We start from the raw sequence: 71,497 nt of genomic DNA on the forward strand, positions 1-71,497 counted from the left end.
TTGGGGAAGGTCTAAGGTCCTCCCTGCTATATCTAGGCTGAGCAAGGTATCCACCCAAAGAGAACAGGTTCTCAAAAAGCCAGTACAAGCAGTACGAATAAATCCTGGTGCCACTGCCAGTGGCCCCAGCCTTGCCACTGTCAACTACATTCAGAGGGACTATTTTGGTCCTATGCTTGTTCCTTCCCAGTCCAGCTGGAGTTGGTGAGCTCCCATTAGCTCAGGTAGACTGTTTCAGTGGGTGTCCCCATCACGCAGACCCCATATTCTACCTCTGGCTTTCCGTGTGCTTTCAGTAAGCAGGTGGTCTTCCTCTGCCTTTCTTTTGCATTTGTAAAGAAGGTCCATGTGCCAGAATCCCCTCACATGCAGTGCTTGTGGGAGTTACGTGGTATAATGAATGAAGGCCCACCTACCAAACCGTGGAGGTCCCCAGGAAGCGGTGGTAGACTTATTTCTCAATGCTTCGACTTCACCTAACACATACACCGATCTCCTAATCTTGCTATTCTTTCTAACCTCGAACCTTCCTTTCACCTTGAGAGGCTGTTGCTAGGGGCCTAAATATCTTTTACTTTTTATTCTTGTGTTCCATCCTCCTCCCCAAATCATGCCACGTTCCAGCTTGTCCACAGAAGAAAGCAAAGGTTTCTCGTTTCTCATCTTTTAGGTAGAGAAGCTGGCCCCTCTCTCTTGCCCCTGCCATCAGCTACCCACCCTTCCTGGCATTTGGGGAGTTTTCTTTCTGCAACATGCGTATCTGAGTTCAGGCGACTGAAGTGAAACAGGAGAGAGAAGACAAGGAGGTTTGACAGGAAGTCCAAAGAAGGACTTCCTCCCATTCACCTTGAACTTCTGAGACACCTCAGCTGAACAACAAAGCCAGAGAACTAAAGCAAGGAGACTTAAAAAAAAATAAAGAACAAAATTGTCAGCCACAAGGAAGTGGAAAATATTACCTACTGGTCCTTGCCTTGCCTAGGGCAGCACACTCATATTTTCCTCCTGTGTTATCCATGGATGGGGGAGGTGAGACCAGTGTCCAGGACGGGTGGGAGGGAGCGCTCAGAGACTGTGGAAGACAGAGTGAATGTTATCTGGAGAAGAACTGGGAAGGGACTGTGCAAGTCCGTGTTCACCATCTCCTATTCTGCAGCCCCAAGGAGTGCCAGGAAGTACTGGACCTCCCCAGGTGGCGGTTTCTGGGGTCCAGACCCCCCCCCCGTTAGCCTGCACTTTTTAGAAGGTATTATTTGTTCTGCACCATAGTGTTGTGTGTCATGTACCACGAAGGACCCTCCGAGAGAGGCTGCCCTCCTTTGGATCCTATCACCTTTTGTCATCCAGAATGATCCCATGATGGATGGCGTCTCTACTGCCTGCCTCTAAGCATGATGGGGAGGGGATTTCCCTTAGCCTCTGCCCTAAGAAGGGCAACATATTCTCATATACGAAGCCTCTATTTTTATCTCTTCTCTGGTCCTGATGTGACAGTTCCCCAGGATCCTTCCTCCACAGCACACACGGGAGCAGCAGCTCCCCAGTCTATTTTCTCATCTCTAAAACTAGTCAGTAGGAAAGACAGACATGGTCCCTGCCCTGTGATTCTGCTGTGGGCTAGAGGGAAAGAGGGTGGGTGGGTGCTGTGAATCTAGGCTTGGGGGAGGGAGGGAGGAAGGGAGGGAGGGAGGGAGGGAAGGAGGGAGGGAAGAAAGAGAACCTCCACTGTCTGCCCCTGCGGTCCAACAGGCAGACATACTGCAAGCACTGCTTTCTTTTGCATAGCTTCTCAATGTCTATCTTATGAGCCCCTGCCACTGCCACTGGCTCAGTGCTGTTTGTGTGTTGCTCTTACCTAACCTTGAGATATATGGTTGGTCCTCTGTGTTTGCATATTCTATATCCATGTGTTCCAATAGCAGATGGGAAACATTTTTAAACAACTGAATCCACACTGAATGTGGACAGAGTTTTTTTTTTTCCTTGCCATTATTCCTTAAACAACAGAGAATCACAGCTACACACATAGCATTGGTATGTTTAGGTATTGTGAATCTTCTAGAAGTGGCTCAAATTATGTGAGAGGATAATTTTATGTAAGGAACTTGAGCTCTGACAAATTTCAATACCTATGAAAGATTCGGAAACAATCTCTTGCTTTGTTTAACCTTTCAACATATATATATTGGGTTTCTCTACCTGGATCTGGCCAAAAGAGATGGGATGGGATCAGTTGCCCCATCAAAGAGGTTTCTTAGCTTGCAATTATGGACCTTAGCTGGTCCCCACCTGCTAATCTGCTTCATGCTCAAAGCCAACAAAATGACATCTTGGTAGGAACTGAGTTCTTGCCATCCTGATACCACTGTTGTCTTGGGATAAATGCGAAGGCCTGCCCATTTCACATGTAAAGAGACCTAGTACGGAACAAGTGAGATGATATGCTATCACACACATTGTCCTGGTTTCCTGAGAGCTGTTCTTCAGAGTTGCCCTGCCTTGGGCGTTTCTGAAACACTTGCCAGACACAGGAGATGTGAAACCTAAGATTATTGTGAAATCACCCAGGGATAGGAAGAGGACAGTCTTTAGGCCTGAAGCAACACACTTCCCCTTTCATCATTCTCTCTCTCTCCTCTCTCTTCTCTCTCTCTCTCTCTCTCTCTCTCTCTCTCTCTCTCTCTCTCTCTCTCTCTCTCTCTCTCCATGCTTTATCTGAGGTATGGATCTGTGGTTCAATGGGCAGTGGACACAATATGAAAGACATTTCAGATCAGCAACTTGCTAGCTTTCTGTGGACTGCAGACCATACGCTGTCCCCATGAACACAGGGGCTACTGTACAAGCTCTGAAGACAGGCCTAGTTTGAATCCTGACTCTATTCTGGGCATCGTCAAAGCATCCCAGAACCTTGAGGAGGTAAATGATAAGGGATAGTGGCTCTAGACTCAGGTCCATTCTCTACAAGACTGGAATGCACAACCTACTTGGGCATGTAGAGGGCAAGCCAATGGCTTCTCCACTCTGACTTCATTGCTCTCTTCAATGAAGCAGGAGTAATAACTGTACCAGCCATTGGGAGCGTTGGTGTAAAGTTCTTGGTGCATCCTCTGACACACTGGGCGGGGGGGGGGGGCTTTCTGTGGTCTTGTGTCTCTATTACCTTCATTGTCATTATCCTGGCTTCTGGCTGCTGTGGGTACCTTGTCACTGGTCCCCATGGCTTGTTTGTCTTGGCCACTTTTTATTGAATAAAAAATATTTAATAATATTTTAGTCTATCTTCGGCTTTTCTGTTGTTTTTTAACCTTAATTGAGTGAACAATATTAAAAACATAATTCTGACCAAAAATCAAAACCCACTATTGCTTTTACTTTTAAAAATGATCTGGAATGTTCCTTTCCTTAGAAGTTCTCTGTTTTAAGAGACTTTCATTGATTGATTGACGGAGGTCCAGAATCCTTACCTATCCATTCTCCTCTCTAAGACCCCTGCCGAAAGCCCAGTTCATTCCATGATGTCTTCTTTACTCTACATGAAAGTGATTTGGCTCCATTATGGCTGTCACGCTATTGATTTGAAAAATGAAGTAATGTCTCTCACTAGTCAGGGCATTTCGGAGCAGCAGGGCAGTGGTACATTGAGCATGATAAGTTGTTGATCACTTAATGTGAGGTACCTGGGTTGATGCCTTCTGCAGATCACCATCATGGACCACTTTTTAGGGCTGGGTCTGGCACTGCATCTGTATCTCACTTCAGCTCATAGGCAGGTGATGAGACAGCTACTAGAGGCAGCAGGGCTTCTGTAGTGAGAATGAAAGGGAAAGCATACACGACTGAAGCCACTCGTGCAAAACCTCCAGAAAGAGCATCTCAGGTACCAGCACTGGAATCAAGAGATGTGTGCATGTGTGCGTCTGTGCAGTCTGTATCTGCGGGCAGGTATGTGCACATACATATGGAACCCTGGCTAATCTGTGTTTGCAGGATGCCGTATTGCATCAATACATTTGCTTTTAGCCCCGGGTCTCACTCACTGCCAGGGATTCTTTCAGCCCATGAGATCTGCTCGGAGACTGTGACTGAAGGGTGATGCAAGAGATCCCCATTGCCTGTCTCCAGAGAACAGACTCTTTGGCCAGATATGTGGAAGACTCAATAGCACATGGAAGACACAAAGTGAGGAAGCACGGTGTATAGAAGGGGTTGTGTCATTAAGAAGAACAATTCTTTGAATGTTTTATCTTTACATTTGCCCAGCAAATGCACCAAAGTTGCATGTGTGTAGCCCCTCTGTTGCCTGCCTTGCAGATATGGGAACTAGTTACCTAGACTGTAACTGAAGAGAGTACAGAAGGCCTGAACATGGCAAACATGGCTCTGGCAGGCCTTGCCTCCCCCCCCCCCTTTCCCTCTGTCTTACTAAAAACTGTTAAATTACATTCCTAAAGCTAGAGTGGCCTCCTTCTCCTGAGGCTGGCTACCATTGTTCAGCTATCAAAGCCTTGAATTCCAGAAATCAAAAGCCCCCTTTGGCTTAACTAATTAATATGCCTGATTAAAATGAAATACCTCATCCTAACACAGGATTTCCCCCTTTACCTTTATAAACTGCCAGGTCTGTCTCCTCTCTATCCAGAGGCAGTCTTTTGTCCCCTGGGACAAATACCCCTCCTTTCTCTCCTGTCTCCCTCATCCTCTATCCCTCATCTTTGTCTCTTATTCCCTGCCCCTTGTCCCTCTGGGTTAAGTAAATAGCCTTTGTCCTGAGAACATGGCCTTGGGGTGTCCTGAGTCCCTTCAGCCACTCCATACCCAAGACTGCAGCGCAGAAACACTCATAAAAGTGTAGCTGGTCCTCTGCACCCCAGCACCGTTGGCCACTTGGAGCCAGACTGCCTCACTCACACTCACCCTAACATGAAGAAGCCGCGGAAGGTGCCTCCGCTTTCAGTGGAAACAAACTGGCAGCTTAGGAGGTTGGAAAACATGGAGAGACCGTCTTCCTTCCCCCACAATTCACTAGTGGATGAAATTACAGACAATTTTAGGGAAGTGTCAAAAGAAGCTCTTATCTGTATAGACGTGGTCATGCAGGAATGTAGTATCCAGCTTCGGGTGGTCCGGAATTATAGTGGAGAAACAGTACTTGAACTGAGTTTAAGTGCCCACCTGCCTGGGGTATCTGGGCCAGTGGGGAATTACCCCTATCTCTCTCTGCATTGTGAGCCCCTAGAGCTGGCCTTCCTTGTTTACTTATTTAGAAGTCAGCAGAGGAAGTGGTAAAGGAAACCGGCTGAGTCGTTTTTCTGAGAAGAGACCATATTTGCTCACAGGGGAAGCCAGTGCTTCTTGGGATCCGGCTACAGCCGTAGTGACGCCTGCTCGACAAGTGTGTTCCTGAGCGTAGTTGGGATTCAGAAGAGCCAACGACACCTTAGAGCTCTGGATCTGTTTTTTTTTTCTTTTTTTTCTCTGTTCATGGCTGCTGCAGCGCTCCCGGGCTTGTGAACTTCTCCCTGAACAGCAGCCATGGCCTTGAAGAATGTGCCCTTTCGCTCGGAGGTCTTAGCCTGGAACCCGGACAGTCTAGCCGATTATTTCAGGAAGGTGAGTCTGTCGCTCGGGGCTGGTGTGCTTTCATGGGGTGGCCAGAGAGTGGAGGTGGAGTCTGGAAAGAATATAGAACGTGTACAAGAAAACTGCGGAGCTATGGTTGCTACCTGCCTGGGAGGTAGACAGACCACTGAGCTTTCCGGGCAGTGTGTCCTGTAGAGGAGGATAGCTGAGGGGGCCCTCCCATGTGTAAGCCCCCAGTACATACAGGCATGCATACAGGGTTCCACAGACTGTGTCCTAACAGACACAACCCTCTGTAATGTGAGGTCAGTGTCACCATATTAATGATATGCACCGACAGTGTTGCATCTCGATGCCAATATTTCGTTCAGCTGAAAAGTCAGCTCAGGGAGTTTAAATGGTTCAACGCTCTCGAGTCTTATTGGATTAGGTTGAATTGGAGCTGTGCCTATTTAGCTTTAAAGCATATGGTCTGAAATGCAGAGAATAGCTATGGTGAAGTCTACTTACTAGAAAAGGTGATATGGAGTCCCGGGCTAGGAAAGTAAACAGGCAGGCCAGGAGGGATGGGCAGAAGGCTAGATGAACAGTGGTATTTGGGCATCCATTGTTCACGGTCCTGGAAGAGGGCCAGAGTCTCACTGGAGCTTTATGAGAATCCTTGAAAGCAGACGTGAGTACCAGGATGAGACACAAAGGATGGGCTCAATAGACTTAGAAAGCAAGGAGGAGATAGTCAAGAGTCCTAGTTTTGTTACCTGCTAAGGAGGACCACATGTCTGGTTAGGCACATCCCAAGACACATGATGCCTCTAAGGCACCCATACAGAAGAGGTAAGAGGCCTTATGAAAAACACGAGCTTCTATTGTCCCCATGCCTGCGAACTGGCCTCAAATTCCCCTGATATGCCAGGCAGTGGTGAAGGTAAGTCCTAAAACTAAGACCAAAGAAGTCATTTATTTTCCTTCTATTTTTTTGAAGAAACAGAGACACAAAGAGTAGAATAGTCTCCTTGGGGTGTATAAGCAAACCTGTAATCCATACAGTGGTTCCTTCCCAACCTATGGAAGAAAATGTGATTATTCTGTACTGGGCGAGGCATGGTAGGACCATTGTCCCACAAATTCTGTCATTTGCTACTTTTTGCAAACATTGTTTTAGTTACTTTCTCCCCTTTAATGTCTTTATAAGTTTCTCTCTCAACACTGTGGGTGGAAATAAGATTAAACAACTGACTCTTTTGAAGCATGTTTTTTTCAAACTACAGTTCTTACCTAAAAACGAAGAACGTGAGGGCAGGCAGAAAGGTAAATTTTCCATGGTGGAATGAAGTCGCGAATTATTTCAACAGAGTAATGAGAATGAAATTAAGAATTAAGGCAGGGAAATCTGGGGAGAGACCAAGAGACACAGAAAGGCCCCAATATTCAAGTGTTAACTTGGATGTTATGTAATCCCATGGTGCCATAGATAATGCATAGGTTAAGTTCCCTTCAGCACAGGGTGGGCCTTGGGTAGGCCAAGTAGACATCACTGTGCTTGAGTTAAGGGAAGGGGGAGTTTTATTCTTGAGGATCATGGACCTTGGTTAAAAAAAAAAAAAAAAGCCACACCCCAGGGACAGGCCTCACCTTCTGGAGGGAAAGAATCGAGAGTAGGAACAAAGAAGCTGAGGGGGAATTGGTGATGCTAGAAGGACCAGTCCCCTGCCACAGACACAGACGAGACCCTTCAGACCCCAAACTCATTGGTCCCCAGAGAAGACACTCTGTGAAACGAACACAGAATCACTTAAGGAGGCTCCTGGAGGTTGGTGTACCTTTTAAAGGATTGACCAGCAAGTGTGATGTCTATAGAAGCAGTTGGGTTGGGCCACTGAAACTTTTATACAGTTCTGGAGTCAGACACAGCTTGTTTGAGTTGTGTCCTTTGCAGTTGGTTTGGGGACTTAGTTTCCCTTAGTTACCTTGCTTACCTAAACAGTGAGACAGAGGTATTAACAGTAGCTAACCAGACGAGATGGAGGTAAGGTTGAAAGTAAACACACGTGAGGCACTGAGTTCCATGTCCTACCTCACCCTTATCCTCTCTTCTCACCAGAGCCTGACTGGGGAGGCTGAGGCAGGGTGGCAAGGCTTTGTGTTAGACTGTCTCCGATATGTGTGTTTACCCTGTATGGGGAATGGAAACCGTGAGGACTAAGCCCCTAGTCCGCTTGTCCCTGACTCCTCCAGGCCATGCAGTATACTTCCTGGCTCACAGCTATGCGTTCTAATCCTGTTGGGTTTCTACCTCCCTGTGTGACCTTAAGCCAGAGCCCTCTTCTATCTTGGCACCAGTTACCGTCATCTACAAAGCCACTGGGTCAGTGCCAAGATTGGTATCTTGGGTGCTTGTTGAGATGCAGATTTTAGGTCCTAAGGCTCAGACTCGGGTCTTACTGGACTACATAAAGCGACTAGGTTCAAGGCTAGAACTCTATCTTTGGTTTAGAGTCAGAACTGGCGTCTGCAGAGCTGGCGATGCATCTGATAGCGATCACAGTGAAATGTGTTAAAGGAAGTTGGCAAACCCGCTACCCACCCTGCCCGTGGGTCAAGGAGAGAGCAACAAGCTGCAGATGCTGCCTGCCCTCAGCATTGACCTATAAATCAGCTTCCCGAATGCGATGCTCACTCTGTCCTTCTAGGCTAGGAGGTGACAACAAGTGTATTTTAAAATTATTACTATGGAGATGGGTTCTTGGAGTATAGCCCAGGCTGCTCTTGGACGGACAGCAATCCTGTCCTCCCGCCTCATTCTCCTAGGTGCTGAGATCAGAGGTGTGTGCCACTGCATCCAGCTATATTAACTTCTTATTATCTGGAAAAGGGGGCATAAGACAAGAAATTTATTTTAAAATTTCCTCCAAAGAAGGTTGAACTAACTCTTTGTGAGAAGCATATAAGGTCCTCAGAGAAAAAGTATTTTACCTTAAATACACCAGACCTCAGGTATAGGTATTTCTGATGTGAACCTTTGAGCTGTTGAGGGCAGGTGGATACATCACAGTCATAGGTTAGCTTCGAAAAATAACCAACACCTTCCTTATGGATATTTACCTCTGTTGATGCTATCATTCTGGTCTGAGAATTTGACTTCAACAATTTATCTTACATAGAAAAAAGCTAGGCAAAAGGATGTCCACTCTGCAGTACCACGCTATCTGGATGGCGCACTTGGATATGCGCCCAGTTGCTCACTATATGCTCTTATGTATGTAATGCTGTTCCTCAAAGACTGTTCTTCATGGAAACATTAAAGTCAAGTCCCAAACCTCGGGTGTCACCTATGTCACCTTCCACCTGTGCACGTTTCTTAGCTCTCTGTGTCTCTCACCCTTCATCCATGAAAGTGGAGGATCTAGTGACTTAGAGCTGCTTTGGGTTGGGGGCAGGGCCTGTCACATGTAGCGCAGCCAGTGCTAGCTAGCAGCTGCTGATCTCATTGCTGAGCTGGTGGCCGGGGAAATGGCCTGAGCCTTCAGCTGTTTAAAATTATGGGAAATATTTAATGAACAAGGTCCTCGACAAAACATTTAAAACAACTTGGTCAGAGTACCAGACACTGTTTAGGTTGTTGCTTTTAAGAGATAAAAAAAAGTCACTGTAACAAGACTGAATGAACATGAGCTGGTTCCTCCATCAGCGATGGGCTAGGCATAAATGACTGGGTGGTCACTGAGATTATTTTGGAGGACATAAGACACAGGCTGGTGTTTAGTTTTTCTGTCATTTCTTTTCTACTTTCCTGACTACAATGTGGCCAACCTTCTTGGACTTTGAAGACAGTGTGTTTCTGGAGGTTCTGGTCCCAAGGACCAGAACGCACATTTCTCGGACATTGCCAGGCGGGTAGTGAAAGTATGGCTGAGGTGGGGGCCTGGCCCCTCTGCTAGACAAAGGATCAGGAAGGGGCTGGCTAGCCACAGGTACCGCAGATCACTAAGCTCCGGGGGAGGAGAAGAAGGGGGAACACGGCAGCCCGTGGCACTGACAGCACCGTGTGTTTCTCTGTGCAGCTGAACTACAGGGACTGTGAGAAGGCCGTGAAGAAGCACCACATTGACGGCGCTCGGTTTTTGGTAAGCTCTGCCCAGTTCCATACACTGAAGCTAAAAATGTACTGATTCTGCCCAACAGCTGCAGGGTCAACCAATCTACCTGGTCCCTGAGGCTGCCTGTGGTCAATGTCTGTGATCAATGTTCCACTAAGTCCTTCGTTTCGATCAAAGAGTTGGTAGGTCTATCCCACCAACTCTCAGTGTCTTGTTCAGGAGCCTTGTAAGCTCTTATATAGGTAATAAGATACACTCCAAAGGCATATATTAAAGGAATCTGAGCACAGTTTAAACCCCATACACACACACACGCACACACACACACACACACACACACACACACCTTGAAATTCTACTCAACTGCCATGTATATTCTTGAGCAGGCCGGAGTGGGCAATAGCATTGAAGAATTGGAGATGTTCACTCCTGGTTGCTAACTCTGCATACACATCCACTGAACGGACTGAACAGGTGGCCACTCTCCATCTCCATTTCCTCCTTATTACAGAGCATGCCTGCTGACTGTCAAACAAATATGTGACGGCGATCTCCACGCTCTTGTAAAATTCCACACGCTTCAAATAGAGGCTCATGGTTCAGGTTCACGTTGAATCTGCGCCACTAAAGGGAAAGTGACTTAGTTCAGATGAAGGCAGAGGCTCTTGGCTGTCAGGCAGGTGGTCTGATCATTTCCCAGAAACCACGCTTTGCTTGTGCATTAAGAGCAAACTAACTATTCCTAGCCTCCTTCTGGGCACTTCGCTTCACTCTTTAAAAAGGGAAGGAAATGAATGTAAAGGTCTTAGGGGAGATGTTCTCAGATTCCGAGTGAGAAGGGCAATCGAAAGGAGCTTGGCCATGAGGCTTCATCTGCTGCAGCTTGCTCCACAACATACCAATGCCTGCCTTTCTCCTACAGCATCCCAGCCCTGCTCTGCTTCAAGTTCTTTAGCGGTGGTGCCCTCGCCGCCACCTGCAATTTTCTCCCCCTTTCTGGGAACCTCTGAAGTCTCATGTGGAGATGAGTTCATTTTCCATCCCAGATAATGTCATATGCTGGGGACAAAGATATCATTAACATAAGATTCCTGCCTTCATGAAACTGTTTTTAGCAAAAAGAAAAAAGATACTTTCACAGATGCCTTCAACCACCTCAATTACAAATGTGGAAACAAAGGCAGAGATGTGATTTTTGTCTTAAGTTACAAACCTAATGACTAAACCAAAGCATGCTTAGACCTATACTGTGCAGGTTTTGTTGTTGTTGCTTTGTTCATGCTGAGCTTTGAATAAATAGAATTCCCTGAGTTTTATTGTTGCTGTTCTTGCAACCACACCAAACCTGTATGCTTCATTCTGATGCTTTAGCACTGACAAAAGAGACAGCACTCTGAGCCCAGAGGGAGGGCAACATCTTTGAAGAGGGTTCTGTTGCCCGTCTGTCCTGGCTAAACTTGAGTAAGCATCTGTCCCCTGTCCCCATTTCCCCTTTGCTTCATCCTCTTCTGACTGAACACACGGTGTTGGGGGAAAATAGTGGCACTTCTCTGCTGTGTGACTCTTCCCCCAACACGCCATGTGAGTGTCAGGCCTGAAATGACTTGATAGGGTGGTTGTTTTCTTGGTTGAGAGATAGAATCTGAACAGCCATCTCCTCTGTTCCAATTTCAGGGACCTGCCAGTCATTCAGAGAAAGCAGTACATCCTACTCACTCCGTGAACAGGAGGGAGAGCAAAGGGGCAGGAGGAGCCAGAGACTAGGGTGTAGAACTGAGCTCCTGCCCCAGCAACTGGGGTGCTCGGAAATGCACTGTGCTCTGAGCTCACTTTGAAAGTCTTGATCCGCCGGGCGGTGGTGGCGCACGCCTTTAATCCCAGCACTCGGGAGGCAGAGGCGGATCTCTGTGAGTTCGAGACCAGCCTGGTCTACTGAGCTAGTTCCAGGACAGGCTCCAAAACCACAGAGAAACCCTGTCTCAAAAAATCCAAAAAAAAAAAAAAGAAAGTCTTGATCCAAGCTCGAGTTACTCATCTCATACCCCTGCCGGCTCTGGGATATCCAGGACTATTCTGCTATTGAAAGCGACCGTGTTTGCTATGCCCACTTTCCCTCCTTCTTCCCCTCCCCCTTTCCCCATTCCTTCTGTTTCTTCCTTCCTTTTTCAATGTGGAAGCTAATGACTACCCCCCTTTCTGTCTTAATGATGAGTTTTTTAACACGGGAAAGAATGGTGAGAAATGGGGATGCTATACTTTGAAAAGGTGTAAGACAAGAAGGGATGTAGTTGCTGGGTTAACTGGGCATATATGTGGTCTTTCTCAAGCAATAAGACATGTACAAGTGGACACTTAGGGCTGAATGACTTCTGGAGGAAGCCCTGAACTTAGGCCCCATTCAGCCTACTGAAAACCTGGCTACTCCACCTCTACGTGTGTGTGTGTCTAAAATTATATGTATATTGCATATATACATTACATACATGTGTATATATTTATACACACACAAACACACATATAGCAGAGGAAGAGGGGAAAGACAGAGAATAAAGAGAGCATGGTATTTGGTGAATATGTCCTATTTCCTTTGCAAAAAAAATAGTGAAAAATAACCATTATTCTGGAGATCTTATCCAATAGACTGCAGACTACAACTTACTGCCCACAAGTGAGTCATGTGACTCCACCATCTCCACGGTAACCTGGGGAGTTAAATATTTTGCACAAACACATTTCCCACCCTGAACCAAATCCGGGTTCTGATAGTAAGGGAGGCAGAAAGAATGGACATTGAGATACAAGCAGCCCTGTCTACCACCTTGCTTCTCTGCCAGGGACCTGGTTTGTAGCTATCCTCTCTGCGGACCTCTTTTCTGAACTCAGATTAAAATCGTGCTTCTGAAATCCATAAATCTAACTCCAATAAAGTTTAGCTCAGGATTGCTGGAGGGTTTTGAAGGAAGGGAAGGAAGAGGCTTTATCACACAACAAAATTCTAAAGCCTGTTTCAACATTTCTCATCTTCCTTCCCAACTGTTGGCCATGTTTTAGAAGCCTTCTTTTTTTCCCCAGCATCCTCCTCTTCTGTCCCCAGTCATAGTCATGTGCATCTTCTCTTTCCTCTCTTCCTCAACTTTCTCAGCTCGTGTCCTCCTCTCGGACACCTCTATAGTGTCCCTCCGGAAGACTTTACTCATCACACCATGCTCTGAACAAAAGCCTTGGTCCTCCCCCTTCCTGGTTTATGGTTTTTCCTTCATCCTTTCACTATAGCTCAGATGGCCTGACAGGGGCCTGGTCAGAAAACACATCACAGGCTAATAATAAAGGCTGGACCTAGTGCTCCAAAAAGCACCTCTCCAAGACACCTCAGTCCTAGATCCTCTGATGACATGAGACCCTAATTGCTCCTTTCCCATGCAGAGAGAGTAGGGACCTGAACCACGGTGTGAAACTATAGGGAACAGGTTGTCGAATTTGCTTATGAAACAGATTCTGTTTGGTTTCACAGATTTACCAGTGTTTGTTTACTAAAGTCATCTTTGTTTATAATTCAGGAAATTTTGGTAAGATCCCAGTTTGAGGATTCCCTAGTAAAGCTAAGGGCGTTGCTGTGACTGTGGTTCTCTGTCTGCTCCCTTCTTAGCCACCTGATCAGGGCCCCTCCTGTGTGCTTTAACCTGCCTGTCGTGTGTCTCTTCTTTCCAGAACCTGACAGAAAATGACATCCAGAAGTTCCCTAAGCTGAGGATGCCGTGAGTAAACTCCCGATGGGCAGCAGGGTGGGGAGCAGGTTGAAATAAAGACCTGTTCAGGGAAGACTGGGTCAGGTGTGTGTGTGTGTGTGTGTGTGTGTGTGTGCACATGCATGCGCGTGTGGAGGCTGAGGACAATAGCTGTGTCTGGGGAAGAGGAATCGCATGATGAGTTAGAAGGAAGTAACAGATCCAGTGGTGCTAGTAGCGGATTGTGTGTTTCACTTCCTGTCTCTTTGAGAGGATGGCTTGGGCCTAAGAATACAGTACTAAAGTGAAGAGACCCTACCGTTTCATCATGACATCTTTTTAAAGATTTATTTCATATTAAAATTATGTGTTTGTCTGTATGTTTGCATGTGGGTGTGTACATGAGAGCAAAGGGGCGTGTATAGGAGTGCAGAATGTGCCAAGTCCCGTGGAGCTGGAGCTACCGGCAGTTGTGAGGCACCTGATGTGGGCGCTGGGAACGGAATCTGTGCCCTCTGTGAGAGCAGCACATGACCTTCACTGCTAAGTCATCTGTCTAGCTCCTCAGGGCATCTTCACAGACTCATTGGTTTAAGATGTTAAGACCTCTGTTTCTTGGTTAGTAAAATGAACGTGGACCCAAATAAATAATGGCAAGGGAAATCATTTTATCCATCAATACCGATTTCTTGAGATGGCTGCTATTAGTGTAGAGTTAAGAAGAATGTGGAGGAAAAGGAGATGTGATTGATTAGTAATGTCTGCCCTGGGTGCTGAAATAGGAAGTAGTGGTGTGCATATTGTAACATGTATTTTTCATTGTCCTGGTGGAGGCCTCACATACAGAGGTTGGGCAGGTGATATAAATGTACAAAGTAGGACAGGTTGTAAACACAAATTCCTGCTGATTTATCCTTCTTTTTGTTATCCTTGAATCTGGGTGTCTCTAGAGAAATATTTTTGTACTAAAACAAAAATAGGAAATTATGATTTTAAAGATAATTAGTACAAAGGTTGATTGATGGTTAAACAATAGGGGGTAATCAAATCATAAATCATATGTTCCATTCTGAAAGATCTGCTGTCACTCAGCTCTCATCAGTTTGTACCCAATGATGACTAATCTTCAAGTTGATCAAAAAAACATGAGTTCAAGTGTTCTGTGTCTCAAACTTTTCAATACTGACTCAAATGTGTTTAAACATTGTGACAGTCAGCCTAAAGCTACTCGTGAGTTGTATGGGCTTTTGGTGCTAATGGTTTGAAACATCTACTTCTGGCGTTCCTTAGCATCCCTTCTCTTGTTCTAAAGGATGTAGCAGGATCAGTACCACCTATCGCTTCAGGCATGTCTGCTGGGGGACTTCCTGGAGACAAAAGGCTGTGGTTTTATAAGAGTATAAGGGAGACAGTCCCATGATTGAATGAATGGGTTCTGTTAAAAGTCAGGCACTCAGGAGTCCAAATTGATGGCTACAGACGCAGCCTCAGATACTTTAGGTTTTGTTCTTCCTATGTTTGAAAAATCACCAAAAGTTTCACAGAGTCTACTTTCTCCAAAAGCAACAGGAAAGTGTAATTCTAGGTTGACATCCTATTGTGGCAGCAGCTGGGCGAACCTGATGTCCATACTCCCGTTTACATGGGGCTGATAATTTTGTTGTAGTTCTCATTAAGAGAAGCAACAACTTCCTGTGCTCACCTTCAACTTCCAATCTCCTGCCCAGGGCAAAGAGAACAGGGAAAGAGTGAGTCTGATGGGTCTTTGGGTTGAGGCGATGGAGTTGAGACTCCAGGAGATTAGATTCCCTTAGCCCAAGAGGAGAGAGCTGGATAGAAGATGTCCTGGGACACTTCCCAGAGCCCTCTCTAGTAGAGTGCTGGGAGGAAACCTGTGTCTGACCAAAGACCTATCTAATTAGAGAGGTAACAGGAGAGAGAGGGTTGAAAATGGCGCGTTTCTACCAGTCAGGTGTCAGGGTACCCAGACTCAGTCATCTAGGAGACTGTACAAGAGGGCCTTGCCTCCGAAATGAAGAAGGAACAGCCCTAATCTGAAACCTTTTCTGGCTCAGCCCAGTGAATCTTAAAAGCAAGGCGGAGACAACGCAGACAGCTTCCGAGCAACTTTGCTACATTCTCAAACGAAACCCGAATATGCAAAAGTATCCACAATCCAACAAAAACACAGTGCGCCACACCTAATCAACAATAGGCAAGGAAATAAACAAGAAAATATGACCCACAATGGGAAAAAATAAACATATTAAAACCGACTCATGACCAACCCAGATAGCTGGATCTATCAAAAAAGAGCACTGTAAGCTGGACTCTGGGTGCCCAAAGTCAAACTGAGGCACAGGAAGCACAAACAGATCTGTGTAGAAACTCTAGAGGTGGACGTATCTGGGATGAGGGGTGAACTGCCGTAGTGTCACCAGAAACCAGGTTTTGCAGACTCACACCTCAGTGTCCTACTTTCTTCTCTCCTGCTGTCACCAACACTATAACCAACAGCAGCTTGGGGGGGAGGGGTGATTTTGATTGGCAGGCCACAGTTCGTTATCAGGGGAGCCAAGGAAGGAGCTCAAAGCAGGAACAAAGAGGCAGGAACTGAAACAGAGACCTCTGAGGAACAAAAAATTGCTTACCAGCTTGCTCCCAGACTCGCAGTCAGCTGCCGTTTTTATACTTCCCAGACTCATGTTCCCAGGGGTACCCCTATCCATGGTGTGCTGGACCTTTCTCCACCAATTAGCAATCAAGAAAATGCCCCACATTCTTGTCTGGAGGATGTTCCCTGGGTGAGGTTACCTCTTCTCCGGTACCTCTGGTTGGTGTCAAGTTGACAACGAACCAACCGAGTCACTGAACACGAACACAGAACAAGAGAAACTACCCAAAGTCAAACGGAAGAGAAAGTATTGCAAAGCAGCCAATCTTAGGGAGCTGGGGGATGGCTCAGGTCAGGGCAGAGCGCTTGCCTAGCATTTGTGAGGCTCTGGGTTTGCTCTCCAGTGCTGGCAGTGGGCAGAGCATCCGGCACTTGGGGGTGAGGGGGTCACTTCAACTAGCTGAACGTGCAGAATTATGGTTCTCAAAAGATGTGCCTACTGAGAGGAGGAGATACCGAAATAAACGGCATCCCAAATAGGACAAAAATTGTTAAGTCCACAGATTCTAGAGGCATCACAAACCCTCAGCCCAAGAAGCAGGCGGACTGCTGCTCTGTGATGCTTCATCATCAAATTTCCTAAAAACAACGGACTAGCGATAAACAGTGAAGAGAAAAATTACCCACATAGTCAGAGATGAGAAATTGCACCGCACTCCAGGAGTGACTATGGAGCTGGCTATGCAGGTGGGGAGCGGTTTCTATCAGAAACAAAGCCACGGAGAAGATCCCTTAAGCCCCGAAAAGGGGAACAGTTTCAAGACCACACCCCAGCAACGCGTTATTTCAGAAATGAAGGCAAAAACTTTAACCAGATTGCCTTCGTTGAGTCTTCATTATATTTACTGCTACTGCCCAAAAAAATTGAAAGGATATGTCTTAATAATTACTATGAGAGTCAGGAAAAGTTAGAGGCCTCAGAACATGCTTCTGACCTTGGACAGAAGACAAGCATGCTAGAAGGGGTTGGGGTGTGAGACCAGAGCCCGCTGTTATACTGTGCTCTGATGTGGTGTTGGCTGCAGGTTCTCGTCCTTTAGACCTGTGCCCAGCACACAGTAGGCATCAGTAAAGTGTGCTGTCCAACAGCTGGCAAGTGCAGGTAGAACAGGTCTTTCCAAACACAGAACGTCTCCAAGCCCTCATCCCAAATGCTGAGCCGTGCTACAAGTGATAGAGAAAATCTTCCCGGAGGAAGGAAATGGCCCCTGCTGCTAATGTGGATCTTCACGGAGAATGCAAAGTGTCAGAAATGGTGGCCATGAGCTTGTAATATATATTAGCCCTTTGAGGACATCTGAGTTCCGTCTCTCAATCCCTACGCAAATTTCTGCTTCATAAACACTTCATTCTTTTAGTGAAATGCTGCTAGATGCCTATAATGTCTCAAGACTTGTCCCTGAGGAGCTACAAAGATAAAGGACAGATCCTTCACACAGTATGCTTACATTCTAACTGGAAGAGCAGGTAACAACCCATCCACAGTCATAGTGGGCCACGCCTGTAACCCCAGCACTTGGGAGGAGGCAGAAGCAGAAGTATTAGGAATTCAAGGCCAGCCTCAGCAACATAAATGAGTTAGAAGTTAACAGGGCCATATGAAACCAACCCTATTGCCAAAGAGAAAAAAAATGAAGGAGAGGAGGAAGGTAAGGAAAAGTAATAGAAAAGGAATACCTGTGGAACATTCTAGGAGAAGGAAGCATATTGTAAAAACACAGGGGATAGGCCATCCATTGGTACTACTGCCGTGTCAGAGAGTATGGGGTGTGTGCAGCTGGCCAGAGGAAAACGAAGAGGCTAACCTGCTTACTTGGTATGTGCTGCCCACAGTATAAAGGTTCCGTGAGCTTCTGTAAGGAAGAGTTAGTGAGGAAGTGTACCCGGGAGAGTATTAGGGAAGACTTACATCTCAGGTCTGTCCAGGGAAATGTGAAAGATTTAGAGGCGACTCAGCTGGGACAAGATAATGAATTTGATGTGGATGCTCTCATCTCAAGAGGCTGTGAGGACTCTGATCACGCTGTCTCAGTTCTCAGAGCCTCTGTTCCTTGTCTGTAAAATAAGAATAATAATGGCACTGACCTCCAAAGGTCGGGGGGAATTAGAAGGAATGCTTGGGAAATACAAAAACACAAACAAACAAACAAAAACATTGAATAAGTCTGAGCTTGTCCTTTGTGTAGAGCTGTCCCTGGCACGGTTTCCATTTTTACTAATTCTATTTTGCTGGAAAGAGAGGGTCAGAGACTAGCAAGGGCACATGGCTTCAGGGAGAGAGGGATTGCTTCTAAAGCTGAGTTTGCCTCCTGTCTCCAATGGGGCCCTTGGAAAAGTTACGCAATAGTCTGAGCCTCTGTTTTCCCATCTGTGGAAGGGGGGAGTTGTGGCTCTTATGGAGGGAGGGTTATGAAAGGAACATAAATTCATCGGCTCTGTCCTTAACAATACAAATACTTAATAATTAGTATTCCACCATCGTGCAAAGAGATTGGTTTGTCCTGACCATTGTCTTAAAGGCTGATGGAAAAGAGACTATAGTCAAGTACAGAAACAAAATATGATCACTCTGTGTCCTTCCCCACTGCTTAAAATATCAGAGACCCAAAACTGGACAATACACAGAGAGTGAGAGACTTTAGAGCACTAGGTCCTAAGTGGGATGCCATCAAATCCCTCCCCTCGGGGTGCAGAGAGCTATACGGAAGAGGTGGGGGGAGACTGCCAGAGCCAGGGGTGATGTGATTCCATGGAAACAGTGTCTGCAGATGCAACAGGACCAATGCACGTATGAACTCACAGAGACCATGGCAGCACACGCTAAGCCTGCACAAGTTCCAGTCAGACAGGGTCCCAGCGCTGAGCAGGGGAACTAGACACGGGCCCCACCCCCCACAACCATAAAGCTATCTGCATCTGCAGTTGATAGCAAAGGAGAAACCAGTTTTCTCAATGGAGTCTCTCTGGTATATTAACCACACTTCAGGGCAATCCCCGTGCCCAGGAGTAGCTGGCCAACACAAAATGAGCTCAACGGTATTTTGTCAGGAAAACAAAACAAAACCAAAGTTAGGTTAGATTTTATTAAAAAGGTTGATTCTGTGATGAAATTCTCTTTCTGCAAAGACAGTCACTCTCTCAGGATATAGTTGCTAATCAAGACACCCTGAGCATTTTAATGATAAGGGGATCTTAGAGAAAACAATGGAAGTTCCCCTTACAGAGGCTAGAGTGAGCCTCCTGCTGTAGCCTAGGATGATGAGGGCAGCAGTGGTATGGGCAGTGCAGGGGCAGCAGTGGTGGGTGGTACAGAAGGCAGCACTGGTGTGGGTGGTGGTGGGGGCCGCACCAGTGTGGGTGGTGCAGAGGGCAGCAGTGGTGTGAGCGGTGCAGGGGGCAGCAGTGGCGTGGGTGGTGCAGGGGGCAGGGGGCAGCACTCGTGGGTTGTGCCGGGGACAGCACCGGTATGGGTGGTGCGGGGGGGGGGCGCACCGGTTGGGTGGTGCAGGGGGCAGCAGTGGTGTGGGTGGTATAGGTGGCAGCAGTGGTGTGGGTGGTGCGGGAGCCGCACCCGTTGGGTAGTGCGGGGGAGGGGAGCCTCACCAGTGTGGGTAGTGGTGGGGGGCGTACCGGTGTGGGTGGGGTGCCACACCGGTGTGGGTGGTGCAGTGGGGCAGACCTGCATGAGCTGATGCACATCATTGCTAACGCTCACCGTATCTATCACATCCAATGATTAAATCCATCTGCTCACATGCCTCTCCCAAGAAAGCCGCCAGCTTCCTAATAGCAGAGACGACTTCCTATCTCATCTACACAGTGCTTATCTCTATAGCCGAGAAAGAGGAGGCAGCGAGGAAGGAGCAGGGGGGGCCTCAGAGGACAAAGGAACACTCTTTACCTACAAATAAATAACCAGCCCCCAGCAAAACAGAAGCAGTCATGAGTCCGAAACCTATCTCCAGCCTTCCTTCTCCCACCAACTGGCTAATCCCGGTCCAGGCACCCAGCCCTCCACAATCCTTCTCAATGGCAGGTGCTTCATCTCACCTGCCATTTCTTTCCCTCCCGCGCAAGTTCAGGAAACTCTACTTAAGGCTTCACTGAACGTTGGGCACTGATTCTCCGTTCCTGTGAGTTCCACATTCGTAAAACAGAGCTAACTATATCTGCTTACCACTCAAGTGGTTGTAAGGTCCAAGTAAAACGTAGGCATGAAGGCCATTGAGAGAGAAGCGGGGAGGTCATGTTACTCCCGGAGACTTTCCAACCTACATGAAAGGGTTCCCCTGAAGGCTAAGAGGCAATGCAATCTTCAGACAGACACTGTGGCTCTTTGGCTGAAGAAGGATATGGAAGGCCTGTCTTGCAGTTCAAAGAGGTGGAAACACTTTGTTTCCTTAAATAATGGTGAAATTCAGAGCAGGGGCCATGATGGCACAAAGGTGTTCCGGAAGGAGGGCGGAGGCCAGGGTTGGAGGAGACACTTTGACATGTCCTTCCAGGCAGGTGTGATATCGACCTCATTCTGGGCCTGGAGCGTGCAGTTCTGGAGGGATTCCCCAGGCAAAAGGAAGCCTCTCAAGGGAGCATGCCAACCAGAGTGGGGGTAGGAAGCACTTTTAGTGGCCACGCTATGATAAGAAATTGCCTGCCCCTCACCCCATTGGCTACTAGACAGCTACACATAGAACAGAGGCAACAAAACTTGGATTTGGTCAGATAATGCCCACTTTCTGTGTGTTCTGTGTTCTGACGGCTCCCTCCTCTTTCCTTATCTCTCTCTCTACCCCCCTGCCCTGCATTTGTGCTCTCTCCTTCCTTCCTTTCTGTTTCTTTCTTCTTGAGCCATCAGCACATTTGAGTCCAGGCCCATACTCGGTATATAATCAGTAAATTAGAATGGACCATTGAGAAGGGAGCCGTGGCAGCGGATCCCAGACAGACGAGCCCTTCTCTCTCTTTCACTCCACTTCAACCTTATTCCCTTTGTAATGATGAAGTTCCTTCTCTTCACTCCTTTTTTTTCTCTTCTTCTTTTTATAAATAACAATCTCCATGACAAAAGTTACTTTGCAAGATTTTCTGATCATCAGAGCCACCTCGGGGCTGTTGGGAGTTACTCTGACCCACTGTAGGGTAGACCTGGGAATCTATGTGACAGAGGCATCTAGGCCATCCTGATGAGCAGGCAGATGGACCTACTTATTATAAAATTAAAACAACCAAACAAAAGTATGGAACCTTTGGCTGGAATTTGCTTTGCTGAGGACAGACAGATGCTGGCCTTGAGGAAGGACATTGTGGTCACAATCTCACACTTGCAGTTTCTGTCCCTTGTGCATCCTTGGGAAAGATCCGAGAACATGATGAAGACTGGCTCTGTCACCCAGTAAGTTAGAGATGCTTTGGGGCTGGGACCTAGACCTTTATGGAATGCCACCCTCCTGCAATGGCTTGACTTCATTTGAGAGGTTCAAGTCCTCTGGAGCCAGCAGCACCCTCAGATGAGGGAGAACAACCAACTGTGTGGATGCCTAGTGTTCTTTCTCCTTCCCTAGTGGGGGAGCGAGGCTTGGGGGGTTATGGGGAGAGTGGAACTGAGTCATCTCTGCCACTCACTGTCATTTGGTTCACTGGGGTGGAGAGCAACTTTGTGTGTTCACACAAAGGTAGCAGTCACTTCACTAGCAAAGCAACCCAACAGCCAGCCCCCATGGTGGTGGTGGTCATGCACGGCTGGAGCTTTGGAAGAAGTCTTAGCAGCCCTCCTCAGCAGCCGGACGCTGGGAGGCCGAGCTGTGCTGCCTGTGACAGCCCGAGCCATCCTGCCCTTTTCTCAGCTCTTTGCTGCACTGTGTGAGGCCTGCGGTTTAGCGTTTCCTTCCTTTCCAGCTAGAGCCCCAGCAGCCCCCAGCCTGGCTGTTAGAGATACTGGTGAGAAGCGCAACGGCACCGAGTGGGAGACATCTTTCTTAAGAGTCAGAGTGTGTGGGAGCGAGTCAAAGGCCAGCTAAGCGCTGTGGGATGGGAGCATTGAGTTCTGGCTCAGCTCCGCCTTCCTCAGGCCCTTGCAGAAAGGGTACCTAGTTGCTGAGGGCAGGTAGTTTTAAATTGCAATCCCTGTCCTCCTGTCCAAACTCCCACGGCCATCATGTGAACATATATGGTATGGTACTTTCTTACTTTGAACATTAAGTATTCATTGTTATCTAGGTGACAGCACGAACCTTTAATCCCACCCCTCAGGAGGCTGAAATAGGAGGATTTCAAATTTCAGGCCAGGCTGGACTACACAGTGGAACCCTGTCTCAAATAAACATTTATTGTTACTCTCTCTCTTGCACGCGTGCATACTTGTTCTTGCTTTTTTTCTCTTATTTTGTGTGTATGCATGGAGGTGTGTGTGTGCGTGCATACACACAAGCATGTGTATGTGTGTGATGTGTATAAAGACAAGAGGTTAACTTCAGTCTTCATTTCTCAAGAGCAATCCACCTTGTGCTGTTAGAAGAGGGTCTCTCCCCAAGATCTGGGGTATCAGCTGGCTACCCAGTGAACTTCAGGGATCAGCCTGTCTTTGCCTCTCCAGTGTTGGGATCACCAGTGTTCAGTGCCATCCCTGCTTTGATGTGGGTGGTGGGGATCAAAAGAGCTTACGCCTCAGGGCCACATGTTCTGCGTTGTGAGCACTTTGCTGATCGAGGCATCTCCATAGCCCCCTTGTCTCCTTCTCTCCATCAGGATTGAGAGCAGAGTCCTTGGCCCTTTGAAGGCCTTGATGCCTGCTCTTCAGTAAGCAGGTGACAGAAGAGGAGCGAGCGTCTGCTGGAGCTGTTACCAGTATCCTGGCAGGATGCAGGGCGTACTCTTCTCTGACTGTCCTATGGGAGACCTATTTTAGCATGCCTGTTGTCTGTTCTCAACAATCACTGCTGGGCCACATGTGACAATAGTCATGTCACAAATGTCCTGATCTGGTGTTTAGCGAGAACTAGGAAGTGCTCCTCACCCCCACATTTTAAAAGCTCCTATCCCTCAAGAGCAGTGGTTCTCAACCTTCCTAATGCCCTTTAACACAGTTCCTCATGTTGTGGTGGCCCCAACTAAAATTATTTTCATTGCTACTTCATAACTGTCATTTTGTTACTGTTAAGAATCATAATGTAAATGTCTGATATGCTACCTATATGGAAATGTCATTCGACCTTCCAAAGAGGTCACGACCCACAGGTTGAGAACCTCTGTTCTAGGGCCGGGCAGTGGTAGTACACAGGCCTTTAATTCCAGCATTCGGGAGGCAGAAGCAGGCGGAGCTCCTGTGAGTGTGAGGCCAGCCTGGTCTACACAATGAGTTCCAGGACAGGCTCCAAAGCTACAGGGAAACTCTGTTGAAATAAATAAATAGATAGGTAGACAGACAGACAAATAGATAGATTTACAGATAGATAGATAGAACCTCTGCCTTAGCAATGACATTATTATGGGGGGCTTACCATTGCCTTATTTGACTTCACTCTTGAGTCTCTAGGCTCCTCAAATTAATCTTCCCTGTCACTCCTATGAGGTAGGATGGTACTAAGAAATGAGTTGGGAGCCCCTAGGAGTGAAGGAGAAATAGAAACATTAGGGCTGCTAAGGACTACCTTTGCTAACCTAGTAAATTTATATGAGACCAAACTGTACCCGTGAGCAGAAGAGACATAGACTGAACATCACTTTCACAGCTAGGAAGAGACTCAAGAGCGCCCTATGCCAGGAAGAGGACAACACAGAATTGCACAAGGCTGTGGTATGCGGAACTAGAGAGGGTGGCTTTGACCCACGGGTGTGGGTGTTGTGGAGACAGGTGGCCCTCATCAGTAATTTACAATATCCCTTCTTTTGTCTGAACCTCTGTCACCTCCTGAAAAATGTAACTGGGATGAGCTCTGAAGCTTCTTCACTTACATAATCTCGAAAGAGCATCAAGCCTGCCTGCCAGGGAGGGTCCTGCTAAAGGCCAGAGTGTGGAGTCTTGTGTTCTGAGGGTTTGAGAGACGACTTGAGATACAGCCCCGGAACCAAGGCTCTCACTGTGCTGGGTTTTGGGAACTTGCTGGTTCTGTATGAATGTACCTAAGTACATGGTATACTCAGTTATTTTGACCAGAATTTGGTCTCAGGGACTGGATAAATCAAGAGTTTCTCCCTCTGCAAGATGTACCTTTACAGAGCACTGGCTGCTCTTCCAGAGGTCCCGAGTTCAATTCCCAGTAACCCCATGGTGGCTCATAACCATCTATAGTGGGATCTGATGCCCTCTTCTGGCATAAAGTTGTACATGCAGATAGAACCCTCATATGCCTAAAACAAACAAGTAAATCTTTTTTTAAAAAAGAGAGAAATCCACATGGGCGATTTAGTTATTCGCCGCTGTGACAAATCGTTGTACAACAACTTAAGGAAGGGTTTATTTTGGCTCAGGACTTTGGAGGTTTAGAGCATGCACTTTGGGTCTGTGACTTCTGGGCCTGAAGTGAGGCAGAGAATCGGTGTGGAAGGGCATGGAAGATCAGAGCCGTTCGTTCACTTCATGGCAGCCAGAATGCAGAGAGAGAGACAGGAGAAAATACTGGCTCTATAAGATACTCTTCGGGTACCCGCCTCTAGATACTGACATCTTTTAACCTGGCCGTCAATCAACCTCCTCCCGACGGTCTGCTCACAATATGAATGCTCAAGTGTATTTGCACCCATACGACTGGAGACACAGAACACAACAGTGCCCAGTGGCCTTCAGGGTCCCCTTATCCCTCAGGAACCTCCACTCAGATGAAGCCCATCTTTAACTTCCCTGCAGAAAAGAATTTCAATTTAACATAGATTTAAATATAAGGGTTACTAGAAGGAGATGCCCTCAGAGGGAGAAGATACACAGAGAGGGTGGGCATGTGCTTCTTCAAGGACAGTGGCCTGAAGTGTCTTAGCAGTCTCGGTATACACTTGCTTTCTCTCAAGTTACAGCTCACGTAATTACTAAGAGCAGACACTGCCTTGTCTGTTTCCTTTAGATAAGGGAGATTTTAGGATGGATCCATAGGATTACAATATTATAAAAATAAACTAGGAGCCACAAGATTGTGCAAAGGGGGTGAAGATGTGTCTTTCACTGCCAGTGGTGTCTCTTGAGAGAGTCCTAGAAAACCGTAGGTTTTTATCTGGAGTAGGAGAACGGTCATGTACACATAGGTCTTAAGCATGATTCGTTGCTATTTTAACATTTTTATTAAAATAACTCTCTATAAAATGTCTCTGAATGCACAGCTTTTGCAGCAAATGTTGCTAACTGTGCTGGAATTCTTGACATTAAGCTGGCAAGAGTCTCTGAGCAGATCCTGGGTCTCCATAATTTGAGCTAAAACCCCCACTGAAGTCAGAGCACTCACAGTCCGGTCATCTCCGGAAACACTTTCCCAGACACACCAGGAAGTGTGATGTTCTAGTCTCTTAGGTATCTCTCAATCCAATCAAACCGCTAAGCAAGATTGCTCACCTCATCCCATGTCACATAAGCAAGATCGACCATTACACCATGTGACTAAGCAGACGCAAAGAGGGACAATGGTGGCCGGGGAGACCATAGGATGAAACAGCCCACTGGAGTTTGTAATAAGAAGTACGCACGGGCCTCTGAGTCTAGCAGATTGTTTGGTTACAGGAATGATCCACCAAGACTCAAGGCACCACATTCTATGAATGGCAGAACAGGAGGTTAAGCGACTCCAGCGCGCAGATCCTCAGGCCCCAGGTCATCAGAGCAGGGAGAAGGCATGCGTGAGACGACCAGTTTTTAAGGAGAGCTCAGAGCCAGATATCAAAGGCTCAGGAGACGTAGGTCAGCAGATGACAGAAGACTTCATGGGAGCAGGAGTGGTTGGCACCAGGTCAGATCCTGAGGAAAGTGAGGACAAGTTCTAGGTGGGGGCAGGACATAGAGCTGAAGATGTAAGGCTGGCTTGGGGAAAATGGACACCAAAAGAAAATTGGCCAAGTTTGGCCTACGTTGCATGGAGGTCATGTGGATGGGGGAGCAGCAAGGAGGTGGAGGCCAGGAAGGGATTGTTTTGTCTCTTCACGTGTGCCTTTATCTTGTAGGATTCTCACCAAGTTAAGTCAAGACATCAACAAGAATGAAGAGAGAAGGAGCATATTTACACGCAAGTGAGTTGCAGCCGCAGCCTAGGCCCTGCTACAAGGGAACTCAAGAGTTAAAATCTCAAGTAGAGCCTCTAAAAGCATCTGCAGCACTGGTTTGGCCTCTACTGCTTCACCTGTGGTGGTCCCGTCTATCACAGGAGTCATGAGGAGAGTGCCTAAGGAGGGGAGGGAGTTTCTTCTCCCCAGTGAACATTTTGCCCCTGGGTCCAGGACAACAGGGGAATGAACATTCCCTAGATCATTAAAGAGTCACAAGTTCCCGACTGTGACACCAGTGTGACTTTAGTGGTCCCCAGAAGCTAGGGACAGTTCAACTCTGGTTACCAAGCAACAAGAGTATGAGTCTTAGGCAGGGAGACATAAACCTGATTGGTGCAGAGGGCTAGGCGGGGGAAAGGAGATGCCCTTTGATTGACAGGCTACTGAGATGCTGTTGTTTGCCCTTGCAGACCCCAGGCTCCACGATTTCAAGAGGAGACAGGTAAAGGGACCGGGACTGAGAGGAGTTATTTGGGAGGTGATGTGTGCTTCAGTTCTGGCCTTCTTGAGCCTTGCATAGGACACAAATGATCAGCCAGTTATTCATCACAGAAGAGTTTGGATTCGCACTAAGAGGCAGAAGGGCGCTACTGTGGAGGAACACTGCAGAACTCCACTTGCTCTGTGGGAGAGCCTAGGCTCGGCTCTGAGCACCTGAGCCTCGCCAATGTCTCATCTCTGTGTCTTACACGCAGTTTTCTATTGTTTGATTGCTCAAATCCATTTAGATCGGGGCTTCTGGATCCCATACATCCTGCTGATTAAGAAACTCTATGAATAAAGCCCCAGGTCTTACTCTACGAAAAGCAATCCTGGGTCACTTTTGTATACACACAAGGAAGTTTAGGTACCTCTGCTGCTCTCTGGTAGACAGAACTCTTCTAACAGAAATGATATGAGGCCAATAGTAAGTTGTTCTCTTAGTATGATTTCCGTTGCTAGAACACTGATCCTAAAGCTGGTTACGTATGAAGGGAAGAGGTTTATCAATTTCAGACTTCTAGAAGTCCAAGAGCATGGTGCTGCCATCAGCTCAACTTCTGGCTGAATTCAACCTCATTACAAATAGCATCATGTGGGAAACCGTGAGAATAGTAAGGGGCATTTATAGAAGCGACCAAAATACCAGGACTGTGCTGGTAACAAGGCATCTAGTCTCAAGGCCCAGATGACTCCTGTAACACCCACTCCAGTCTGCAGAGACCCAAGTCAGTCTCTGGAGAAAGGTATCGATCCATTCATAGAGAAAGGATCCACCCATGGGGTCCCTTTGACCTAATTATCTCTTAAAGATCCCACTGCCCCTTGATACCATTCCATTGGGACTTACCATGAGTTCTGGCAAGGTAAATTGTACTCAACACAACCGTTGCTGGCCCCGAGCATGAAGTAGGAAGGATGAGGGCCAGTGATGGCTGCTGGGAGGGAGACCTGCTTTGACTCTCTGTTGGGTGCTGATGGTGGTGTTGTCTCCTCCGCAGAAAGCCATGAAGAAGACAATGGGGGCTGGTCATCCTTTGTGAGTATGACTTGGGCTAAATCACCTTCATATTGGTGGCTGGGGTGACTTTATGTTGATCGCAATGCTGAAAAAGGAGCAAGCCCCTTCCACCAATGAAGCATAGACACATCCCATTTCAGGGCCCTGAAAGGGCCAGGCAGTAAATATTTCCAACTTTGGAAGTTGGAAGGTTTCTTCTCTACTACTCAGCTCTTCCCCTACCTCCCACGTGACACAGAAGCAGTCACGGGCCGTGAACAAATGGGTGGGCTCAGCTGTGACAGCAGAATTTCCTTAGAAGAACACAGAGGTGGGGCTGTAACTTGCTGGCTGCAACATTGCTCACCGCTACCAAGCCCAACAGCAATCCTTCCCTTTCTGCTATCTTTTCTAGAAATCTATGCTACTGTAACTCTTGTTCTCGTGGACTTAAGTCGCCACTGGGTGGCCCAGAGGGAAGACATTTCATAACTGGGTGTTAGCGCTGGAAAGGCTCCCACGCCAGGTTTGCGTGGGAAGGGTCGCAGTGACAGCGCCTTCCAGAGTCTGATGGGCTGTGCACCCCTTCCTCACACTGCACACTGTCGCCATGCACGGAGTCAGGTGGGAGCTGAGGACTCTGGGATGCAAGAGAAAGCTAGGGAACCTTCTGGAGGGTGTGCCTTGTGCGAGCCCCTTTGCCAAGTCCAGGCAGATCTGAGGTCCAGGCTTCCCAGCCCTTAGTCTAAGTGGTCTTTCAGGTAAACGACCATTTCTAGGTCTTTCAAAATCAGTCATGGAGGGAGTCACCCTTGTCTCACTGAGATTCTAGTAAATAAAATCATTTCATTAGAAAGAAAATGGCTTCTGGGAAAGTGTGCTTTTTAAGGGAAAACAAAGCCGATTTATTCTGTACAAAAGAAACGAGAGAGCACTTTCCCCCAGATGTTTGTGTTTCAGTATGGCAGCTGGATCTCTGCGAAGGTTTGTCTTGAGCCCTCCTGTGCTCAGCCAGAGATTAGTCTTCAGTTCTGGCCCAGAAGCATGGGTTTCCCATCTTTGGAGGTCATGACACGTTACAGTTCCCTCTGTGACAGATCCTGGGCCGAGATCTCACAGAGTGTCGTCCTGTGACATCTGGACCAGCTATGCTGTCCCTCCACTGTGCTGGCAGGAAGAAGATGATTATGAAAGTCCCAATGATGATGATCCGGAAGGAGAGGACGATGGGGACTATGAGTCCCCCAATGAGGAGGAAGAGGTGCTGGAGGACGACACTGCTGAATACGAGCCGCCACCCTCCAATGATGAGGAGGCTCTGCAGAACTCCATCCTGCCCGCCAAGCCTTTCCCCAACACCAACTCCATGTACATTGGTAAGAACCTCTGAAACCTGCTGGCCAGAAGCTGCCCATTGAGCTTCTCTGGGTGCTGATTCTTGCTCAGCTTCTGGGAAACTGTGGCTTGAGACCAAAGAATCCACCACTCTGGCCATTTCCTCCCGAGTGAAACAGGCTAATGGCAGAACAGAGGGCAAGGCTTGCCGGAAAGAGGGCAGTTATGTGGTCCTGCCATCTGCAGACTGTCACAATAAATGTGAAGGTATTCAGAGGGCTTGGTTCTGCCTTTACAATGAGACATTTTTTTTACGATGTTCCACATCTACCTGTTTCTCTATGCCCATATGTCCTTCTTCATTCACTCCTTCTTTAACTCACGAAGTCACAAATGTTCCTCATCTCCTACTGTGAGCCAGATAGCACGTGCTGCCAGAAGTTACCAGGAAGGAAAATGCACCTTTGTCTTGTGGAGATTCCTTTCGAGCAGAGGAGGTGACAGAAAATGATCATAGGCGCACTTGGCCTCCTCTGCACCCAGGGAGTGTTGTGTCTAACCCTGGGAGCTGTGCTCCATCCCATCACCTCACTTAAGCTAACAGGCAGAAAGTGTCAATCATCACCAAGACTGTTCCAGACTTAGGGCAGAAAAGTGAACCCAGGTTGCTGAGTGTCTCTCGGTGTTTGTCACAAAGACAGAGTGAGCAAGATAGACCTCACTCGCCAGCACTCTTAGTCTCCTGGGTGAGGCAACACCAGACAATTGCATCGTGTCATTGTTTTCATCAAGCCAGCATAATAAATGGGCTTGCTCCCCCAGGCTGTGATACTTGAGAGGTAGTCTTTGGCTGATAATCAAATAGTGTATTGAGAATGAGAAAGAGTTGGTTATATGAGGCTGAGTGGGGGTAAGGGAGGAACATTTGAAGCACTATGGTTGTACAAAGGCTCTGAGGTCCCAAAGAACATGACAGCCTGTGGGGTGGAGAAGACCAGGCTTGCCCTTGCCTTGAGCCCATTTCTTCTGGACAGGGAATGACATTCTTCCCAGGGCTGACAAAAAGGTGGATCAAGAGAGCACTCAGTGCTTTTTCAACCCCAAGTTCCAGACTCCTTCCACAGTCCTCCTAAAACTAGCATAGCCAGTATCTTAGTGCGGGTTCCATAGGTGTGACAAAGTGCCATGCCAAAAGCACAAGACGCCAGGAGGCCCTTGGCCACTCGCGGCTCATGCCTCACAGTTCTGCTCTGGCCTCTCCCAGCTCAGACTGGGAGAAGCCGGTCTCGGGCAGTTCTCTGCAGCCAGAGTGATAAGGGTGTCTAAGGCAGACCACGTGCTATTTAACTTAGTAACAAAAATGGGGGGCAGCTCCTCCCTTTGCAGAAGGAGATGGGCAAAAGGAGGAAGTAGGAGGGTGAGGCAGCCCAGAACATTTGTGAAGGGAAGGAAGCCACAGAACAAGGGGCCCATGAGGGGTAGCAGCTAATGTAACTCTGATAAGCACCTTCGTGTGCAGTGTGAGCATATATATATATATATGTGTATATATACACACACACACACACACATATATATATATATATATATATATATATATATATATATATATATGTCTCTGTGCATGCATGAGTGTCAGCATACACATGTGTTTCTAGGTACTCACATGTGCATGTGCATATGAACTTTATGTGCATATATGCATATATGTGCATGTAGGCTTATGTGTGCATGCATGTAGTCCACACATGTAGAATTGTATCTGAAAAGTCTCACTGGGGTAATCCTATAGTGGCCTCCCTTGGTTGGCAGTGTCTTAGACATCACCTGTTGGTGTGAGGTATTATGGGAATTATCCCCATGTATGTGAAGAGTCATACCAATTTAAGCAGGAAGAGGAGCAGACAGTGGCCAAGGGCTTCCTGTCTCCTGTAGGACCCAGACTGGGTCTGACTCTGCAGCTAGGACTCATGCTGGTGTTGGAGGTTTGGAGGACAAGGATCTGGTGCTCTTGGCACCTCCAGCTGCATGGGCAGGCACAACATGTTCTAAAGAGAACCCTGCCCTTAGACAACACTCACTTCAAATTTTCATTTCTTCTTCCATTTGAACATTGTATTTCTACAGACCGGCCTCCCACCAACAAGGTCTCTCAGCAGCCTCCGGTGCCCCCGCAGAGACCAATGGCCGCCCTCCCTCCGCTGCCAACAGGCCGGAATCACTCGGTAAGCCTCCTCCTTTTCTTTCAGGCCACTTTGGGTCCACAGCAATTATTTCTTTAGCAGAGAGGAAAGGGACTAAGCTTCTTTACCTGGTTCTAAATTTGTAAGAAACGGGGAAATGTGTACCCACAAGCTCCACTCAGCGGTTCGATTTTGTGGTGTTATATAAGCAGTTTCTATTCATGTCATAATGTTTGTTGCCGGTTTTGGCAGCATAAACAATATGAACTGCGTGTTTAATGAGAGATTCCTCTTTCAATATTCATCTATCTAACTGTGGGAGAACTAAGTCTGATCCTGGTGTTGCCTAGGTTCTCAATCTAGACTGCCCTCCTACAAGCAGTATTTCGCCACCTGCTGGCCAGATCTCAAATTTCAGGGATGAATACCTTCAGACGAAATTTCCAATGCAGTGAAGCCAGGGAAAAACAGTGGTAGCAGGCCCCCATTTCCTGCCTTTTCGGCGTTCAGTCTGGCTCACACAAAGCTAAAGAAGTCAGCTTCTGGCAATGTGCTCTTTCTGCTAGTGGCCAGGGCACCTTAAAAACTGTGGCAAGTGCCAAGGTGTCAGGACCAAAAGGGAAGATTAGGGTGAGAGGAGGGCCCTGGCAAATATGGAAAACCTCTTTCTCATAAATGGCCCCCTTGTGCTGGCATAGCACCTTTGTTTTTGAAGTCTGGAGATTTTCACCTCCACCACTAGGAGGCAGAATTTGTCCATCACGTTGACAGATATTGATTGGGCAGCCACTGCACACCAGTGTTCTCTGTGCCAGGGGAAGAACATGAACAGCACAGAATGTCCTAACTTTCATGAGGTTTTGATGCTAAACAAGTAAATAGATATAGAAATGATTTGGAAATGTAGTTAGGCAGAAGACCTGGTAATGCGACTGAGGGTACCAAACTGATACTCAGCTGGTACAGGACAAGCCAGTCATGTAGAAAGCATTGAGAACACCCCAGGCAGAGGAGGCATAGCCACAGAGATGTTCAAGAGCATGGATGTGAGAGCTGTGAGGAGATCCTTATGTAGGGACCCTGAGAGCATCCAAGAAGAACATATAAATTCCTTGGAGAGGCAGGCAGGAGAATCTCATGTAGGACTTCACATGGGGCTTGGGTTTTACCTCTGATGTGACTAGAGCCCCTGGAGGGCTTGTAAGGAGCTTTTGCTTGGTCCTTTGCTGTGCAGAAAGTACTTTTCATGAGAGAGTGAGAAAGCTCAGAAAGGAAGTGACCTCCCCTGCTCAGCTGACAGAGAAGATGACGAGCTGCCAGTGAAACCTGGAGATGGAGAAGAGGGTGCAGATCCAGACAGATTTGGGGAGACAATGCCACAAAGTCTTGCTGAGGCATAGATGGAAAAGCTTAGAAATATCTGGATTTTATTTTTTAATTTCATGCAGCCACTATCACCATCCCATCCCAACCATGAAGAACCCAGCAGAAGTCGAAACCACAAACCAGCGAAGTGTAAGCATAGGGTCGCCTTCTGCCCGCCAGCCCCCCTACCCCATCCCCGACCAGTAGATTTCTTCTTTTAACTGACCTCAACCTTTTCGACCCCAGTGCCTGCTCCATCAATAGACAGAAGCACGAAACCTCCTCTCGACCGCTCACTGGCGCCTCTTGACCGAGAGCCCTTCACACTAGGTTGGTATTTCTCATATTTTATGCATAATGGCCATGGCTGTGTTTATAGCGCACTAAGTGCATCTTTTTATATGCACCGTCTCATTTTACTACACACTGTTGGGAGAAGCATCCTTGTTTTATGGAGAAAGAAACCGAGGCACAAAGCAGTAACTTTCCAGAAGCACCTAACTACCAAATGATGAAGATAGAGACCTAAAACCAGATCCCCTGCTCTTAGTCCCTGGGCTGTGCCTGCGCCACCAAGACTGTGAAGCATCCTGGTACCCAGGGAGGAAATGGGCTGAGAGGCAGAGCTCTGGGAGGGCTGTCATCAGCTCTTTGGGCTGCTACTTCTTAGTATGCTGAACCTGGGAGGTGGTGACTTCCTTAGAGACAGTCTCACCATAAGGAAGATGTTCTCTTAGGAGAAAATGTTTTCTAAAATTCTAAGTACCATTCGGGTGTCAGAGTTGCCCTTTGTTGTGGACATGTGTAGTTGATTAAACACTGGACTTTTCTCATAATTTACTCATGATTCAAACTGCCATGATTCTAGCTACCCTTAAAGTTATTTTTTAGGTCAACTCTAAAATTTAGCTATCATTTATTGAACACCTAGTAAGCGGCAAGCTCTTTATATCCTTAAGCCAAGTCAGTGAAGGGGGTAACTATCAGCCCCACCTCTGAGATGATGAAACAAGTTCAGAGAGGTTGAATGAGGGGCTCAGTTTGCGTAGGTGGGTTGAAATTTGAACCCATGTCTTTCTGACTTTGAAGTGCGTGCTCTTTTACATCCTATCACATGACATTGAGGATCTAGGCTTTGAACCTGCTAAAGACTAGGTGGACCTGGTCTAGAAGCACCTAAACTGAGTAGATATAGAATCCAGATCTCAGCTCCATCCTTCCTCCTCTCCAGTGGTACCCTGAACAAGGCCTTTGCCTCAGTATTCTCCTCGGCTGGCCAAATGACTTTGAGATCTTGGATTGGAAGCTACAGCTTGCTGTTATTTCCCGGATGCACATGCTAACTGTGCTGAGTCATGAGAAGCTGTGTTATCCATTGAGTTTAGAGTTCACCATAGAGAGCTGCACATGTTATATAAAATGAGCCAAGTGATGGTGGTGCATGCCTTTAATCCCAGTACTCGGGAGGCAAAGGCAGAAGCAGGTGGATCTCTGTGAGTTCAAGGCCAGCCTGGCCTACAGAGGGAATTCAAGGACAGCCAGGGTTGTTAAAAAGAGAAACCCTGTCTCAAACAACAACAATAACAATAACAGCAGCAAAAGCAAATAGACTTGACTTTGGACTCTAACCATTTCCTGATAATACATTCTTGACCTTTGAGTTGCATCCTTGTCCATGATGCTGCAGAGGAACTAATGCTTAGACTTTGCCCATAAAATTCCCAACATGAAAAGAGCATAGAAACATCAGAAGATTGCTGTTTGGTTTTTTTTGTTTGTTTGTTTCTGATGAATCAAATACTTTCTTAAAAATGAAAAATCTACTTGGTCAAAGACTGTTAATTTACTTTTGGGGTACCTATTTAAAGAAGATGTTCAATCTCAAACTCTTTAACTATGTACTAAACTTCTTTTGTGCCACGAGAATGCTCTTCCCTTGGCCAGTGGGTTATTAAAAGTAGACAATCTTCTTAGACCTTCCTGGGTCTACCGTGAACTCAGACCTTATGGAATGCTGTGAATATGTGATTCAGGTGGACAGCATCAGCATGAGTCTTGGGGTGCTAAGCATGCGAGGGTGAAAATGACAGAGGAACTAGCCAGCGTTTGTCAGTGCTCACCCATCCTGTCCCCGACCTTGCATATAAGTTACCATCTGACCCTCATGGCAAAACTACACTGACTTCACAGCCATGGAAACTGAGGTCCAACATGCTCAGGTACTTTCAGGCCTGCTTCCAGATTACTAGAACCTCATTAGTAAGGTTTTCATCACATAGAAAACAAAAGGCCCACCTAACGCACAGGATCTCAGATACAATAAATAATCTAAGTTGTTTTGAATAACTTGGCATTAAAGAGTTCTCAGGTATAAATACTTGGCCTCAATGTCATCTGGTATCAAAGAAATAAAAAAAAATGAGCAAAGAAAAATCATTCACACTGCCACTACCACCACGACTACCACCATGACCAACCCCACAAAGACAACCATCACTGTGACCACCAATACCACCATGACCACCACTATCACTATCACTGTTGCTGCTGCTGCTGCCACCACCACCACCATGACCACCATCGTCACCAATCAAATGTTTTCTGGCACACCAGGACAATCTCCTAAAGTCCCAAGTTAATTTTTTCCAGAAACCAAATGGTGTTCTTTGCATAATACCAAGTGTACCACAGGAGTTGGAGGGAATTGAAGCCAATGAAAGAAAAATAGAATCCCAAGAAGTCAACCATCAATTGATGCTCAGTTATACTATTTCACACGACTGAGCAGCAGCACAGACGCCCCCACTCCCCACATCCCATTAGCATGTACTCAGCTGTGTGACTTGGACAAACTCAACAGTGTTTTTAAGCCAAGAAGATCAGGTGCTCTGCAAAAGACCCTTCAAAATCTGGAGCCCAGGCTTGAAGCCAGTCTTCCCCGGAGACCCAGACATGGTGTTCATCAGAATTTGCTTCTCGAGCTCACACTTGTCCCAAATTGAATATTCTGCTCTGTCTCATTTCCAGGAAAGAAACCAGCATTTTCTGACAAGGTAAGCTGTTTTCCTGGTTGGTTTGTGGTTTTAGTTTTTTTTTTTGTTTGTTTGTTTGTTTGTTTGCTTGCTTGCTTGCTTTTTGTCTTATCTTTATTCTTTGGAATGTGCTGGACCCTCACCTTTGTTCTTTAATGTCTTGCAGCCCTCAGCTCCTGTGGGAAGGTAAGCCTCTATTGTGTTCTAGCCCCAGAGTTTCCCTGTAGGTCTCTGCCTAGTTAAGGTGGTTTCTCTACAAATAAATCCTTTCTCTGCACACCCAGCAGGACTCTCGGGGAGCATATACCCAAGATACAAAAGCCTCCTCTGCCACCAGCCATGGACAGACACGAAAGGAATGAAAGAACTGCACCCCTGATAGCGAAGAAGCCACCGGTTCCCAAGTAATTGTCCCGCAATGCTTGTAGTGGGCCCTTGAGCTCCCAGCACTTGGGTAGGAGGGCAGGGACTCCTGTCCTCGCTGGTTAGATGATCAGTACTCAGGTCTGTGAAGAGAATGGAGTCTGGATGAGGCGTGAGAGAAGCGCTGGGTGGGGGTACAGGGTGGCTGCTTGGGGAGACCCTGCTGAAGCAGCGCCCTTTTTTGTTGGGTTTCCCCACCTTGCCGGACTGAAGCCTGAAGAGCACAGAGAAGTTGTATTTGTCTGTTTATGTCATTAGGGATCAGAGAACAAGGACTGGGGGTGGGGGTTAGTTAGGCCAACGTTAGCTTCTTTCTTACTGCTCAACCACTTTTACAACCACAGGAGACTGAGTTCTGCTCTGGCAGCTTTGCCTCTGCTATAATAAAATCATGTATGGTCTATTTACCAAGTGACACATGTGTGCCCGGATTCGGGACCAGCCAGGCTACTTGGGGAGGAAGCAGTGAAGTTCATTATCTCATCTGCCTATTAAGATTCATAACCGTGGCCTTGGCTTGGCTGTTGTGAGGATTCAATCAAGAATAGGGCTAGGGTGCACCAAGGAAATCCTCTGTCATCCACTTTCATAACATTTTAATGCATTACTTAATAAAATCGAAATACAGGAAAAACAATCATAATTGCCAAAATATGAAAATGTCCAATGACAAGGGAAGTACTGAGGGGTGCCAGAGAAGCTTGTGACGCTAGTTAGTCAACAAATTCTTCTTCTCTTCCCCCTTCTTTCCCAGGAAGCACAGACACCTCTGCAGCCCTTAGACAGCTATTGCCAAAGCTATTGGGTTGGCTTGTTCATCTGTGCCAATGGCACCAAGCCCCTTGTGGAAAAGCCCAGAGCAGGGGCCTTTGCCAACAGCTTCCTTACTACCCGAAGGGTGGACCCTGTGGTTGCTGGTTTAAAACTTCAGCAAAGAAGAATATCACTGAAAATGTTTCTATTTGCATGGAAAAAACATCTACTCAGTGAAATTTAATAGCTACGAAAAGCTGACTAAACATATATATGTGTATAATTATGTAATTATTTGCTACAGTAGCTCTGCAGAACAAAGGTTTGCCTAGCTCAGCTTGCAATGATAACAGAGCATCCAGTGGCCAAGTTTCCCTTCTCTCCCTCTCCCCAGCATTTCTGCTGGCATTTGCAACATCCCCTTTGGCCACGGCTCAGTGGGTTTTATTTCTTCTTCTGCAATTTACTGACATTATATTCTGGGGCTGGCTCTTTGAAGCTCTTGATGCTCACTTCTGTGCTCTAAATCATTTCAGGCATGGACGGGGACCAGACAGAAGGGAGAATGTAAGTGTGAAATGTCATTTAATAAATGCTTGGCACAGGGGCAACCAGTGTAGGGTCTGGGGAGGTGGGCCTCCATCTGTCTTGCCCCCATCTGAAGTCAAGTAACGAGAGCAAGACCTCCAAAGAATCTGTTAAATGCCAGTTTCTGCATCTTTACTTAGAGTTCATCAGGCTGAACTGCCCAGCTCCTCTCGCTCTGAGAGGCCCCTGGTGGCTGACTTCTTGCAGTCTCATTCCCAAGGGTAATTAGCAAGGAGATTGAAGGGCAGGAATGGAGGAAAGGGTCAGGAAGATGCTGCAGAGCACAAGTCTCACACAAACGTTCCCAAGCCTGTCTCTTCTCCTTTGAAAACCTCCACAGCTCACAAAAGGGGGGCTTAGCTTTGATGGATGTTACTTGATAAAAAGCTAATATCTCTTATTATTTTTCCCATACAGGATGAAGATGATGGTATGTCTAGAGATCTTTTTTACAAGCTATCCTCATTTCTTAAAACCTTTATTCTCTCATTTTTTTTCTGATCAGTTATTTAAATAGAATTATTGAGTATGGAACCATACATGTCCATTTAACACAGACAGACATACACCAATTACTTTACCTCACAACCATAGTAAAATGGAACCACTTGGTTGATTTACCAAGAAAAACTTAGGTTCACATGTTTAGAACACCTAACTGCACAAGAAATTGCATATATATCTTGGATAGAAAATTTTCTAACATTTATACCCTCTTACATACATGGGTACAGAATCAGTAACTGTGGATGAACACAATATCATGTGCTTTTAGCTTGCAAAATACAAAATAAAAATTGTAAATCATCTCTGCAATTCACAAGTTTCCCACTAACAATTCTCTCCTAAGTAAGCCATTGAAAATTAAATTAAAAATTCACCATAGAGAGCAACAGCAATTTTGAGTGCATTCTAAGGCAGTGAACTATCTAGAAAAAAATGAGGTAGGTTATCTTCCTACCATTTGCTAATTACATCTTTTGGATTTTTGTCTCTCCATATGCACTGGTTTGGGGCTTGTGTTTGGTATGAGCTGGGGAGGTACTCTGAATGTCCCCAGATGTGAATTCTGACTATATATATATATTTTCTTCTTTTCTCACAGTGCATCAAAGACCTTTACCCCAGCCATCACTACCTCCTATGAGTTCCAACACATTCCCTTCGAGATCTGCCAAGTCCAACCCCAAGCACACATTCCCGCTGTCTCATATGCCCGGGGCCTTCTCAGAAAGGTTAGTGGCTGTCACCAGTTCTAATGCAGCATCATGTCTGGGGCTTGTGTTCTAGCTTCATGTCTGTGGCTGTGACAAACACCCGCCGAGAAGCAGTGTAGAGGATATAGGGTTTCTTCTACAATCTTAGATTCTAGACCCACATTTCAGGAAAGCTGAGGCAGGGACTCGAGTAGCTGGTCACATCATATCCATAGTCCAGAGCACAGAGAATTGAATGCACCCACGTTCCCTGCTTGCACACTTTTCTGCTGGCCAACTTCCTTCCTTCATAGACAGATCAGGCCCTAACCCATGAAATGGTGTATCTACCATGGGCTGGATCCTCCTACCCCGAGGAACCATCAAGACAATTCCCCACTGATCCACCCACAGGCCAATGTTCCAGATAATTCCTCAGTTGAGACTGGCTTCCCCAGAGTTAACAGTTACAACTAGCGAGCACAATGTAGCCTTGTGGCAAAATGCCAGGTAGCTTGAGGAGAGAGATGAGCCATTGGGCAGAACTGTCTTTGCTTAGAAGCGAAATGAGCTTGGTGAGTAACCTGAAAGCTCAGCTGTCCTTGAGTTTCTGAGCTTGGGAGGAGTGGGTGTTTGGCTTGTCTCACAACTGTTCAAAGGCTGACAGAAAATGGCGGGTGATGTCACTTGCTTATTTCAAACAAACAAACATTAAGAAATCCAGATAACTGAAGTTCCTGGATGGGGAAACAGAGACCGCGTTGCCCATGACAGGCTAAGCAGTCATGCTCGGGAGCTGTTCTCAAAAGCATTGTTTCTCTGAAACTAGACTAATAAGACCATCCGGAAACAGAGGCAAGGCCGGAAGAACCAGGCAAGACCCAGACCATCCCTGCCCAGGAAAGCCAGCTGCTCACCAGGGCTTCCAGCATGCTAGCCCCCCAACGCTTTAGTATTCAAAAAAAAAAAAAAAAAAAAAAAAGCCCAGCTTCTCTTCCTATATACTGTGGAAAACCGACCACCAATACAAGCCTGTCCACTTTTGCCAACTCTCTAGGGAAATTCTTAAAGTCTTCCCTTTGCACTGGGGTTTTCATGCCTTCAATTCTTTCCATTTATTTTTCCAGCTGGTTTCCTCTACGGCCATGTCCCATTGTGTGCTTTATCTCACACACAACTCTAGCCCCATTTTTTTTTTTCTTGAAAATTGCCAACAAGAGGACCAGGTATGCAGAGTATTACTATTAAATAATATTACTATTTGGGCCAATGGCTGGTGCTAGTGCTTAGCATAGAGAGATCAGATAGCATTCCAGGGCTTCCACAGATTTGCTTCCCCATCCTGGCCTTGCAAATGTCTCTCTGATGCAGCAGCACCCAGCCCTTTGTTCCTCCTGGACCCACCCTCTCTCTGCAGACCATTAGCTCCTGGGGATTTACTGTTCGCAAGCACTCCAATTAGTGGGTCTTTTCTTTGGCCATTCCATAGACTCAAAGACCCAAACCACAGCCCCATTTTTAAAATACCTTTTAAATTTGGTTTACAAGCTTGATTTTTATTATTGTTTGCCTTTGGCTTGTGAAGCACATTAGACTTCGTCCATCTTGGGACACAGGAAAGTATGTCAACTAAATTCCCCCCTCTGCCCATCTTCTATGATGCCACAGAGGTGTGGGGGGCAGCAATAACAAAGCAAGAAGCATCTACACCCTGGCTTCTTAACCCAGCTCCCCAGTCAGGTCCCATCTCTCCAACTCAGCTTAGAGCTTGTTCTTTTTCTGTCTCAACAGTAACGTTGGCTTCCAGCAGAGTGCCTCCCTGCCACCATACTTCTCTCAAGGTTTGTACGTGATTACGATCTCTGCCAACCGACATGTCTATATGTTTACAGTATAATGTGACTCAAAGCCTTTAGGCAAAGGCTGTTTCCTAAAAGTTTATGACTTCTTCATTTAACACTTAATTCATTGTCTGCAGGTACAAAGGCTGTTGGAATGAGACACTACATAGAATCTCTCTCTCTCTCTCTCTCTCTCTCTCTCTCTCTCTCTCTCTCTCTCTCTCACACACACACACACACACACACACACACACACACACCACCGGTGCCACCAGAACCAGCACCAGCACCACCAACCACCACCAGCAGCAGCAGTAGCAGCAGCAGGCCAGCCTTTATCCCTCATCTTCCCATTCAGACCTATGTTCCTGATGGTTTGATAGAGAGTTTAGAGAAGTGCTAAGCTTCTTTGTCTTAGCAATGAATCTGTTCTCAGGTTGTGAATTTGGAAGCATATTCAAACTATAGATTATAAGAACTGAGCCCCGGAGATTCTAAATCAAACCAAATATGGTGGCTAAAATGTGTAATCTCCACCTGTGGGAGAAGATTAAGAGTTTAAGTCAAGAAAAAAGGTTTAAGACCATCTTACGCCAAAGAGCATGTTTGCAGCCAGCCTGGGCTACATGAGATCATGCCTCCGAAAAACAACAAAAGTTTCTGAGTCAGTAGGAGAGACCAGAGACTTTCTTTTTCTAATTATGCTGTTGTGAGTGTTCTCAATGTTCACTGTGTATATAGATACCTGAGAATCATGCCCAACTCAGGAGGGCTGGGCATCATCTGGGCTAAAATGAGACTACATTTTAGCAGGTTCCCAGGGGACACTGATGCTATTGGGTCATGTTCTAGCAAAGGCCTATGAGACAGGACTGCACTGGGATGGTTTTAAAGCAAGTGAGCAGTTTATGGTGGCCCCTGGTCTAACAGTTCTACAGCTTGGGGAACTTCAAAATCAAAACCAACAGAAAAACCGCAGCAAACACTGGCTCTAAAGTAAGACCATTCTCAAGCCCTTCCCTTTCTCTCTGTGTAGACAAGGAGAACATAATTATCTCTTCACTGCTGCCAATGTTCAGGGTGTTGCTGAAGCATTCCTTGTGTGACGTGATGGCAGGCATCTACGAAAGGCCTGCTTTTTGCATGTTCTTGCTGAGGAACATATTCAGACAATGTGATTTTAGGAATCGGCCCACATTATATTGTTTGCAATTTTAGGGGTTCACTGAACAGTCAGGGTCTTCTCTCAAAGTTTCACCAGCATGGTATGGAACATGGCCCAAAGAACCCTCATGCTTGGAAAGAGGTAGAAATTATTTTTCCAACCTCAAATAATTTTTTAGATTAATTAACTAAAAATTAATTAATTTCTTTTACATTCTGGGGGCAGTTTACCTTCCCCCCTTTTCCGAGCCTCTCGCCCACCCTCTCCCTCTGTTCCCACTTCTCAATCCACCCCTCCTCCATTTCTGTGTAGAAAAGGACAGGTCTTCCCCATGGCTACAACAAACATGGCTATCAAGTTACAGAGAGACTGAGCACCTCCCGTGTATTAAGGCTGGGCAAGGTGCCCCAGTATGAGGAGTAGTGTCCCCAAAACCAGTAAAAGAGTTGGAGACAACCCCTGCTTCCACTGTTAGGAGTCCCACAGGAAAGCTAACCTACACAACTGTAACATATGCAGAAGGCCTAGGTCAGTCCCATGCAGGCTCCTTCCAACCTCATATTCTTGACAAATGAATGCCCCTGCTGTCATGCGGCATCTGTGATGGATGTACTATGAGATGAGAAAACAATGAGCAACAGTAAATTAATTTTCACAATATTTCGCTTTGAAAGGTTCCAGCAACAGACCACCTCTCAGAAATGAAGGCAGAAACTTACCCTTGCCAGTTCCAAACAGGCCACAGCCCCCATCTCCTGAGGAAGAGGAGGTAATACAGCTTTTTCTACTTCTATTTGCCTTTCTCCCTAGCAAAGGGACCTTAACAAACTCTCATCAGCTGCTCTGCTATATTTGTGTCTTCGGTTAGAGTTTTGTTTATTGCCATTTCATTAAGAGGGCAGCTGTGTAGCTCAGTGCTCAAACCCTTACACCATGTAAAGCCTTGCCCTGAATCCATAGCTCCGCACACAATAAACCAAAAACTAAGGGGAAGATGCAATGAAAAGAAATGTTTTCTTCAGTGTTCTCTCTCAGTCTTTGAGGGGCATTAATAAATGAGAAAAACAATCCCATTTTTTCATGTTTCCTGCTTATAGCCATGAATGACTAAGTCTCTTAGTTGCTCCATTAAAAGAGATTTTTCATTAAGTATGTTACTACTATATAATAAGCTGGAGAAGTTCGTCTATCTTTGCCTTTCCAGATGAAAGGTTCCATTATATAAGGGAGGCTCCTACATAGCTGCTTTTGCAGCTAGTGGCAAGATAAAGAAGCAAATTGCACAAAATGTCTTCCATCCATGCAGTCCCCTCTAAGTGATTCAAGTCAAGAAAACAAATGTTTCAAAACCCAGAGAACTGAGGTGGTGATTTATGGGAAATATTAGCTTTTTCCCTTTTCGTTTCTTTTCACTTTGCTTATGTAACTACAGAACTTACAGTGCTTTTAAATTTCTTATTTGCAGACTCCATTAGATGAAGAGTGGTATGTCTCTTATATTACCCGGGCAGAGGCAGAATCTGCCCTCAGGAAGATAAACCAGGTATCACTCTACAGTTTATATTTATGCACTTATAAATATTAGTGGAGGAAGAGAAAGATATGCTTTGGGACTCAAGTATGAGCTAGCTGCTGCTCCTGCTGCTGTTCCTTTAAGAGCCATTAGTGCTGCCATCCTCCCTGCTAGCATCCTCCAAGCCATTACTAAACATCGGTTGGCAAATATTAAGCAGTTTCATTAATGAATGTGTCTCTTTTTGGTCCAAAGAATCGTGCAGCATTTCAGACATCTTGTTAATTCATCTTCCTAACACTCAGTTACCATTCAAATTCATGAGAAAGGCCTATCTAAATTGAAGGCTTATCTGCAAAGTCTCCTAGAAATTTCTAGGTAGTCTTAATGTTATAAAGTTTTGCTCATGTCCAATGCTGACCCTTAACCCTGAGTCTCCCAGTCAGAAATGGGAGAACAACAGCCCTTCATCTTTCACACTGTTAAGGCTACAGCAACCATCTTCAGTCTCAGCAGCAGATTTGATCATCTGGGGGTTGGGGTGGTTTTTTTTTTAATCTGCATTTCTGAATTTTGGGGTGATAGTGGGAGTACAGGATGGGCTGAGGGAGTCTTCAGACTCCCCAGGTTACTGAATTTCAAGCCAAATCTGTGACTCACTGGTCCAGAGGGAAGTTTCTTTACCAGATATGTTTTGACTGGTTCAATTAACTATGAACAAAAGGAACAAAAGCTTCATTATTGCATATTGATGGCTCTTTAAAACCCATTCTAATTAAGTACATAGAGGAGGGATTTACATTGCTCTTACTAATTAGCTCTATTTCAATATTAGATCTTTGTCATGCTTTATTACATTGCAGTAATTCTTGTATGAAAATTACAGAACAAATCACATTTTACGAAGTGTTGGGGAAAAGGGTAACAAGAACATAGAAAGTCCACATTCATTTTTGTTCAGGTGTGAAATGGGTAAGAGGTAAATACAGCAAGTGTGTGGGGTAAGGGAGGATGCATTTCACAGGCAAACAGTGTGTTCTGAGTGAGAAGGTGGAAAGGCAGTTTAGAGAGTTAATCGAAGTGAGCAGTATACAGTAAGTGAGCCACCTTATTTCTTTTTTTTTTTTTTTTTTTTTTTTTTTCGAGACAGGGTTTCTCTGTGGTTTTGGAGCCTGTCCTGGAACTAGCTCTTGTAGACCAGGCTGGTCTCGAACTCACAGAGATCCGCCTGCCTCTGCCTCCCAAGTGCTGGGATTAAAGGCGTGTGCCACCACCGCCCGGAGCCACCTTATTTCTTATGGCTCTTCACTCACCTGATTGTTTCCATTGCTGAAAAAAATTTATACCAAGAATCTTCAAACGCTGGGCGGTGGTGGTACACACTTTTAATCCCAGCACTCAGGAGGCAGAGGCAGGTGAATCTCTATGAGTTCAATGCCAACCTGGTCTGCAGAGTGAGTTTCAGGACAGCCAGGGCTACACAGAAAAACCCTATTTGGAAGAAACAAAACAACAACAAAAAGCTTCAAAGATATTAACTTGGAAACTTCAGATACAAGTTCAGCTAGCTGTCTCCCATAATAATCAAAAGATCCCGGTGACCTGGGATCCCAGCTGTGAGAAGAACTCAAAGTCAATTGACAAGTGCCAGCTTTGCGGGCCCCTAGAGGCTTGCCTCTTCCAGGCAACAAAAGGACTATTCTTTAACAACATTAACAACAGCATCTATTCTTCTAGGATGGTACTTTTCTGGTAAGAGATAGTTCTAAGAAGACAGTAAACAATCCATACGTCCTCATGGTGTTGTACAAAGACAAAGTTTACAACATTCAGATCCGTTACCAGGAGGAAAGTCAAGTGTATTTGTTGGGGACTGGACTTCGAGGAAAAGAGGTAAGGGCTCCATGCTTCACTCTTTCCCCCAACCCCATGCTGTATAGCAGCCATGCAGTGAAATCACATGCTGAATAGTAACCATGCAGCTAAATCACATGCTATATAGCAACCATGCAGCTAAGTCACATGCTGTATAGCAACCATGCAGTAAAATCACATGGTGTATAGCAACCATGCAGCGAATCACGTTCTATATAGCAACCATGCAGTTGATTCACACACTGTATAGCAACCATGCAATGAAATCACATGCTATACAGCAACTATGCAATTAAATCACATGCTGTATAGCAGCTATTCAATTAAATCATGCATTGTATATCAATGATGCTGTTAAAGAACTTTAGTAAAGTCACCCACTTACTGAAGGAGAGAAGACAAATACTACAAGTGACTTATTCCACTAGAGGGGTCTTTCATGTATTTTCATTTTAAATAGTCCAACATCATAGGTTTAACCTGCTTGTGATGCTTGGGACTAAACCTGGGGTCTTATGCACACCAGTCAGGTGCTAACACCAAGCTCTATCACTGGTCCTGTAGTGTAACTTTTGAAATTAAAAAAAAATTAAAAAATACATTTAGGAAGTGTCAACAGCAGTAAGTATCATCTATTTTGACTTCTTTTTGACGTAATTTCAATGTAAGATTATGCTTATACCTATAAAACATTATTTAAAATACCATCAAAAAGCCGGGCGGTGGTGGCGCATGCCTTTAATCCCAGCACTCGGGAGGCAGAGGCAGGTGGATCTCTGTGAGTTCGAGGCCAGCCTGGTCTACAAGAGCTAATTCCAGGACCGGAATCAAAAAAGCTACAGAGAAACCCTGTCTCGAAAATTAAAAAAAAAAAAAAAAAAACAAAAAAAAACAACCATCAAAGGGGTTGGAGAGATAACTCAAAAACTGAGTGCTTGCCACTCTTGCAGAGGACTGGGACTCTATTCTCAGGATCCACATTGGGTGATTCACAACCTCCTGCAACTCCAGTTCCAGGGACTCTCATGCCCTCCTCTGGCCTTCATGGGCACCTACATGCACACGGTACACATAGAGACAAGCATGTACACACATATACAGAGTAATAATAAAAATTTTAATTTGAAATCCCATATAAGAAAGCAGAGAACCCTAGAATTATGTTACAGTAATTATTGCAATACTTGGGGCATTTCTTGCTAAACTGAGACATTTGGCTCTGTGAAGATGGCCATATTACCAAAGAAATTATCCTGCTTGACTAGGATAATTTGGTGTGAAAATAATCATTAGGTTGCTCTTGAGGAAGAAACCAACAAACGTAACATCCTAAGACTTGCTTTTTTTATGTTACACAAAGAAAACCATCTGATCAAGACATTAACAGAATTAGAACAATTCACTAATAATTTTAAATACTTTAAACAGTGACAGTGCTAAGCAGAAAGGACACAATTTTGGTCAAACATTTGGGTCACTTGTTCTCTGTCGACGGAGCTGCATACTCTTCCCAGAGGCAGAGTGTCACCTCCCAAGATTTCTCTGATGTGAAAACACATTTCCTCAGAGGGAGGAACAACTGCACAATCCAGTTTAGGTACAGCTTGGACTCTGGTCGCATCTAGAGGGCTGGGTGGGTCTAGACTGTCTGCACTGGGTGGTCTAGGTTACGGTTACTGATCCCTCATACGGGAGTGTGGAGGAGAGAGGGGAGAAACTGTCACACCATGCTAAAGCTTCACTTCCAGATATGACCCCCATCTGACCTCCTAGTTCTTTACACCTCCTAAAAGTTTGGGTTGTGTCAATGTGGGGATACAGAAACCCAAGCAGAAACAAGTATCATGATGGAAATATTTAGGGTAAATTAGCCACTGCAGCAGAAGTCAAAGGTTTCCTTAAAGAAAAAAAAAAACTTCTATTTTTGTGTGTGTCATGACACATGTGTGGAGTTCAGAGGACAACTAGTAGGCTTAAGTTCTCTCTTCCCTCTGTGTGGGTCCTGAGGATTGACTTCAGGTCCTCAGGCCTCTAACCATTCAGTCATCTTGCTGGCCCAACCTAACGTTGCTATCTCTTACTTAAAATTTCTTGACTATTAATAAAGAAATCTCTAAAATACCTGACAAATTCTATTTTTCCCACAAATTTTCCAAACTCTGAATCAAAAAACAAAGAAAACGACAGTTATAAAATGTGTACTGTCCATTCTGATGTTAACTCATTTTCCCATTTGACTTTTCCAGGACTTTCTCTCTGTATCAGATATTATTGACTACTTCAGGAAAATGCCACTGTTGCTCATTGATGGGAAAAACAGAGGCTCCAGATACCAGTGCACACTGACATATGCTGCAGGGTATCCATAACAAGTCAGCCCAGCAGGTCAGCCTTCGTGACTCCGTCCTCAATGCGGGAAGATCAAGCGACCTTAGGAAATGGTTGAACACTTAGGATCAAAGCAAGTCTCTCAGTGTGGGCACAGTGTTTTGCCCTTCCTTTAAAAAGTGCTTGAAGGTTGCGGAATATCCCATAATTTATTTATTTTCTTCCATGTCTGCGAAGTGTAGAAGTAATCAGGTCCACATATGAAGTCCACATATGAGTGGGTTTGCATACTTCATCTCAAGACTTGAGATTCTGAACAATCCATCCCAGAATACTGTACTTTCCATACTACAGAAATAATGTGGGGCAAGTTTAAGAAATGGATCATTTTAGATATCACAATTCTATAACAGAAACTTTATCATTCTGAGGTAATTTGTTTTTTACACAACTTAAAACAATTAAAATTAATTTTCGGAGCAGCAATAACTTAAGAGGCTTCAAAAACATAACTCCATCCTTTCTTATTTGGTTTGCAGGGAGTATTTTTATGTATTTTTCATATTTGAGATAAATGCATGTTGGGATAACCTCCTGGGATTAAAGTTATCTTTTGCTTTACTCTTTTAGATTCTTAAAACAACTTTATTGTTTAGTCCATGCTGTTATATTTTGGTTTTAAAGTAAATGTAAGCTACAAATCCTCTAAGAAGGAAACAGTTTTAGAATCAGTGATGCAATTTTGCTGTCAAACACACTGGGGTTTATGATTCTTCTTTAATCCCCCATATCTATATCCACAGTGTATCTCCTCCATGCCCATCTTTAAAAGCATTTTCTAGTACTGAAGATCTCCTGGGAAGATGGTGCACACACACACTCCAGCCCAACTCCCTACTAGATACTTCTTTTATTAGTTGGCTTTCATTTAGAAAGCTTGTCATTTGCTCAGTATGGTCTGTGGGCCTGCGGTGCATACAGGACACTCAAGTGAGAATGTATGGAAGACATCTGTGCAGCTCATGGTGGCTGGGAGGCAAAAGGAAAGGAAGACCCGATAATTTCCCTCAAGGAATGTACCTACTGACCTAACACCATCCCACTGGGCTTGTCCTCCTGTGGTCAGTCCTATCACTACCCATTGTTGCCCTGGTGTGTGGATTAAGCCTCTAACACAAGGGCCTTTGAAGATTACCTATCCACACCTCAGCTGTGCTTTTCTGCCCTCAAAACAATAAGTGTGCTGTGACTCCCATCTCGTCCTTCTCAGATTGGATTATAAACTTTTCAAAGCATCTCAACTCTCCTTCAGTTTATAAACCACACTTAATGAGTAATACAGTTGTGTTTTTGTTGCCTTACCATTTGTGACTGTACGATGGTGTGGGAGTGATGCCTGTTAAGACAAACTGTATGTCAATGTGAATTTTGGTTGCCCTAGGCTAGCAACAGGTGATATGAAAGTCTTAGTCAGTCATGTGACCCCAGGGTACCCAACAGTATTTTACAGTTTTATATGTTGCAAGTAGTTTTTTTTTTCCTCTTTTGGTGGTGATGGGGAGCTTGTGAAAATTCAATAAATTAAAAACACATATTCAGTATTTTAAGACAAATTAGAGTTTGTGTTAGGTGACTTTGCCCAGCTGCAGGCTAATGTACATGGTCTGAGCATGTTTAAGACAGGCTAGGCTGAGCTCTGATGTTCAATAGGTATTGTCAGTAAATGAATTTTCAGTTCATAATGTTTCCCCTTGTCACTATAAGTTTTATCAAGACATCAGCGTAAGATGAGAATTTGCAGTGTTGTTCATGTTTAGCAAGCCATAACCTAGTATTCACTGAACGCTGACATGCCTTGTTCTTCCAATCTCATTCCTTTGGGACTCTCAGCATCACTTTGTGACTTTTATTGACAAATATTTTGATTTCTCTGATCTACAAAATTTTCAGGTGAAAAAGAATACTATATACTTTTATTTTCATTAGTTAAAAACAAAAAAGTTATTTTTTTTTTTTAGAAGGGACCTTAAAAGTCACCAGGTTAATACAGCAGAAACATTAAGGTGAGTAGGAAGAATGTGGAAATGCTTAACAAATGACAATAATGTTCTACAAAACCTCATCCTTACAAACCCAGAGCTCTCAATTTAGGACCCAGAACTTGGAGATGCTAAAGCTGAAAACACTGTGTTAATTTCCTCAGAAGGATGCCCAGCAGCGATTTATAATGTCTATAGTGTGTAAAACACTGAGCTAGGTCCTGGGGAGAGAGCAGCAGGACACTGCAGGCATTTTTATATCTGAATGTGATGAAGTTGAAGGACATGGTAGATCTCAAAGCATCTACTGGTAGATCTGATGGTTAAATTTGTCAACTTAACTGGATTTTAGAATCAGGTAAGGCTGTGTCTGTGAAGATGCTTCCGGAGAGGTTCAACTGAGGGAAGACCCTAAATGTGGGCTGAGTGCCCAGAGCAAAATATATCTCTTTGTGCTTCATAATGGCGGATGCAATGTAACCAGTTGCCTCACAGGCCACCACTTCCTCTCCCTGCCATCATCAACCATATTCTCTCAAAGTATAAGCCCAAACCAACCTTCTTCCTTTAAGCTGCTTCTTTACAGGTGTTTGCTCACAGAAACAAGGAAAGTAGCAGTGGATGACGTGAGACAAAATGTATTTGAATCTCTTAGGGTAAAGGGGCAAAAATGAACCCGTGGATAAGGTGTTTGCTTCCACTCTTATGACTGCAATCACGGGATTCTCATGTTTTCAGGATGAGCACATGCTTTCTTTGGGTTCTTTCAATTCTATTCTTGTGCCAGCCTTGCCTATCTGAGCCGTGGGCCTTATGATCCCAGCTGGATCTACCACCAGTGCTCAGCTCTTTGCTCATGGATTCACATCTTAACAAAAGTTAGGCCATTCAGGGTCCCTCTCTGGAAAGAAAATCGGTTCTTTTTAGCCACACCCCGCAAAGGCAAAGCTGTCTGCTCCTGTGCTACTATCATCTTCTACCCAGCACATGAAGAGCCTGTCCACACCAGAGGACAAGGCCAGCACATCAGACAGACAGCTCAGTTTCCAGCATCAGACTTCCAGCAATAGTGTAAGCAGTTTCCCTTTGAGGCATTAAAATAAAACAAAAACAAAAAAATCAGTTTTCAAGAAGATGATAGGCTTATTTATAATTTTATACTGTTTTAAATTACACTAATAAACTTAGTTATTCTAGATTTTTAAGTCAACAAAACCAGAAATTTAAACCAAATAGAAAAAAAATCAGTCAGATAAACTGATAGAAGCAAGGGCTACATCTGGTATCTCAGTCTCTTCAAATGAGTGGCTTGTTTCTGCTTCCTTGGGGTCCCGAGTCTTCTTGGGCTGACCAAAATGGAGATTGAGGTCACACAGCAGGATATGGGAGAGTTCTGTGTAAGGAGAAGACATGGTGGCACCGGTGTCATGACAACTTGTACTGCTTTAAAGAGCTATTTCCTAATTTCTAATGACATTTTCAAATATTTCCTGTTCAAGCTACTACTGAGGTGTGACCCATTTTGACTGAAAACCATGGGTAGAAAGGCGCTCCGCCATCCACCAGCTATCTTCCTACACTGCAACACTGTGTAAATATATCTTAAACTTAGCTAACTTACATGTGCACACAGTACACACAATAGGAGCCACCACTAAGACATTACAAAGACAGGCTTCTGGTTTCAACTTTCCCTGACTGTCATTTTCTTAGGTTTTATGTGTGTGTGGTGGTTTGCTCTCCTTTGGTGGTGTGCTGATTAATCTTTGTTAACTTGGCACAAACCCATAACTAGGAAGAAGGGATTTCAACTGAGGAATTGCCTACATTAGACTGGCATGGGCAAGTGCCTGTGGAGGCATTTTCTTGGAGGTGAGTGATATGGATGTGAGCAGTGCCATTCCTGTGCAGGTGCCTAAGTGTATAAGAATGCAAACCGAGCAAGTCAGTGAGCCACATCTCTCTGTGCTCTCTGCTTGGGTTCCTGTCCTGACTTTCCTTCATGATGTAAACTGCAGGTGGGATAAACCCTTTCCTCTCCAAGTTGCTTTGTCATGATATTTAATCATGGAAACAGAAAGCAGACTAAGACAGGGTGGGTGTGAGTATGCTAGTATTTCTCTGTATCTCAAAAGACATTTTTCCTTTCTATTTCTGCTATTTGCTCCTGACTAAAGACGTTCTTTTCCTGACTCCCCACCCCTTCAAATATACCTGAAGAGGAAAACTTTTATTAACTCACTATTTAACCTTCAATTTTACTTATATAGGTCCTCTTCACAGCTGGATTTTGTAGTTACATCATCCCACTCTGGAGAAAGGGGGCAGGCTTGCTCCTAACTATACTTGTTTTGTTTTTTAATCAGGAACATGATGCTGCAAATGTCCCCTAGTTAGTAAATCGCTTTTCTCCCTATTTAGAACTTGGCCATTGCCTTATTACAAGCCTCCTCTCTCCCAATATATTTATTTTGCAGTAATGGAGATTGAACTTGGGGTCCTGTGCGTGCTGGGCAAGCCTTCTATCATTGCTACATGGCCCTCATGTTTTTATAAGGAATGGAGAATTGCTGGAGCTGTCAGTATAAAGGCTTATAAAAAGATATCACAGGCAGAAATAGTGTCTGTGTGTGGCCACCTCAGGAGTAATGATGAGCAGCAGAATACATGGACAGTATACAGTATACGGCAGAAGATGGAAAAACCTGGCCCCAATGAATTATTCCAGGGCTGCCCTCACTTCAGATTGTCTCTCTCCTGGTGTGCATCACATAGGTGGTATCTGTTACTTGCAGCTGCAGGTCCCAAAAGTGACACAGAAAACATCTACAGGGTTGTAAGAATAACTTTACACTCAAAATAGGTTTCCAGGGATAGTAATGGGACCTAGAGATGAAGAGAGTCGGGGTACGGATCTTAGCTAATTTCCTGAGGAACTATCGAGAATGAAATGGGTTAACTGATGAGAGAGTTTCCCAGCATGCTGCGGGGAGAGCTTATCTCTAGAAATATTCAATCAGAGAAAGTTCACATGGCTAGGAGTAAAACAGGAGAACACATCATGACCTTTAAGATCTATTATTACACTAAGAATATATTTAAAATGACAATCATTTCATTTATAGATTCAAACTTTTAATTCTTAATCTGGCAAAACCTCAGGGGCTTAGTAATGAATGATTCATGGATAAAGACACTGAATTTTGTGGAACATGGTAGTCATGTAACTGTTGAAGGAAGGGAAATTTAGTCAGGTAGCTAACTTAGTGGTGTCAGAATAGGGATTCAGGCCTAGCACCTTCAAACACATAGTTGAGATTATACTGTAAACACTTCTTATCAGGACAATTATAATCAGCGGAGAAACTACCCTAGCTGAAGCACAAATTAGCTCGAGCATGTCTTGCATAGCAGTGGCGTGCAAACGTATTGACTAAGTCCGTCCTTACCTTTCATCTTCTTCATCTCCAAAGAAATTGTATTAATGTTCTTAATCATGGCTTCCACTCTTTGCTTGTGGTCATGATGATTATTCTTCAACATCTGATTATAAAAGAGAAACCAGAATGGTGTACAAAGCATCGTTATTTTCGTGGGAGGCTGGTGAGGTGACTCTAAATCCAGTTCCCAACACTCACACTGGGCATCAGACTCCCACAGCTGCAGGGGAGCCAATGGCCTCTTCTGGCTTTCCAGATACCCATGCACAAATGGCACAAACACACACAGTTGAAAATAAATTTTAAAAAGTTATTTTTAAAAATAGTCATGTGTATTTTAAAAAATAATGTAACTTATAAAAGAAAAATAGCGATTTTAAACTAAAATCATTGTCTTTCCTAAATGGTTAGGGCAGTTACAACCTAGGGAAGCATCAACTGGTTTTGTCTTTCCAGGTTTCAAGTGAAATTGTATCTGGAAACAACTTCATCTGGAATTCTTGGGATGAAGTTCCTTCTCTATCAAACCACATCCACAAGATGGGGCCCTTACAATAGAAACAAAGTCCCCTCTACAGAAATCCTCCGCATTTACAAACTATCTTACAATTCAGCAATTGTGAGGGACCTTTCCTAATATCATGTTTAGCCAGTGTCTCCGACTCTTGAATGACAGTGCCCACTTGCAATTTCTTTAAAACGAAAAGTTGATGTGATTACATAGAATTTGTCGACAAGGGTATATCTAAAAATGTATAAACCACCACACTGTGCTATATAAAGTACAGTAAATATATCTAACTGAGGCTGTCTGCAGAGAGATGGCTCACTAGATACTAACCTTTTAGTCAAACTTCACAAAATGACTTGAAAAATAAACTACAATTAATTAGCCCAGGCCGCTCCTGCCATCTAAAAGCTGGGAAGTCACACGTCAGTCAGGACTGTTGGAGCAGGATAATGAAATCAAACCGCCAAGTTGGACCTTGTCTTTGTACTTTCCTGAATTCCAGCCATCTGTCCTATTTCCCCTCACACTTCCTTTACAAGAGCTGCAAAAATTCTTTTCTTTTCTGGACATTAATGAATAAAGCGCACTTTGCATCCACCTCTATGTCCCTGAATAGTAACACAAGAATTCCAATAATAACCTCACTTGGACACGCCAAACCCAGGACTCGGGTTTTTTTTTGGGGGGGGGAGGAGAAACATGGCTGTAAATAAGTATAAAACTTAATACTGATAAAACAAGAAAATGAAACTAACAGGAACGTCCTGAGCCCCACACAGTGGGTAGGGGAGTGAGCGTCAGAGGGCTTAAGGTGCCGAATCCTACAGGGCTGGCGTCGGCTCAGCTTAACCCTTATCCAAATGACGTCACACAGAAGATCCAAGCCCAAGGACTAGAGGGTGTCAGAGCCAATATGGCACACAAGCGGGCATGACGTCACTAACGCCCTTTCCCCCTGCCCTGGGCACAGCCCGAGTCCTCAACCCTGACAGAGGGTTTCGGGGTCAGAGTCTGTTCAGAGGTCTTCTTCCTGGGCCCCACTAACACCCCCTGAGGACCTCTGCTCTCTGGGAGTCACCGAGTTCCCGCTGCCCAGCGGCTGAGGACAGGCCTAAGGCAGCCTGGAAGTTTCCACACCCCTCATCAGCCTGCGGGTGCCCGTTCTCCAACCACCCCTCAGCCGGGAAATTGGCCTGGTGACCGAATGGTTTCAAATAACTCACCTTCCCAACTGCTCACCACAAAGAAAAGCCTCGTCACCGTCAACGGACCTTGTGCGTACGGCTCCTCAACAGTCAGTCAACTTGACGCTAGGTGTGGAGAGATGGCAGGGAAAACCAGGATAGGCTTCCTGATTGGCCAGCGTCTCCGCCTGCATGATTGGCCAGAGTCTCTGCCTGCAGCATTCTGATTGGGTAGTGTTTTCACCTGTGGCATTCTGGGAATTGTAGTCTTAAATAAGCAACTCAAGGGCAGATTCTGAATTCCAGACTGCAAGTGACTCCTGAGAGTGCCAACAAGGCCTTGCCGTTTTCTGCTTCCTAGGTGCGGTTTACCTGTATTTCTCTTTCCACAGTGCAGGGTTGGAGCTAGTGGCAGATTCTAGATTGACTCTTGTGGCTTGAAGTCAAATTTACCACTCCTTCAATTGAATAGATACAGATAAACCCTGCAACCCTCTGATACCAAACCCCTTATTGTTCTTATGGAACAATAAAAAATATGCTGGAATGATATTCTGAGGGCTGAGATAATTTATCAGAGGTGTTTGGTAGTGATAACTGTTCCATCCCTAACGGTTTGCTTTTTTCTTTTGTTTCTTTTTTTTTTTTTTGCTTTCGAGAAATTGTTTCTCTGTGTAGCCCTGGTTGTCCTGAAACTCACTTTGCAGACTGGTCTGGCCTGGAACTCACAGACATTCCCTTGCCTCTGCTGGGATTAAAGGCATTTGTTATTATCATCCAGCTTGCTGGTGTCGGTCTTAGAAATTTTTCAAATGCGTAGGCTACAGATGAGCTGACAGATACAGTGGTTTCTTGCCAAGTGGAGAATCTGGGATTCAAGCCATCTTTGCTTGCTTCCAAGAGGAATCCCTGCCATGACATACTCAGGCTCTGGCCCAGGCATTTGACCTGGTGTTCTGGGCTATTACTCTAGACCTGCTGAGATCTTAGGTCTCCAGCACCAGGTGCTAGAGCGTTCTGTTTCCTCCAGGCCTCTCACACGGTACAGGCGAGCTTTACTGAATCACTGCCTTCCTGACAAGCCACAGCACAGTCTGTTGGCCATTTTAAATTTAGCCTGCCTCCCGTTTAACCGCATAGAATTTGTCTGACGCCGAGTTCAATACATGAGGAAAGTGTCGGAATAGCTAGCTGCGTGGTCCTAGAAAACTTCCCTTTTTCTTCTGAGCCTTCCTTTCCTTGTTGGGTTTCCTTGTGAGAGGCACAGGGTAAATTTCACTCGTGGTTGGGTTAACATATAACAGCCTATTGCAGATAACATTATTGTGGCACCTAAATTATTACTACTATCTCGTCTTAAACTTCCCTCCCTTTAAATTTACTTTAAAATTTATATCATCAGTATAAGTCTAATAAAATGTGACCAGAAGGTAACAGGCGAAGACAAAGCAAATGAGAATGGGACAATATTTTACATTTTGTGAGCGTGCCTCTGGATGCTGTGTCTTCAGAGTTTGATCTTTGTTTAAATGGGTTCTTATTGATGAGGAAAGTGTCACAAACTTAGACTCCCATCTGAATGGTATCAGAAAGAGTGATGGCAATGGGTTTTTGATCCTATTGCACGTACTGGCTTTGTGGGAGCCTAGGCAGTTTGGATACTCCTCTTACTAGTCCGGGATGGAGGTGGATGGTCTTTGGACTTCCCACAGGGCAGGGAACCCTGATTGCTCTTAGGGCTGACGAGGGAGGGAGACTTGATTGGGGGAGGGAAATGGGAGGTGGTGGTGGGGAGGAGGCAGAAATCTTTAATAAATAAATAAATAAATAAATAAATAAATAAATAAATAAATAGAAAAAAAGAACTGGAAGAGGAGTAACTCACCGTGAGTCTATGCTGTTTGATGCCCATGTGCCTGTATAAGCATCCTTCATATCACTGGTGGGATTTGTTCATCCATTGGGGGATCCCAGATTCGATGCTCTCAGACAGTCCTTCCCTTTCTAAAGCTTCCTAATACTCCATGAGCTAGAAATAAAATTTCAAATTCCTAGAAATAGACTTTCTGAATCAGCCTTCCACAGTGCTGTGTGGTTAATACAGTTTCCTGTGCCAATATTCCTCTTGCTTAATATTTTTAACATAATACTTCTGTTTGGTACTCCCTTAATATGTTTAATGTAACGACTTGATGTCTTATCTCTGTTTGGTAATCTGAGATATGACAATATAAGTAGGCACTAAAGAATTGACAACGGGTATTCTCTGAGCTCTGTGTGCCATGTGTTATGTTCGGAGCTTGACCCTGATAGCTCTGAAGCAGCTATTATCCCAGCTACATAGAAAAAGCAGAGCATTCTCACACAGCTTAACTCCTGCTCTGCTCAAGGGTCCACAGTCAGGAAATGGCAGAACCACAGAATTCATCCCGTGTCTGTGATTCGGGCCTTCTGTTATTTTCTCTGCACTATGATGGCTGCTTCCTAGGCCAGATTGCCACCTGCTGGGCTGGATTTTTGTCCCTCTCAAATTCTTGTGTTGGAACGCTAGCCCCTAGCCCTTCAGAATGTGAGCCTACTTGGGGTACATTTAAAGATGTCATTGTGACTTAAAGCAGAGAGGGGTTAAAATTGAACGGCATCACTTTGTAATAGTACCTTATATGGAGAGGGACTCTAACAGGCAGAAAGAACCAGGAATGATCACACAGAGTAAAGATCCTGCAAGGACACAGAAGGAAGGAGGCTCTCTGCAAGCCAAGAAGCCCCCGAAGGTGACAGCATCCCTCTGGCCTTGACTTCCACACTCCGGAACTAAGAGTGGCTGTTTCTGCTGTCCGAGATATTCTACCAGTGGTGTCATGTCAGGACTGCCTGGCACACGGATAGACCATCTTGTGATGGTAAATGAGCCCAGCCTACCTCCCAAAACTTTTAGTTTCAATTGACCACTGGACATAAATACACACAGGCACACAAATGTGGGGTGGCCAGCACAGAGTGAGTGACATTCGTTTTCTGAATCAAGGACATCAACAATAATAAAATAAATAGAACTAGCACCAGCATGTAAGAAAAAGCAAGGCTAACTTAGCAGCAAAACAACAGGAAGAAAACAGTTTCAGAATAAAATTGACTTAGGAGAAGAGCTTACCACCTGTGCCCTCCTCCTCCCCTTCAGGTATGTTGGAAAATCCCTGCAGATAACGGCAGGAGAAAAGGGGGGGGGTACTTAAGAAGAACTATTGGTTAGATAGGTGTGCTGAGATAGCATTGCAATTGGAGAACCCTGAAAATCAAGTGGTGATGAGGACTGAGACTGTGTAGGTGTGGGGCTTTGAGCACACTGAACCTGTTTCAGAATCCGTCTAGCGTTTTCAGTAACTGCCATTGTCTCGCTTCCTGTGCTTAAAATACCTCTTGCCAGACTAACAGAAACTTCAGTAACCTCTGTAAGCCGCCTGCCTACACACCCGCTCTGAACCCCTCCTATAGGGGATTGCCATGACTGGCATTGGCAGTGGCCCATCATCTGTTACTCACAAAGAACTGACTTCATATTTCCTTTAAATAATCATCATAGGAGGATAGACGGATGAGGAACTCTGAAGGGGCAGCTATGGCAAGCCACCGCCTTAGGTGACAATGACAACTGATTGCAGATTCCTTCCTTAAATGGCTACACAGCTATATATTCTGTCTTTGTGGAATTTTTCTCCCTAAGGAAATAAAACCTTAAAAGCACGATCCTGCTCCTTACAGCCTGGGGTTCTTATAGTTGAGAAAACAAAGCAAAACAAACCTATTGTCTTTATTAATTTGGTAACAGTACTTTACCAGAAACCAACATAGGCTGCAATTGTTGATTCTAATGTTAATCAAATAAAGGAGATTAAAAAGCTGGTGAATTCCCCATAAAGGGAAACTGGTTGCAGAGCAAGTCCATTAAGCCTTTTATAGAGCTGAGTGTGAGTCCCTCGGTTAGTTTTACTGCAAAATCCTGACATAAAGCCTTAGTATACAGGAGAACAAATTGGGCAAATTACCTTACTTTTGCTGGGGCTCAGGGCTTCTGTTTCTCTCCTTTGTCAGCTCATTATCAATTAAAAGTGCTAGTCACTGTGTCTAAGGACCAATGCTCTTGGGATTTCTAACTCTCTTCTGAACATGGCTATGTACCATCCCTGTGAACATGCATTCGGGAAGGAGCAGCCCTGAACCCACACTAGTGTCATTATCTAAAAGGCTTGACCAGAGCCAGAAAGATCAGGAAAATTCCCTCGCTGTCCAGATGACCAGGACTTACCCATGGCCAACTACACAATGGGAGCAGGAGCAATTGGAACACCTTGGCTGCTGTGATGAAAAGTGAAGGAGTCACCTTCTTAATTAGCTTCTCTAGGATCACGCATAATAGGCGCAACGTCCCCTATTCATGGCTAGAAACCAAATATGAGTGAGTACATCCCATGTTCCTCTTTTTGGGTCTGGCTCACCTCACTCAGGATAGTGTTTTCTATTTCTGTCTGTGGGAGCCTAGGCAGTTTGGATGCTCACTTTACTAGACCTGGATGGAGGTGGGTGGTCCTTGGACTTCCGACAGGGCAGGGAACGGATTACTCTTAGGGATGATGAGGGAGGGGGACTTGATGGGGGAGGGGGAGGGAAATGGGAGCTGGTGGCGGGGAGAAGGCAGAAATCTTTAATAAAAAAATTAAAAAAAAAGAAAGAAAGAAAGAAAAGTGAAGGAGTCACTGCCCACTGCCGTCGTCCAGGAGCTGGCATCAGGCAGCCATTTAGTTTTCTCCCAGGGAAATACCTCCTGAGATGCAAACTGATGTTAGTAATGGGACTCTATGTTGCTCCTTCCTTCCCTCCAAGTAAGCAGTTGCCTTGTATTTCCAACACCCCTCTCCCTCTGAGACAGGGAGCTTCTCAGAGAAGGCTGCCAGATAAAATACAGGTTATTCAGCTAAACTGGAATTTTACAAGAACAATAGAAGACTTTTTAGTACGAAAGTCCTGAGTCTCTTGTATGACACACTTAGAAGATTTGTGATTTATCTGAGATTCAAATTTAACGGGGGCCCCCGCACTTCTGTTTGCTAAAGCTGGCAAGTCTGTCCCGAACACTGCAGCTGTGAACACAGCAGTGGGAAGCCTCATAGAGTCGGCGGGTACAGAAGCCAAGAGAAGGCTGAAGCCTTGCAACACGGTGTTCAGAACATTAGCATGGATGCACTTACTGCGTCAGAGTTTGGTTTTCCTCGTCCTCCAGTCCTCCAGTTTCCCTTTGAAGCAAGCAAGGGGTTAGCTGTCTGAGAGAGCGGGTGCCATTCAACAAGGCACTGTTTTTTAACAGTTGCTTGCCACATCTTTTTGTTCGAAAATCCTTTGGGTTTGACTTCTTAGATACCCTTTTATCTAGCAAAGCACATTCATGACACAAGTTGTGTTTGTTTTCAGAAATCCACCAATCAGAGGATACCTGTCGCTGTCCCAAAATAAAATATGTTTCTAATTCTATTATGTCAGCCATCCATCCCATAACAATACTTCCTCTGTTTATTAAAGGCATAGATCCTGATCTAATGTCACCCCCCTCTGGGCATTGTGCTCCCCCCCACCCCTTGCGTTCTCATCAACTGTCCGTGGAGTGAGGAATGAGCATCTTTATGAAAGGATTTATTAGGTGAATGAAGTCAATTACAGCAGAATGTAAGTGTGCTCATCTTTTGTTATGAGAAAAACGCCTAGTGTCTAAGAGCACATTTGCAAGAATATCCAGGAGCGTATGGGCAAAGACGACTAACACTTATCATTACAGGATTTAAGGCCCACTGCTTTGTATTTATTTGGTTGTAATTTATCCCATAATGACTTCTCTATATTTTAAATTCTTCTGATTATTGTTCTATGTGGTAAATCAGCCACATCTAAGCAGAGTTCCTCAGCCTATGCTGTATCACAGCTACTCATTGGGTGTGTAAAAAGTCAGATTCGGGGACCTCCGTAAAAGACTGACTTGACAAATATAAGGAGGGGTCTTCTGAATCTCCAAGTCCAATCCCCTTCCACCCTACCACCTTCCATCTCTACTGTAACCTAGGTGGTCCATGTGCCTACTATACCTGAAGGAGCGCTGGTTTACAGCTTCATTAGTAACTTCTGCAAGACTCAAAAGCACGGCCACCACCTACCTTACTACATTCAGGAACATTTTCTCTTTAGGTATTTATATAATGTCACTTCTAAGTAAGATCCACATAAGTAGGGAAGTGTTTGGGTAGAACGCCTACCCCAGCTCAGATGAAAACAGACACGTGCTGTCTGCTTTGAACACTGATGTGGGCAGAAGAAATGAGAGTGCACGCTCAAGATCTTTCCACTTTAGCTCATTCCCTCTGTTTCCTGACCTTTTTGTTGCTGCAGTCTCATTTTATTTACCATCGTAATGGAAAGTCTAGAGCTAATGTCTAAGATACGGTTTATAAAGCACATGCTTTTACATGTGCAGTTTTGTTTTTTGTTTTGTTTTGCTTTGTTTTGTTTTTTTTTTGTCTGCAAAGCTCTCCCTGCTTCCTTCTCTGCTGTCATGTCCTGGTGTAAGACAGCTTCTCTCCTACCCCTGATCCTTGCAAGAGTGTCCTTACTGGCATCCCACAGCTGCTTTTACCTGCTGTAATCCACTCTCCACAGGCCAGTGGGATAAGCTGTCGAAAGTGTAAAGGAGATCATGCCCTTCTCCTCCTCTGAGCACTCCATCGATTCTCTCTAGCATTCGGCACAAACTTCTCCTTCTTCACCTTGATCTGCAGAGTTGCACTCCCGTTCCCCTCTCTCTCAGTCCTGATACGTGCTGCCAACAATTGTGCGGCAGTTGTCTCCTTCTGAGCCTCTCTCTTGGTCTCTCTATTTAGGGAACATGCCTGTCATATTCTTAGATCACCCCCATCCACCACCAAAGCCCGTTCCTTCCATGCAACCCTAGTTAGTATTTGGGGAATATTTCCATCTCCGTGTCTGTGTTTGCTGTTGGGTTTCGAGCCTGTCCTCCTAACCCATTTATTAAGGGAGAGCACAGTCTTGCTGACATCCTCTGCCCTTTGCCGAGCACAGTTCCTGGCACACAGTAAATCTCAATGTCTTTATTTAGCAGATGGATGAGCAGACAGGCCTTGGCCATAGCAGTACTCTAGGAGGTTAGAGAAATTGAAGTGAATATTGTCCACTCTGCAGGGTGTTAGACCGGACTTTGGCAGTAGCGGATATCTTCTGAGACCTCTATGGAATGTGGTCTCTGGGCAGAAGTAATGACTTGTAGCCAGTCACACACAACAACTCCAAACTGAGGGCATCCCATCATCCCACCAAATAGAAGTAGACTCAGAGTTGTTCTTAAAGCTACATCCGATCTGCACACTTCAGACAGCCTGTGTAGAAAGGACCTTGGGACTGTCTCAGCTGTGGATCACCATTTGAATAAAAATCAGATGACTTAGGATCTGTCCAAAATGAAGGATGTTTTAATACTTTGTTTGTAAAAACACTGGTATTTTGCTTCTGTTTTATTAAACAGATTTTATTATTTTTCAGAATCTTGTCAGGGTAATCATTTTAGGGGTAGATGAAATATTTAGCTCTGCACTGCACGACTTCTTTCTCAGCAATTACCTTGTGGCACTTCCGCTGTAATTAGGTTTCCGCCTAGGATTTTTCCCTGGGTCTGGGTAATAAATGAAATATGACCAGAATTTAAATTTGTCAATTACAAGGAAGCACCATGGGTAAACACACAACAGAACCATGAATTCAAAACCGCAGGCCGTTGCTGGGGGGCAGATACTCTGAAAATTAAAAAGGAAATAAAACTACTGACTGGCAAGCAAAAAGCAGCCCCCACAGAAAATGGATCCCCCCCAACACTCCTGCACGATTCTTCCAAACTGTGAGCTCTTGATTACAAATCCTTCTAGCTTGAAAATGATGGTTCCAGGAGCGAGCGATGGATTTGCATCAAAATAATCCATGGGGGCTGTGCTTGCCTGTCTAGGAAGGCATTTCTGGAAGCCAGATCAGGCAGTGCGGGGATGTGGTAGGCCAGAGTGCCGCAGAATTCTGCAGCCTGCTCTCCGGGATGCTCAGGGAGATCTGGGGATAGGACTTAAGGTCTCCCAACAGCTTTCACAGACTTGACGACTTCAATTATCGCTCCTGTGGGGCCCTCTGCCGACCATCTCTTGTACAGGGGGATGTCTTGGGAGTGGCATTGTTAGCGCCTGATTAATTGTATTTTATTAAAACGGACACAAAAAGCAAAAAATAAACTGAACTTTCAACTCTAAGAAGCACTATGCAGGTGAAACGGGGCTTCCAGTTTTTGCACACGTACTGCGTACAACCATTTCTTCACACAGCTACTCTTCCTAGAGTCTCTCTTCACTGTTAATCCCCATGTTACACTTCATGTGGTTAGCGCTGAATGCAAGTAGACAGGTCTTTATTTATGTGGGAGGCCATGATGTGGAGGAAACAGACCGGAGTTCCCAGGTCACACTAACGCAGCCCTATGATGCTAAGGACTAATGACAGCAGGAGTAGTTCATCGTTAGGAGGGATTGATTTTTATATAAACTTTGTAGAGTGCAGTTACTTATACAAACCAAGACGATGGTGCACCACCAGAGCACGTTAAGCCATATAATCTTATGGGACCGCTGTCTTATAAGCTATTCTTTGCGGACTGAAGCATCCTTATGAAGTTCATGATGTGTATACAACATGAGTATTTAAATAGACATTGCCCATGCTTGAGGAAGGAGTCCCGTCTTGAGGGATGTGCCATGAACCCGGTGGCTTCCAGGAATGGCTTCTCTGAGGAAGGGACACCCAGACTAAGGTGAGAAGAAAAGAGCTCTTCAGGCAGAAAGAGCATTGTGTTCAAGAGCACATGGGGGCAGGGAGCCTATGAATGGAAGAGATGAGAGCGCTTTAGCAAGGATGGAGAGCAGGAGCGCGGAGCAAGTAGAATGTGGCAAAGGGGGACAGGACCATCCAGAATCATGCTCTCTCTCTCTCCCCCCAGCCCTATCTATCTTTCTCCTTCCCTCTCTCCCTCCCTCCCTCTCATTCTCAATTCTTGACAGAACCCATTAGGGGGTCTTATGCTTATGTAGTAAAGGTTATGATCATATTTGAGGTTTGAAAGAATGACCTGGCTAGAGAAAACGATGGGAAGGTACAGGACATAGAATACACAGAATATAGCTAGGAGGGTATCATAGAGCTCATGCAAAACCCAGCAGGATCTTGCTGAAAATGGTGACAGAAGAGACAGAAACAAGATGAACACAAAGCACAGGAGGTAGGATCAGCATTAGCGTGGTGTTAGGTGAACTGCTTGGAAAATGGAGGAGTTAGGCGTGATCTTGGAGTTCTCAAATTCTATTATTAGAGTCTCAGAAAGCACTTATATCCACTTCATACCTGAGGGCATGGAGGTTAGAGAGGCTTAGGGCTGGACTCAAACTCATTTGACTGGGCAGAAGCTGGGCTATGTGCCTTTGTGTTGTTTGGAAGATTCCCAGGAAATTCCCCTAGGAACACATCTCCCCTACATCCTCTCAATGTATCACCCATATTATTGAGACCCTAAAGCATTTGCTGTAGTTCTTTGCCACTCTTTCTCCCCGACTGGGCTGAGCTTGTTTGGGCCAAAGTCAGGTCTTCTTTATTCTTGTGGAGGGGATGGTTGAACCTTAGATAATAACAAACTCTTTACATAGCCTGAATTTTCTTCTATGTAAGCCATGCCCTACATGGCTTAGGTCCTAAAGACCTAGTTAGAGGTGGTGAGGAAACAGAGAAAGGACAGACACATAGACATGTTTATTAGGCCAGTATGAGGAAGGGGGACTAACATGACCAGTCCCATGTCAAAGGACACAACCTCTGCTCTCTCAATATGTGCATGCCTGTGATAAAGCTTACTTTAAAAACTATACACAGTGAAAGATTAACATATGCAACAACAAAATAAGACAAATCCAATCTATTTATTTATACCTGTGTGCTTCCTGTTGCTATGGTAAACACCATACCCAAAAGCAACTTGGGAGGGAAAGAGCTTATTTCATTTACACTTCCCCACCTCAGTCATTGAAGGAAGTCAGGGAAGGAATGCAAGCAGGAACCCGCTGGCAGGAACGGAAGCAGAAATCATGGAGGAACCTACTGGGTAGCATCTCTCCAGGGCTTGGTCATCTTGCTTTTTTTTATCCAAGAAAGGACCACCTGCCTGGGAGTGGCACCAATCAATCACCTTGAGCTGGGCCCTCTAACATCAATTAAGGGAATTAGAACAACTTTCCGTTGAGGCTTCCTACTTAGGTGATTCTCGTGCGTGGCAAACTGACATTAAAACCAGCTATCACAATATGTAGGAGCCTGCTCCCCCAATGTCACCTAGGGTTCTTGGAGTGGAGGTCATTAAAGCCAAAGGAATGTCAGATGAAAGAAACTGAAACAAATGAGGTCTGTCAAAACAGCCAGACAGCCCCGAGTTTATCTCAGAACTTGCTTATATGCAAAAGCAAAACAAAGCAGAGCACAGATGCTCAGTCAGTATCTAACCACAAGGTCAGTCCTGCCCTTGAGTGAGCAGCCTCCTCTCCAGCATGCCCTTGCTGCTCAGAAGCAGCCTTACTTTCTGTCTTGATGTTTCTGAGGTTTGGCATCAGTAGTATCTTTCTCCTAGGTAGAGTGTTCTTTTCTCATGGGCAAAATACTCTTTCCCATGGGCTAAATCAGAAGTCTCTCTCAGCCCTCAAGGTTATTGGAAAAAGCAAAGCAGGTAAGCATGAACTCAAATGACTTATAAGTCAAAATTGACTCCAGATGCAAACTGAGTCATACATGGGCTACCACCACAATAATGTACTAAAAGTTATTGACAATGTACAAACTACTTTATTTCTAAAATTTTTCTACTAAATATTTCAATAGTATACATACTGTATACTATTAGGGCGGTGGTAACATGGTTGACTACAAGTAACAGAAACCATGAAAAAAGAAAATTGCTGACAAGGAGGGACTCCTGAATTTAGTTCTGTAACTGACCCAGATTAATCCCGGCACCAGAGAGGAACAAACGTGCCCCAGTTTCTACAGAAGGAAGCCAGTTTAGAGGGCAGAGTGTGTTTAAAACATCTTCAGTGGTTTAGTCCTTGTGCCAAAGCCTCATTTGGGGGATTGGAAAGCAATGCTCAGAAAAAGACTGTTAAGAAACCAGAACCCCTGGCCTGGTGTGACTCTGGCTTTAAACCCAGCTTCTCATGTGTGCTCTACTGATACTTATCAGCTAAGGCCTTGACCACCTCCTGCACAAAAACAAGGCTCCTTTAAGACTTTACTCAGTAAGGCTGCTGTGAGTACAGCATTGGTTTGCTCCGCTAGCATATGCTAATACACCCTATTTTTTTGAGGATAAGAAATTGCATGATTAACCAAGACGAGTTAGAGTGGATTTTCTCTTTTGTGGCCCTGAAGTTTCTGTCACTAAGCAGTCTCCTTTCCCCGTGGTTTATTCTGGAATGAAGAAAGAGGAAGCTGACTCTCTGGAGGTCCTCAACAAGTTGACAGATGTCCCCTAAGGCAGCTTTCAACAGAGAACGATTCTTTATTATAATTATTATTCTTTGTGATTTACAGTGTGTCTCTAAGCCTCCGGGCACAATCATGGAGCAGACTAGAACGAATAAATCTGATCTGTTTCCTTCTTAATTCATGGCGCTGACAAGATTAAAAATGGAGGCAGGTGGGAAGACTGAGAAAATGAAGTACCCCAAGCGAGATTCTTAGGCAGGTGTGGGGGTGTGTGCATGACCCAGCCAGAGCTGTAACTTCAGCAAGACATATGGTCTAATAGATCAAGGGGACTTGAGGACTCCCCAGGAAGCCACAAACCTTTCCAGTCCAAACCCATTTTATTTAAGCACCAAGCCCTCTGGGGCTATGCACAAAAGTGTTGAAGCAGTACGTTGTACTGCCTACTGCCAGAAGCTGGAGCAAGGGGTTGAAGGTCACATATCTGGCTATGTGTAGAACTGTGTTCACATCCAAGTCTGAGCCAATGCCTATGGCTTTAATCTTTACCATGTGCTGGTTATGGAAATGGTATATTATAGTTGCTTAAACATTTTTTGTGCAACTATGAATTCATCTAAGTGAATGCATACCCAGTATACAAGAGGAACTTAATACGTTCCCACAGAATTTCCCCTCTTTCTTTGTTTCCCAATAATATGGTATTTACTACAGAAAACACTATATTAGAGAAAAATATTGTTTCCCAAGACACCATATTCATTGTTAAGATCTTAGGCCCACATATTAGAAGACTTGGCTGTCAGCAGTACTGGTAGGTGTTGGAACTATGTTTGGCGCAAAGTCAGAGAAATTTAGATCACTGGTGGGTGGTGTGCCTGGAAAGGGATACCAGGACCCTGGTCCCTTTCCAGTTGTCTTGAAGTAAGCAGCTTCCTCTGACACAGTCTCAGCATAGGGTGCTGCTCCAGGTCCCAAACAAGATCAGAGGACTGTGCACGGATCCCTGGAGCTGGGACTCCACCCAGCATTGCTCTCCAGCCAATCGCTCTGAGTGCTTTGCTGTAACCGCACTGGAATAACACGAGCAGAAAGACAGATACTCAGATGTTGTGCTCGCCCCCAAATTTCATCTTTCTCCAGAATCATGAGAGCTGTGGTAAAATCTTGATGCCTACCTTAAAAATAGACATATTTTCCCTGTTACACCATGTATGTGCACTTTCTGATCTTAGGAGATGGCTCCATGCACTGCTGAATCCAGAAATGATAAGTAGCAGTGGTCAACAGTGGGCTCTTTTGTTTGTTTCCATCCCAAAGACAGCGGGCATCTCCTCAATGATGTTGGCTAACTTGTCACATCACTGTGGGATGTTTTCTTTTAGTTGATGCCAGCGGATGCCCGGAAGCTATGTGTTGAGGAGCCCATAGGAATCATTTCTTCACCAAGGCCAGGCTCAGTCCTCATCTGGGTCACAAGTACCTTCTCCACATTGCTAGGCTTGCATACTTTAGCCAGTGTATTATTTTTAAGGTAAATTTTTTGATGAAAAGAACTGAAACCTTTCACCATAAATAAGTAAATGACATTTGTGGCGAGAGGTGTATTTAACCTGTTTAAAACATTATACAATGCATATGTGTATCAAAAATATAACATGGCACTCCATTAATGTGTATAATTAGGCATTAGCCAAAAATCTAATAAAAGAATTCTAAATATATTCAATTCACAATTATATTTGATGTCAGGGAAACATAAAAAAATAATGAATAAAATATAGCACTCAGAAGTGAAATAGAAACACTACTTTAAATAAAAGTGAAAGTAAAAATGCTTCCGATTAGCACATGTGCCCCCAAAGAAAACTAACAGTCACCTCCAATCTCTTAAGAAACTGTCAATACTGTAATGCACAGCCTTCTAGCCACCCCTCCCCCTGCCTCCCTTATTGTACAGCTTTGGAAAAAAGGATGGGTCCTTCAAGTGTCCTTAATGTTTAAGAGGACAAGAAAAGCCCTGTTGTCCCTTCCAGAGAGAACTCAACTGTAATCTCTGTTATGTAAACTCTTTCAAAGAAGTAGTCTGTTCAGAGCTGTTGCTAAGTCATTCGTTGCTATAGTGATGCCTGGCCCTACAGGCAATAGACAGCCATCCTGACTCCAACCTCCAAACACGTGGGGCCATTATCTCCCTCCTACCTCGGGGAAGGCCCCCTTTGCCAAAGCTGTTCATTTAAATTAGCAGCTCCCCTCCCAGTCATTTGAGTTTCTTGGGCTTGCTTCTGTGTCCTGTCAGGGGCTCTAACAGCAGTTAGGGCAACATATTGAGGTTCTCAGGGTGGAGGTTAGCAATTCTTGTTGTTCAGGATGTCTGAGGTAAACAATGTTATTCTCTCACATCTTAGATGTCCTAACCCAGGACAAGGCAAAAGGATGTTAGTGGCTGAGCAACAATCCTGTCCTGATACAAACCATGGAACTGTCACAGTCACTAAAGCCGGCTAACTGCTGGACTAAACGCACACAGGCAAATCTGATAGCGTTCTGAAGAGCTCTCTGGATGTTGTGCACAGTTGCGGGATATTCTTACTGTAGGAAGATGTTCTGCATGCTTAATACCCATGGTTTCACTTGGTTTTGGCATATGCAACATTTTATGTAAGAGAAAAAGAGGCTTAGCGAGATTAAGCAATTTGTCCAAGATCCTTAGGCAGAGGGTGGCAGCGCTGGTTGGTTTCAAACTCTTGCTGTCTGTCTCAGAGCCACCCGCTTGCTCCTTGAGTTACCCTGAGGGACTGGGCAAGTGGTGAAGCTCAGTTCCACAGATGTGAGGCACCCACTGCCAGGTGACTGGTCAACAGAGAGCTTGGGTTTACAGTGACAAGCCTTTAGGGTCGCTACACAGCATTTCCAGATTATAATAATTATTAAGCCCAATGCTATTTATTTATTTATTTATTTATTTATTTATTAAAGATTTCTGCCTTCTCCCTGCCACCACCTCCCATTTCCCTCCCCCTCCCCCATCAAGTTCCCCTCCCTCATCATCCCTAAGAGTAATCCGGGTTTCCTGCCCTGTGGGAAGTCCAAGGACCACCCACCTCCATCCAGGTCTAGTAAGGTGAGCATCCAAACTGCCTAGGCTCCCACAAAGCCAGTACGTGCAGTAGGATCAAAAACCCGTTGGCCATTGTTCTTGAGTTCTCAGTAGTCCTCATTGTCCATTATGTTCAGCAAGTCCGGTTTTATCCCATGCTTTTTCAGACCCAGGCCAGCTGGCCTTGGTGAGTTTCTGATAGAACATCCCCATTGTCTCAGTGTGTGGGTGCACCCCTCGCGGTCCTGAGTTCCTTGCTCGTGCTCTGTCTCCTGCTCTTGATTTGGACCTTGAGATTTCAGTCCGGTGCTCCAATGTGGGTCTTTGTCTCTGTCTCCCTGGAAACAACCTAGATGCCCTTCAATGGAAGAATGGATGAAGAAAGTATGGAATATATACATATTAGAGTATTACTCAGCAGTAAAAAACGATGACTTCCTGAATTTTGCAGGCAAATAGACGGAAACAGAAAACACTATACTGAGTGAGGTGAGCCAGACCCAAAAAGAGGAACATGGGATGTACTCACTCATATTTGGTTTCTAGCCATGAATAGGGGACGTTGAGCCTATTATGCGTGATCCTAGAGAAGCTAATTAAGAAGGTGAACCCTAAGCCCAATGCTCTTATGTTGGCAAGGGAGGAAATAAGCTAAGAAATACTAAGTGACTTGATCAAGGTCAATTTTCAGGGTCTAGAGAAGCTCCCAGCTTTACAAAGAAGATGGATCTTCAGTGTTAGTTTTGGTTCAGGTCACACTTTCTGAGACTTGGTCCATGGTTGTTTGGCCCATGTCTTAGGGTTTCTATTGTCACGATGAACCACCGGTACTCAAAGAATGTAGAGGAAAAGATTTATTTGGCTTACACTTCCTCATTGTAGTCCATCACTGAAGAAATCAGGACAGGAGCTCAAACAGGGCAGGATCCTGGAGGCAGGAGCTGATGCAGAGGGCACAGAGGAATGTTGCTTACTCCTATGCTCCTCAGGACTTGCTCAGCCTGCTCTCTCCTAGAACCCAGGATCGCCAGCCCCTGGAGGCCCTCCCTGACAATCGGCTGGGCCCTCCCCCATCAATCACTAATTAAGAAAATGCTCCGCGCAGGCTTGCCTGCAGTCCGATCTTATGGAGCTATTTTCTCAGCTGAGGTTCTCTCCTTTCCAAAAAACGCTGGCTTCTGTCAAGAAACCAGCCAGCACAGCCCAAGTGCTTGGGCAGATGCCACTGTGGCCCACAGGTGTATGTGTGGCGGTAGGTGAGTGAGGGGTGGGGCTCACAACAAACAGGAAACAGAGTAGCTCTTGAAGGAACCCAGGGATACGCCCACATAGGCTTATTCATCAGTGACCCACTTCGTTCTCCCATGAGGCCTTGCTTCCTGAAGCGTCCAGAGCCTCCCCAGAGGGCGGTGCTATCTGGGGAATGGACATTTAAAATATGAGCCCGTGGGTGACATTTTTCTTTGTAAACCATAGCAGTATCTTTAAGATGTCTTTATTTGCAGATAGTCCCCTGTTGCTCAGGCCAAGTCCCGAAAGTGACTGAAAAATCACCGCACTAGAAGACTATGTGTTTAATGTGGGACGGCACTGCAGCCTCAAGCATTCCTATTGGCTAGTCTAACCTTGTCTTCCTGAACTAGAAGCCTCCCAGCCAGAGAGATCCTCACATCACAGGGGTGGGCCGAGGGAAAGAATGACATACTTGACTTGATTGATAACTTGATGGGATTTTGAATCACCATAGAAACAAAGCCCTGAGATTTTTTTTCTAGGCTAAGTGGGTTAGGAAAAGACTCACTTTAAATGTGGGCAACACCGTTTCATAGGCTCTGGTGTCCGACTGAATAAAAAGGAAAAAGGGGCCCGAGCAGCCGCATGCTTTCCTTCACTCTGTTTCCTAATGGGGATACAATGTGGCCGGCTGCCGCAAGATTATGTCCCCACATAATGGGTTGTATCCTTGGACTGTGAGCCTGTCCAGTCTTTAAGCTGCTTTGTCTCCTATTTTTTCAGAGCAACAAAAGAAATAAGAGATGCATGGATATTTAGTTGTGTTTATTACTCTTGTTCCTTTGCTGCTGGGTCACCCTGGAGGGCTGCATGTCTTCTAAAGGTCTTTGTCCCATCATTCAGAGCTTGCTGATTACCTCTTGTTCTAGGCTCTATTTTCTTCTTCTCTACCTTCTAGGTTTTAGCGAGAGATATGCTCTCATTACTC

The 71,497-nt window shown here is 45.2% G+C and overlaps 2 protein-coding genes across 2 annotated transcripts; one reads left to right on the plus strand and one right to left on the minus strand.

Annotated features, from left to right (window-relative positions):
* Nucleotides 1-5,352: 5,352 nt before the first annotated feature.
* Nucleotides 5,353-48,976, plus strand: Lcp2 (lymphocyte cytosolic protein 2). The gene is made up of 21 exons (XM_057774796.1): nucleotides 5,353-5,613; nucleotides 9,645-9,707; nucleotides 13,389-13,435; nucleotides 26,217-26,282; nucleotides 26,729-26,760; nucleotides 27,800-27,837; nucleotides 28,973-29,174; nucleotides 31,261-31,358; nucleotides 32,765-32,831; nucleotides 32,928-33,011; nucleotides 35,709-35,734; nucleotides 35,880-35,899; nucleotides 36,001-36,117; nucleotides 37,426-37,456; nucleotides 37,895-37,907; nucleotides 38,583-38,712; nucleotides 40,465-40,514; nucleotides 42,354-42,448; nucleotides 43,145-43,222; nucleotides 44,930-45,085; nucleotides 47,314-48,976. Exons 1-21 carry the CDS (start codon nucleotides 5,536-5,538, stop codon nucleotides 47,434-47,436), a joined length of 1,614 nt encoding a protein of 537 aa, XP_057630779.1. The 5' UTR covers nucleotides 5,353-5,535; the 3' UTR covers nucleotides 47,437-48,976.
* A 1,702-nt stretch (nucleotides 48,977-50,678) lies between these two features.
* On the minus strand, nucleotides 50,679-54,672 carry C7H5orf58 (chromosome 7 C5orf58 homolog). Its single transcript, XM_057773382.1, has 3 exons — nucleotides 54,609-54,672; nucleotides 52,884-52,977; nucleotides 50,679-50,827 (listed from the first exon to the last, which is right to left on the minus strand). Exons 2-3 carry the CDS (start codon nucleotides 52,975-52,977, stop codon nucleotides 50,679-50,681), a joined length of 243 nt encoding a protein of 80 aa, XP_057629365.1. The 5' UTR covers nucleotides 54,609-54,672.
* Between the last annotated feature and the right edge of the window lie 16,825 nt (nucleotides 54,673-71,497).

The sequence above is a fragment of the Chionomys nivalis genome, chromosome 7 (genome assembly GCF_950005125.1).
Source record: "Chionomys nivalis chromosome 7, mChiNiv1.1, whole genome shotgun sequence".
Lineage (NCBI taxonomy): Eukaryota > Metazoa > Chordata > Mammalia > Rodentia > Cricetidae > Chionomys > Chionomys nivalis.

Coding starts and splice junctions, on each gene's coding strand:
- Lcp2 (XM_057774796.1), top strand. CDS start 5,536: ATGGCCTTGAAGAATGTGCCCTTTCGCTCGGAGGTCTTAGCCTGGAAC. Junction 26,761..27,799: donor ACGATTTCAAGAGGAGACAG/GTAAAGGGACCG, acceptor TCTCCTCCGCAG/AAAGCCATGAAGAAGACAAT. Junction 45,086..47,313: donor CTGGACTTCGAGGAAAAGAG/GTAAGGGCTCCA, acceptor TGACTTTTCCAG/GACTTTCTCTCTGTATCAGA.
- C7H5orf58 (XM_057773382.1), bottom strand. CDS start 52,977: ATGTTGAAGAATAATCATCATGACCACAAGCAAAGAGTGGAAGCCATG. Junction 50,828..52,883: donor GGAGATGAAGAAGATGAAAG/GTAAGGACGGAC, acceptor CTCCTTACACAG/AACTCTCCCATATCCTGCTG.